Source organism: Platalea leucorodia, assembly GCF_965183815.1.
Source record: "Platalea leucorodia genome assembly, chromosome: Z".
Classification (NCBI taxonomy): domain Eukaryota; kingdom Metazoa; phylum Chordata; class Aves; order Pelecaniformes; family Threskiornithidae; genus Platalea; species Platalea leucorodia.
The window spans coordinates 85,678,976-85,751,064 of record NC_138858.1 but is presented as its reverse complement, the minus strand read 5'-3'; positions in this window follow the sequence as shown (position 1 = coordinate 85,751,064).

The window sequence follows — 72,089 nt, the reverse complement described above, 5'->3', positions numbered from 1 at the left end:
GAGCGTACAGAGCAACTTCTCCAAGGACTTTCCCATCCTTAATAGAGTACCACATCTTCAGAAAAAAAACAAACCCCAAACGAAAAGAAGAAAAATCCCTACTTCTTCCTGGCAAACAAAGACTGCTGTGGTGGCTAATGGGTGTCAATTAAACACTAGTGGAGTGCATCCATTTCCCATCTTCCTTTAAGATGCACTAAGCAGAGTCTCGAATAGTAATACTCCGTCTGGGAACCCACACATCTTGCAAATTATCAGCTGATTGGTACTTCTGCATATTTCGGAAAACTTTAACTCAGAGAATTTTCAGCCTCTGCATCATATCAGCAACACCTTGCCCAACAGATTTTAAAGAAATCTTCAAAAGGGTTTTCTATTTGAATTATTTATTCATTTAATTCCCGTTAAAAGGTAACCCAGATTTATTCCAGTTGCACTTAACAACCTCTCTACTTATGATAAATTCCATTTGTACAAACACACCTGTGTGAGAGAAACAGCATACAGAGGACTACAGATGTTAAATAAAGTGTAAAAGGAAATGTTTCAGGTGGGGTTTTATCTTGATGAACTTTACAGCAATATTGCTCTCTCAAGATAGATTCTCCATGCCAGCTGAATGTCTCATGGCTGAACATTTTTTCTGTAAGAGAGGCCTTTTTCTAGTCAATTTTTGTTATATATACATACTCCCACATTATTTATTTGACCTTTTGGTAAATTGTTGACACCGTGTAGTCTCAAGATATTTTTTTCGGAGACAAGGCTCTTCGTTTCTCCTGAAGAAGTGTCATGTATCTGATCCTGCTTCATATCTCAGCGAAGGGGGGAGAAGACGAAAGTCTCAAACTCCCAGTCTTCATGGCAAATAAGAACCAGAAATGTTGTAAAATACATAATCAGCATAGAATAATATTTGGTAAAGACTTCTGTTCACCATAACCTAATACAGTCCTGATTAGACCAAGGTGCATGGCTCTCAGATAGGCCAGGAACGCAAATACCTAAGATGTAGATGCTGTGGTGGGGCAGGTGGCTGTGAAGACCAATGGGTGAATCTCATATTCAGGGTATGACAGTTGGCAGGGTCTTAGTTTAATATAAGAGGTTTTCTGATGTTAGAGGATAATGTGAATTTTGTATCAAAACACTTTTCATTGTAACTCTATACTGGGCTTGCTTTGTTACCTTTTTTTCAGGACCATCTCTGGATAACCTCTGTTCAAGATTTTAGCCCAAAATTTGCAAGATAGAGGTTTTTCTTTCTAAGAAGTGCATGCTGCATCTTTCTATTAATTTCTATTAATTAATTTCTAGCATGGTAAACACAGTTAGCTTAAAAATTTCACAGGTATAGAAAGACTGCACTTCTCCCATGGCCATTGTAAGTCCTTGAGAACCTTAATTTGTATTATGAATCATGATAACTTCTCTTGAAACGATATACTGCTCCCGATGAAGCAAAAAATTGTTAAGAAGCTCTGCTCCTGCCTAAGCTTAAGCAGATGCTCATAGAAAATAGCAAACTTTTGAGAAGGACAGAATAAGAAGTATACAAAAGTCAGGAAACCAAGGAGTACATTTCCTGCTTCCTAATGTAATTCTTAGACATAGCTGTCTATTTTGGCATGATGTAGAAATATAAGAAAATAATCCCATGATGATTTTTAGTGTAAAATCTTTTTTTGTAGAAATAATTTTTCATATTTTGCATTTATGAACTATTTGGCATCTAAAAGTAAGATCCAGAACTGCATTTATTGTGGAAAATTTGTTTCTAGTGAACTCACATAATTTGAGGATTTGGGTTTTTGGAAATGTTTATTAAATTATTGGTTTCAGATGTTAAAAAAAGTTGAATGATTCTAGGAAAAAAAATCCCATTCACTTGTATTCAGCCTTTTTCTGAATAGTTTCATATCCAGAGATCCAAGATTCTCCAGTGAATATTGACAAAAATTAGCTTTAAGATCAAAATTTCAAATTGTCTATTAAACTGTGAAATTAGAAGTATTGTATTGGAATGGAAGTATTCAGGTCATTTTTGCAATTCACTGTGCAAATCTTTGCAACAAATTTTCGTGTAATGTGCTATGCACCAAAAAGAAAATCAAAAGTAATTCTGAGCAAGAACAGTCTAAGATATCAATGCACATCAGAGAGCTGATGTTTCTTCAATAAATTAAGAAACTGAAGTTCATTACTCATCTCCAGTTCCCATGCTCACCACCAATGTGCAACTTACATGAAAAAAGGCAGTATTATAAAGCTTAACCTTAATTATTTCTCTAATATGACCTTCTTATATATCTCTTTTTGCTATCTGTCTTATAAATATTGAAAGTCTACGGACGGACATAGATGTTAAATGGATGTTAACCATTAACAATCTTATTTTTGGTGATGACTCTAAATTCCTGTTACTACATAAAGAATCATCAAACCAGAAGACCAGGGCAGATTTCCTTCCCTACATTTTCATATGGGGAAAATACAGGAAAAAGGTGGGAAGAGAAATTTCCTGAAGGCCACATATGAGACCATGATTCCAATGCTTTTCTGATGATGAAAATGACTCTTCAACTTTAGTACAAACAGTTTTTTCAGAACTGTTGAATGCTCAGATTTTTTCACTAACCTCAGTAGAAGCTGAGAGAATCCAGGCCCTTTCAAACTCAATACCATAAGAGTACAATCATACCCTCTAGAGGAATGGAAAGCAACATGCATACCTACAGTATTACCGTGTATTTTATGTCTAGCATCAGCTTTGTTCTGAACCTGTACTTCTTTTTTCATTTCTGAATAAAAATAATAATGAATAACAATCCAAATACATTGTATTACACTAAATATCGCCCCCTCCCTTCTTGATTTGCTAAAAATGGCAGAGATTTTTGCACTGGAAATACCAGATGGTGATTTTCTAAACTACCCTGGACTCCTTCTTTATTCTCCCAGCATTTAATTCATTCTTTTTTGATGGGCTTAGCTCTCTCGTTACCACTCAAAGCCCCTATATGATCAGCTTGGACTTCTCAGATTGGTATCCTGCTCTCCTGTGAAAAAATAACCTACACTTTCAGAATTGTAGCTCTTTTACCTCCAAACTCCATTACCTTTCCCACTGATATTTTTCTTAACCTCAGGAGTGATTTCTCTTGAGATGTGTGAAACTGCACAATCACAGCCCACATAAAGCCAGAGGCACACTTTTTCTAAGAAAATACTATCTGATTTTTCAATCTTCTCCATCTTTCCATATCACCCATTCTTCCTGCCATGTAATTCTTGTGCTTTACATGTTCTGCAGAGCACTTAAATACATCATACACAGCTGGGTCTGAATTCTTGTCCAGCAAGAGTGAGAGATAAGATTTCCCCACAGACATGTGCTCCTGCACAGATGCTAACAAGAATTTCATTGAGGTTATAAGTCCTTGCTGGTTTTCTACATTACCATTAACTTGTGCTTGACACAGGTTGTGTCCATGGCAGCAGCAGAATTACCTGGCTAAGGATTACCTCCTCAAGGATGATTTTAAAGTTACAATACTATAAAACACCTGTGAAAATTCATCTGGAGTTCAAGCCCAGCACTCTGGAGACACAGCTCTTCTGCACCACTTTTATCTCTCCCTGCACAAGCTTATTATCTCCTCAGACATGACCTAGCATAGTCTTTGAATTCACATCTATTGTATAGTGTATGTAAATATAATATGTTCTGATGTTCCCTGGTATGTATTTTACTAGCTATATCTCTGCAGTATTGAACAATGTCCTTTACATTAAATGGAGAAAAGGCTGAACCCACATTTGATCAGACGAAGCCAGACTGTTTAAAAAGAAAAAAAAAATAAAAAATGAAAGCCCAAGGATCTGTTGAGGGAGAACACTAACATTAATAATCTTTTTATAGGGTTGGATATATCCCAGATGGAGAATGTTATGCTGAAGCTATGACAGTAGGTGTCCGCCTCTATTTTTTAAAAATAGAGCAAAGAGAGAAAGGAGGGAGTTCCGTGAAAGGCCAATGCACAGATGCAGAACTGATGAAAAACTGGTTTATTGTTCATAAGAAAACATAGCATATTTCTCTACCTTTATGAGATTTCTCAAATTCCTTTCAACTAAGTTGCTAAATGTTGAGGTGAATCAGGAAAGCATTTATTCAATCACTGACTATGAGTACCATTGAGACAGTAATATAGGTGTTTGCAACTTATTTATTACAATAAACAGCAGCAAAGGAAGCATCACATGCAATGTTTAGGAGAGAAAGGGACTGAAGTCAGGGTGACAGGGTGTGCACAAACCAAAAGCTGTTTGTTTGCTTGGAATGCTCTGTCCAATTTAAGATTATGTTGATGTTGTATATTTGATTATAGTATAACTCTTGAGCTATTCTCAAATTTTCTTGACAGTTCAAAATAATGGAGACACCAGCAATTTCTGCAGAAGTACAAACCTGTGCCTTCTGTGATATAAGAGTGCATGGAAATATATTTTTTTAACTAACTCCTACATTCTGAGTGCCCAACAATGATTCAGTTCATATAGTTTCTTAAACTTCAGTAGGATTGGATGTGTGTAAGAAAAACATAATTCGACTCTCTTTTGACTTGGGCTCAAATTAATGGATACTTTTCATAAACGTATCCTGAAATGTCAAGTCAGTAGCAAAAACCTGATGAATTTGGGGCAAGATTTTGTCGCTGAAGTCTGCCTAGCTTCAGCACGAATTAATGGCTGACAGTAATAAAGTACTGAAGATGTCTTCCCACACCAGTAGAGGTACAATTAATTAGTCCCATTTTCCTTCCTTCCCTTGTCAGCCAAAAGGAAAGAAGGGACAACAACCTGACTCCTCAGTTTGTCCTGCCTATAGCTGCTGCCATGGCATAACACTTGTGTTGGAGAAAGTTCACGTCATATTTAATAGTAGTTATGACTATGAAGTTTTCTATATAAACAAAACAGGTAGTATAGATTTCGTGCTTCATCCCAGTGATCCAGCTGGTACATCTATGGTGGAACAGGAACTTCACTGGCTGCCCACTTGTAGCCTGATATGTGGATTTTCTCATCTGTTTTTCAGTATCTAGGATTTCAGGATTATGAAGGACTAAACGGGTCTGAGTCAATGCCTTTATGGAAGATAGCTGACATTTAAACTCAGGCATATTGGTACCTACTGAAGGCTGTTCTAGACCTTCGTCACCTCTCCCATCCCAGCGTGACAGAGGGAAGCTCGTCAAGGCAGAGACTTCAGTCTGGAGCCCTTATGTGACAGGTTTGGAAAACCCAGACATTTCTGTGAGGATGACCTTCATCTTCCAACCCAGTAGGACCACAGTGACCGCTGGAAAACACATAGGAAGAAAATTTCTAGATAGTTCGAGCTGGCTCAGGGGTGCCTTCAGTAAAGTTAAACTTCAAAATGTAGTCTTGCTATGGTGCTTGTGTTTCATATGTCTGTATCTGCATCCATTTTAGTTTAAAATAGAGGTCACGGTTTCCTAACAAGCATTTGAATAAAATGAAACTAGAAGCTAAATATGGATTCATATTTTATCATATAATATTATCCGTATGATAGAGATTTACAGTTTTCAGCTCAAACCCATATAGGAGTTAAACTTGTGCCCTAAGTTTCAGCTCAGTGCAAAGAGCAAGTAAATGCTGGAAATCAGGATTTGTAATGGTTAACCCAAGCCATCCTTAACTACCTACACCTCTATAATGTCCTATACTGGCTATGCAACTGTAGAAATATACTTAAAGAAGTAATCTGTCCTTTTAGCTAATAACATCAAAATGAGACCTTTTTCTTCACTTTGCCTGGACCTCTAACCTTTAAAGGTGAGTTAGACAGCTGCAGAAAACCTGATCTCATTTTCTGCCCCTGGCAAGATTTTTTCAAGTTCATCTTCTTTTTTTCCCTTCTCTCAAAATCTGATGAAAAATGAAATGTCATGAAAACAGGCTCTGAGGCTAAAAAACCTCTGTCTGTCTCTGTGACAGATGTCAGTTTGAAAGGTTTCAGGTCACCTGTCAGAAGTATGTCAGTATGATCCATACAAACATCTACTCAACCTCTAACACTAACATTGAGTTCTGCTTTTTAAAATACCCCTTGAAAAAGAATCAAATGATTTCAAGTCACTGCCTTTTCCCCTTTCTTTTAACTCTGATTAATGAGCCAAACTCTTAGGCAAAAAAAAAAAAAAAAAAAAAAAAAAAAAGAAGAAAAAAAAAAGAAAGGGGAAAAAAAGAAAAAAAGAAAAAAGAGCCTTTAAAAAAGGACAGCTTGACCTTTTTGTGCCCCTGGCAGTGAACCAATCAGCATTCTCGTAATCCAAACACAGATGCCTGGAGCTAAACAAATCCTATACTTGTGAACAAGAATTCAGCTTGCTGTCAAAATACAATGACGAGCAGCAAAATGCTGCTCTTAAGCAAAATATCCTGAATTAAATTTAAATGTTTTTGATTAATAAAAGGAGTAACATGAGTAATGTCATACATCACTAACAGCATCATTTGGAAACAATTATGTTGAGATATTTATGCATATATATTACATATGTACATTTAAAACACAGTACCTCATCTCTACATGAGACATAATTCCATAATATTTTATACCACCAGAAACATTGCTCATCTAATGCTGCAATTCAGTATTTTGCAATGATTAATTAACAAGCTTGAATGTTATTTTGTTCCTGACTTAGTGTTATAATGTTTGCATTATTTCTCACAACCCAATTCTGCCCTTTTAAAGACTGAGCCTCTGTTTTGTTAAAAAAATTAATTGCAGTATTAAAGAGAAGATCCCAGCTGCATGACAGTTTTCATCAGTATGTTGCTTTAATAGTCTACCAAATAGATATGCTTAGAGCTTTCTGCCAATTTCTATTTTCAAATGTCCCACATAGATCCTATTCAGTAGGTTCTTGATGTCAATGGGCATATTTCTGGATGTTTCTTAAAAATCTGTAATGTCAATTTTAGGGTCCAATATAACAGTTGGGAAAAAAAGATCTGGACATCATACTGATAGACCACAGATGCACCAGATCCAAATTTCAATGTAATTGCAAAGTAATTCAGTGCTAATTTTTGTTTCAGGGCTAAATATGTCATTTAATTCATGCATCAAACTGATGAGAAAATATAGGTGGTGTTTTTACACTGTGTTTCTGTGGAACATTCTCCTCAGGTGTGGAGTTGTCCTTTTAACATTTTTCTAATGTATTATTTGCATGCTGCTGCTCACTAAGTGTCCATAATGTCTCGTTTTTCTCATAAGTGCATATACCAAGTGTGGAAACAAACTGCGTCAAATTTCAGTTCTTTTTTTTTTTTTTTTTTAATAATTGATGATGGCACTGAGCTGCTCTCTAGGAGTTAATTTCATTAACATTTAAACTGATTCACATGACAGGAAAACAGTCAGCTTGGTATCAAAGGGTTACAGCCTTTACAAAACAAGTATCAACTTCATTTTGGGCAGTCCTACAGAGACTTGGGAACAGTTGGAGGCAGAATCATCTGCAGAAAACTATCAGTATTGTTTAGACGAAGATAACCACAAACATCCTGAAATACTTAACCGTGTCTAATCTCTTAGTGACTCATGTTTACATTATTTTGTACTTTAATGTCGATTCCTTCCTTTTTTTTTTTAATCTCCCAGTTGAACATTATTTTTTAATACAATCACAGAGTGGAACTGAAGAAGTTTGCATGTCATATAAGGTTACAAAATGTCCAGTATGATTATTTCAAAGCTCTAATGGGAATGAACAGTTTTACTAAAAACCACCAGCTGCACAATTTCTATGGTCACAGTGGATATGACGCAGCCTGGACCACGACTGAACACTTTCTTGAATACTTACTGTTGCAATTCCACGTCCACCTTGCAAATGAGGGTAAACCACTTCAACACGCAATATTCCTTGTATCTGCAGAATTGTAAATACTAAGCAGTAATTACAGAGATTTCCTTTCTAGTGTTCTCATAACTTCAAGGTTTGCAAATAAATCTGCAAGATACCATTTTTTCTTATGCCCAAAACCTTATTAATCCTATGGGTTAAATGCTAAGAATGTTTAAACAGATGATAAACCATTTAATATAACTTTCTTGCCTCCAGTTATTTTCAGCACTTAGGCTGTGACACTCTGCTCCTCTGAATAAAACTGTGAACTAAAAGGTATACACATTCCTTATCACACAGTAAACTCTTTTAGAACCTAATAAATTAATTACATCTCCAAAGAAAGTCTTTCACTTAGCATTGCCAGCTACATCTGGCCAGCCAGCCAGATACTGAGAGGGCATTACTGCAGATTACAATCAGAAATGTTGAAGCAGTTATTGGTGTCACACTGGAATAGCATATTAACATTGCCACAAATAGTCTTTCCCTTGTAAGAATGGCACTTTGATGTTCCAACCCCTAGCAAGAATGTCAGGAAACAAAAAAAAAAAGAAGGGAGGGTAAAAACTGCAATGATTGTGAAGACAGATTTCCCTGCTGAAATTAATAATTCTGAGCAGCACTAAAATTAATTACTCTGTAGTTGTAAGCAGGCAGTGGATTTATGGTAAATGACAGAGTGTTTGCAAATTTTCCTGACTGCTCGATTAGAAAATGCACCAAGTACAGGCGTCAGCCGAGCATGCATTATTTAAGTGGTTGGTGTCTGGCGACAATCTGGAAGCTGCAATTGTTGTGGTTGATCGTAGGAAAATTCGAACTTTCTGGGAGAAATTCTTTCACCTTTGTGTGCCCACAGCACGGATCGCTCCTCATGGCAGCTGTAGGATACACTGGAACTTTGTGACCTGGAAAATGTGGGACAACTGACACAAGGTGACCCCCTGAATGCTGGGGTAGGCCCAATTAATTTAAAATTTTGCTTGGCCTTGTCTCTTCCAATTTTCTAAATCCTCTGGAAAAATGATTAATGCGTACACTGCCAATGCGAAAATATTTTTGACCCTATTAAAGTCGACCAAGGGTAAACCAAGTGTAGGCTGGCATTGTATCAAACTAGCTTTATTAAATTTGATTGGAGGTTTGTATGAGGAAGGGACAGACAAGGACATTATTTTGCACAGCAACTCCCTTTCAAATGAAAATGCTGGGAGACATACAAAGTACTGGTGTGCATTGGTACAGAGCTGTATTTAACCTAGCAAAATCTTACCAAAAAAGTGATTATTTTGGAGAAAGCTTAATATTTCCTCCCTATGAAAGTATGTTGTCAGTGAAGTTGATTCATTATATGACAAGCGTTGTTCCCCTTGAAGAGAAAAGAGAATGATTCAAACCTTGCCTTACTTCTTGCCTTTTCAGATTTTTATTCCCCAATTTATTCTTGTCCTGCCAGCTCCAGCAGCTGGAGACACATCCAGAGGAGGGTTTGAAGAGTGGGACTAGGGCAAGTGTAGACAGTCGCAGAAAGTGCTGTTTTCAACAGTTTTCCCAAATTCTTCAGCAGTTCATTTTTTTTTTTTTACTAGTGAAGTGCTCCGAAGATCTGCACAAACTGAAAATCACTGAATTTCTCAGCATTTATCCTGGTGCATTCATAATCCTTAAACACAATCCTGCTTCCTCTTGTCCTGTTTAGGTATCCTGTTGGCTAACTTGGCTAGTTTAAGGTAAGTTTACATAAAGAAGGCAATTGGTCATAAGTTTGTTTGCTCCTAGTCCACTCTTGCCTAAAATACCCCAACTCCAGCTTGGAAAATGCAACTCTATTAATTTAATTTGGTGTGATTGCTTTGCACGGTGGGTATGCTAGCTCCGATTCAGGATCTCCAAACTGACTTTTGCCTGCCCAGCTGCTGGACTGAGATGCAGCAGGAGCCACTGGACACCTTGGGATGCTGGCTATGGGGTGCAGATTTTTAAGGCTAAGATACTCATTAAACAGTCCATCAGAGGGTTTTTCTGCTTTGTATCAGTTGACAATAAATTGCAAATAAAACCCTTTAAATGGAATGGTCCAATTACTGTGGAGGAGAACATTCAAAGCTTTTAGCACTTTTGAGTGGTATAAGACTCATAATTACAAAATGTTCTGTACTGACAACAAGAAATAATCCTTCAACCACTCAAGACAAAGCAAAACCAAACTACTCAGCCTAGACAGCCTTACTTAGAGGTGTAACTGCAGTGAAAAAATAACCAGACTACCATCTTTGAGGAGATGGACCTCATCAGTATGGACCTCATCAGTATGATGCACATGAATGACAGCCTTATTTTGGTAAGATGTGAGCTCACTGGAGACCACCAACAAGCTGTCAGCAGACAAGCATTAAATGATTTTGATGAAATGACTGAAATTCTGATTGAATTAAGCTTGATAAACTAAAATGAAGAGGCCCCTAAACATCCTTATTGAACTTCCCCCGAATGCAAATTTAGCATCTTCAGAAAACATTACATCACATCTAGATGTAGTGTAAACGTAAATATACACATATACACATATATATGCATAAAGTTTTTAATTAGAGAGATATGGACAAATTGCTTTTGTCTGCACTAGTTTTAGCCTAGTTATCTAGACTCAGAGTGAAGTGTTATATTCCTCCAAACCTGTGATATATCAGTTAAAGCCAGCTGAAAATTAGGTGTGATATGCAAAGTTTGGATCTGACTATTGAACATGTTTTTTCCTAAAATTCAGAACTCATCTACAGGCCTCATCCATGTATATCTAAGCAACCATTAATATAGGAAGATCTCTGAATGTTTACTTACTGACATAAATTTACATTGGCTGAAATGAAGGACAGTGTAAACTTGACATGAAAGAACTTAGATTTAGACATGTGAAAGAGAAACATGATGGTAGCTCATCCCAATCTAATAAATGAAATATAGTTACAAAGATTGTTGAAATGAAAAATACATATATAGGAGTGCACTACTGTTGTATTTGAACTATTTCACAGTTTGCAAGTGAGTGGACTTGGTAACTTCTCTGGTAAATTAATCTGTCCAGCACATAGTGGACTGCCTACAGCACTTCTGAGAATAGCAGCAGATCCAAGAACAACAACAACAACAACAACAACAACAACAAAATTATTTGCATAATTCTTAGCTGCTTTTAATACTTAAACTTCAAAGATGAGTTCACCAAAGGGCGAGAGGACTCATAAAGTGTGCAAGTCTAATTTGCCAAAGAGATGCAGACTGTTTCTAAAATGACTAAATAAATGGCAATTAAATTTTTTCACTTCTATTTTATCTCTGTGCTTTACGTATTTATAGGTCATCTATCATTTTGTACTTAACTACGAAGCATTTTGAGTCAAATTCTCATTAAAATTCTCCCTTAGAAACTAAAAGAGAAACACAGAGAGACACCTGTAAGCTGGTTCAACCAAATATTTTACTCATTTGTAATACGAACCTGTGATTACAGGGCAACATCTGCAGTCAGTGTTTTGCAAATGCTGTCTTGGAGATACATCAAAAGCATGTTGTGCTAGGTCCTAGGCTTGGACTGCTTCTAGGACTCCCACTCCTGTGGCCTTTGCCACCACCTTGCTATTTTATTTCTCTTTTCTGCCTTTTTTGGATAAGTCAGACCTTTTGGTGACAATCACCCTTATGAACAAGAACTGTGCTTTCCTGCCAGGCTGTTTGGATGTTGCTACTGTTGTTGAACTATGTGCTCGATAGTTACTTGTCAACTCTTGGAGACTGGGGGATAAATAAAGTGAGAGGAAAGTGGAGGTCCCTAATATCTTGTAACGGGATTACGAACAGTATCTGTGTATTGAGCAGGACACTTTTCATTTCAGAACTATGCAGTAATGAATATCAGAGAAGAAGTCTTCGTGTTTGATTGACAAAACACTGTAGGAAGTGAAAACATAATAAGCTAACAGTTTTCTGGCATAAATGGGAAATGAAGAATCAGGTCTGAGTTTAGTTACAGTACTGAAACTAACTGCTTGTCTTCCAACCAGGCTCAATCCCAGTACAGCCACCACATCATTATCCTTAGGGAGAAAGTGCGAGATATGTTCTGTCACAGTCGCTTTGGTGTGCAGCTTGTGGTTGGGCTGCTCAGGATTTATGTGGATTCAAGGGTCACAAAATAAGTACATGTTTCCCTTAGCTTAGATGGCATCATGTTGAGTTCCTTCAACAAACAGGAGAGATAGTCAGGCATGAACAGAATGAATGCATCCAAAATATGCAGCACCATGAGATCTTTTGCTCTAGGTTGGTCCACAAATTCACTGGAGCTGGTACTCAAGAAATTTAGATTTCAAGTGGTCTTAAATCTCCAGGCTAGGTGTTCTCTACTTGTAGCCTCTTTTCATAGTTCTCCGTTTTCAGCACTGGACACCTCTGATTCATGAGAGCATAAAAGTTTTCTTGTTTAATCCAAAATCCAGGAGATTCCTGTTTCCCTCAGGATGAGAGAACCAGGAACATGTTGCTCATCAGGGTAAGTGTTACCTTTAGTTCTAGCCGTGTGATGACTGTGTCTATCAAAATATCCCTATCAGACCAGTTCTGTATCAGTAATGGTTCTGTCTCTTCCTGAATGGACCATAACCTCTGAGACAATTTGGGCTTGCTCCAGTTTTTGGTGTGCTAAGCGCAAGCACTAGACTGGCAATTTTTTGAAGACTGTGGAGAGTAACGGGAGGAGAGTGGTTGAATATCAGTTTGCAGAGAAAAGAGAGTAATTTTCTTGGAAAAATGTAGTAACAGCTCATTTGTGCACCTGGATGAATGCAGAGTTTCGATTTGTTGGATGAGACATTAGAGATGGGTCTGTTCATGGATAGGTGACCATATCCATTGCCTAAGTGGGAAGGCATTCACTGTTCACGCCGAAAGCTGATGCGGTGTGAGGTAAGACCTACAGAAGAGATGATAAGGAGTACATTGATAGTGCCTCTACGTCAAAAGGCTTGTCAAAGGCTAGTGCAATCTTGAGTTCAGTCCAGCTTTGCTCCTTTTCTCTTTTATTAATTTTTCAATGAGGAGCAGACGTGGAATTTTCCAGGAAAATGGTGTCTATAGGGTAGATGAGTGGAATAACTAGATAATTTTCTCTTTTATGACAAAGGATATGTGTACATTCCATATTAACTACCACAGCAATACTGTAGCTGGAATGGTAGATTTAATATTTTCTCCTGTTAAACATTGAAAAGTTTTCCAGCTGAGGATTCTACGGAGGCAAAGCCCTCACAAACTGGTGCCCAATTAGTGTCGTAATTCCCATATTTCCAAAATTAAGTATAAAGGTTGAAGTAATTAGTAGTTATTTCCTGTATTAGGCACAGTAGAAATTAAGTCTTTCATAACACCACAATTCCTAAGTGACTGAGGATTACCTTTTATGTAACATTTCCTCCCATGTTTTACTGTGCTACCAAAGCTGCATGGTTCAGTCAAGACAGGACTCAGATTCTCTGCATCCCAGAGATCCAGATACTGTTACAGCATCTTTATGAGCCTCTCGTTTAACTGCAGTTACATGCTAAGGTAGCTGAGCATTTGGTTCTTGCTTAATACAAGTTATTGAGGGAGACACTATCTGCGATATGAAGTTATTTAAGACAGGGACTTTTTCCATAGCTTAACTCTGATGGAAGCAACCTGGTTGGAGTCCTTTACCTTTGTATTTTTCTCTAAGTGTCATGACCTTTCCAATTTATTATTATGTATATCGTACAGATAAGCATGTATTCCTATAATTTTTAAAAGTGTATTTTTCTTGGTGTTTTCGGTTCGCAGCAGAATTGTGCCAACTTCAGAATCATCAGCTGGCTCCTTTTCACCCTCAGCTATTGGTCAAGACCTTTCCCAGTGAACTATTATCTACCCATTTTAATCATCCAAAGATAAGTCGAAAGATCAGTAGAATATAATATCCTAAAACTTTGTATTTATTTTTGAGGTACTGCACCATGCCAGCACACTTCTATCATGTCACATTGTGTTACACAGACTTACAGTGAGAAGAAATTTAACGGGAAGTGACATGATGTAAGTGATGCACTGACATGTATAATTTAAAGACTATACTCATGTTGGAAGCAGACACCTGCAATTAATTCAGATATTGGGAATTCAAAATGAAACTGATGATTAAAGCCAGAAGGGACTTAAGATGCATATTAAGCTCATGAACTGGTGAATTTCTCTGTTTATCTAGCAGAATAGCACAGTTACAGTTACTAAATTTCTTCTGGGAACTCATCTGCTGAGTACCATGCTTTGACAAGGTATTATTCATCTATAAAATACACAAAAATTCAGGTTTCGTCAGGTCCTATCCTATTAATGAAGACAGAGCTTGATTTGAAAGCACTTTAAAAAGGATATATCTTTGCTTTCTGTTCTTTTAATGTTTTTTATTAAATCAATATCCAAATTGATGACTAATTTAATCTAGGAAATTTCAGTTACTTTATATGTTTCTACGTTGATGGGTTTACTGAATATCAAGCAGAGATACTGCTTCATGGACGTGACCAGAAGTCATAATTCTGTATAAGCAATTTTGCAAACATACGATGTTACATCTTATAAATACCTCTTCAGAGACAATTTTAATGCAACAAAACATGCTGGCCTTGAAGGGTGCCTACCCATCCTTTGGATTTTTTCCTATAGTTCCATATCTGTAACCCGAAATTCAGTAGTTTGATCATCTGTGATAGTGGGAAAACGCTGCTTTGTTTAGCTGTGCCCTACTATGAAAACCCTAAATGACCCAACAGCTTGAGCCCTCCATACTAATAGTAACGAACATTGTGATCTTAAGATTGCAGAAACATGTACTTTCTGTCTATTGAAATAATTCAACACATGAAGACTATAGATATCTTTGCATCTATTTACTTTAAAAGACATTTAGGAAAGCTACTGGAACAGCTTTGAAATATACATAATGTGAAAAACATAAAAAAGCAGCAGCAGAATTCATCTTACTACAACACCAGTAATTTCCACTGTAAGTTTATACTTACTAACTTTATGGATAGCTTATCACTGATTAAATGCTAACCTGTATTTATTTACAGCTTGTCTGTTATTTCCCAGTGGACTACAGATAATTGATCAAAAAGACACTGTTGACAGACAGCTAACTTAGTAAACCAGAGATTAGGATCTTTGTTTAAAAATAATCATCATGTGAATGTTAATGCATAGGGCTCTGTAAAAAGTTTTGTTTTTTTCCTTTAAGTGTAAACCCTTCTTTTCCTGAGACCATGAGAGTTGACAGAAAAAAAGGTAAGAAAATTAAAACTTGAATTGTGCCCTGGAAATGAAAGATTACTCTGGCATCAAGTTCTTACACTTATTATGAAAGCCCAACAGTTAAATAATAGTGTAGGTATATGAAATGCATAGCAAACTCAGGGGAATATCCCAGGTGGACCAAACGGGTCAAGAACAAAAATCCGTGTAATCATTGCACTGCAAAGTGGAAGCATCATTGCCAAGATTCACCCTTCTGAGCCAAGGCAGCCCATGCTTGCAAAACTCCTGGAAGATGCACTTCCCTGGCATTGGAAACATATATATTTGTATTTCTAACAAAGTTTTTAAGCACAGACAGTCTGTCTGATGCCCCCTAGATTGCCGATTATTCATTTTCCACATCCTGTCATTTCTGGGACTATTTGATTAGGCAAGCACTCCTCTTTTATTTTTTAAAATTTTTTAGTCTTTTAATTTTTTTTTTTTTTTTTTTCTGGCTAGACTACTTCTATCAGCCAATAACGGGGGTTTGAATTGTGAGGCTGGCCAACCTAGTACAACATACTTGCTTCATTTTCCCTGAAGAGTTTGGCAGTCCTGAAAGACATGCTCAGTGTAAACGAACAACTGAGAATGTAATTAAGAGGCATGTTAAACTATAAAAAGGGGTAGTAACCACAGTATGCTTTCATTAATTAAAGCACTTTCTAATATCAGCCAATTACATCAACCTCCTCTGGCCCTTATATTTCTTAGGCTTTGTGTAATCGGTCCCTTTATCTCTAATGGGATCCTTATAATGCTGACCATGTGGCTTTAGAACAACACCAAAATGCTAATCTAATCCCCAGTGTTGCCCAAAGGCATTACATGGGCCCTGACATGGATCCAAGATTGGTGGCACCCTAATTCAAATAAAAGCAAGAATTAGGGCTGATCAGGTGTCTCAGTGACAACAGTACAAAGAGTGATTGGGGGAAGGTGGGGGCAGGTTGGGGAGGGGGAGATGGCAGCAGCAAACGATCAGGCACATTTCAAAAGTAATTGGTCTCCAGGGAGGGTGTGGGTTGCTTCCTAGACCACTTCTACAGAGCCCTTTGCACCTTGCCAGCTGGAGGGAAAGTGCAGCCACTTCCAGAGAATAGCAGCAGGGCTAATGCAAGTGCACATACGTGTGAAAACGGAAAGCAGGCAGCCTGAAACTGAAGGAGTCGATTAAAACAGGACTTCCTTCCAGACTTTCTTTTTTTTTTTTTTTTTTTAAGTTCAGTCTCGTCGTTACGCTGATTTCACAGATAGCTAGATTAAATAGAGAAAGTTAGGATCCCTAAAAGAACCAGTTTATAATCACAGGGCTACACTTCCGTCCCTGTCTTGCTGCATATGTGGCATGATTGAAATGACTTCAAAGGCACTGTAGGGCTTTTCAGTATTTTTTTGTGGTTTGTTTTTTTTTTTATTCTGTAACATTGACTTTCATGGAGCACCTTTATTCTGTAGATCTTGAAGCATTCTCCAGTTGCATGACTGTACCGTCATCCCGACTTTGCGCAAAGAGGAAAGATGCAGAGAGCTGGTGTCATGTGCTCAAAGACACTGAATGCAACCTCCAAAAAGGACATCTTCTTATGGGCTCACCCCACTAGATTCCAGGCATCTTCCTAAAAATAAAACAAACAAACAAACACACAAAAAACTTTCTGCTGCAGCTCTAAATAGCTCAACTGAACAGACAGCGGAATAAGAAACCAAATAACCCAGGAAATATTTCAGCTCATTTTAGCTGTTAGAAACTCCCCAGGAATTCTCTTTATCAGATTTGCCCTGGCTTTTTGCTCTGCCAAGTCAGGTACCAGCAAGTCTCTAACTTTAGCCTGTAACCACTATTCAGGCATGACTAAGCTTTTCCAATGTGACTAAAACACAGCATTTAGTCAGTGGAATTTAACACTCTCTTTCAAGATCCGTCTCTGTGTTGCTGTGTCCCGGGCAGCTTGTCCAATCCAATCTGTGCTTTTGGGCATTAGGGCAGAAAATTTGTCTTGTTGGGAAGGTGATTGTCAGATTTGCCTTCAGAAAGCTGTAAGGGGACCCCAACTTTTTATTACTTTCTTCTGTATCTTTTTTATGGCTCTGCAAGTGACAGAAACATATGCAACAGATGATTAAGCTCTGAATATTTTTTTCATCTGGTGGAAAGTTAGAGAGAGCATTAAAAGATAGGGCTTGCTGATAGACTAGATCAACTTCTGCAAAATCATATCTGAGTGGGTAGCAGAAATACATTTACGTACATATTTTTTGTCATTACCTTTTTTTTTCTTTGACAATAAAAATCTTCACTTATTTCGCTCCAACTTTACCACATAAGGAAACACAGCTTTGAATTGTTTTAGTTCACCTTAAAATCCATAGTTTAATGCAGAAAGTTTCTAGTAACAGACAGACTGTAGGTTTTGTGTGTTCTCTGTCATGACTCGTCCTCTACAAAAACAACCTACCTGCCATTAGAGCAACCTGTTTTGTCCCCTGTGAACACCATCTGACTCTAACCAAAATATTTCAGTCTCACAGTCCAATTTACTAAATACTCTTCTTTGTGTCCCAAGCTACTCTGATGAAGATTTAAATAAAAAAATGACTACTATACTTTTCTTAGCTCCTTGCTGAAAGAATGTTGTACTATGACTGCCACCAGGCTATACATTTTTTAACCCTGAAAATAAGGTGAGTTAAATCCAGACACATTGTCACCATCTTATGTTGGCAGGAACAATGGAGACAGAGAGACTTTGGATGAAAGGAACAAGTTTGTTGTAAGAGATCATCCCACAGCGGCTTCCTGCTCTTACAGAAGTCAATGAGGTGCTCCTTAGTGAAGTGCAAAACCTCAGGCTAACACGTTGTTGCTTTTTTTCCAGCCTTTCTCAGGAGGTGGCCACCTCCTCACCTTGCAAAGAACATCTCTCCCTTCTCATGGAGAGATTAAGTGGAGTATTAACACGCACATGCTGCAGTTTTGCTTTTGTCCTCTTCTGAACACATTTGCCTGTTGTTAGTGGAAATACATTCTCTTAATTCCGGGGAGTGTAACAACTCTGATTATATTTTTAACTGCTTTACAGATCACACAACAGACCTATAATGCATGTTCTCAAAAAGACAACTAATTTTCGTTTTCAATCAGCTTCTCTGCAAGATTTTTCACATAACCTCACTTCACACCACTAATTTCATTTTAGACCTGCCATCATATCACACATCCCTTTGCCTGCTGCGCTAACATGTTTTCACATGCTTATCCTTTATTACCGCAAGAGAGGCAAGACTCATAACAACGCTCACTGCTACACTTTGCAAAAGTTCTGGGGCAGGACCCTGGCTCGACCAGAACAAAAAAAGCAGAGATAGAAAGGATTTAAGGATAAATGAGGAGAGCAGGAGAAAACAGTTCAATTAACAGCAAATAGAAGATGTAGCCTAAGCATACTTGAGGTGACTCCAGCAGCACTTAGCTATCGTGGAGAGGAACGTGACATTGCTTTTCTTCAAAATACCCTGTGTAAAGCCATAAGCTTTGAGAGAGGGGAATATTTTAGTTCATATTCAAGCAATTTCAGTTAAGCGCAGGCGATTCCCTTGTTACAGTCCAGCAAGGTTTTCATTTGCGCTGCTCTGTGTGAACATATGGAGGCAGCTTTCCACATTCCAGATGCAGAGAATCGTGCTTGCCTCAGCTCGGTGACCACCTCGCCTGTGCAATGAAAGTGGCTGGTGGAGGGGAAGGGTTTTGCAGTCAGGCAGCTTCTACCCACAGATGTATGCTGCAATGGTCACCACTGATAAGGTGACTCAGTCCTTCCATTTTTCCAAAACAGCAAAGCTGAGACTTTTGTGTTTTATGGGAATTAGGTGTGCTGTGGTGATCTCCTAAGGCATCTCCTTTCTCTTAGCAAAGACACGAGAGTTGGCTTTTAAACATGCCCCTTGGCTTTTCACTTGCAAGGGTGGAAGCAGCAAAGGTCCATTGTGCAGAGAAAGTGGTTTGCACACCAGCATGGTGGGTCCCTGATCCCTGATCTCAGTGCTCCTGCTCCCACCCTGAGTGCATCATCACCAGCTCTGCACCCACCAACTCCAGGTCTGTCACTCTAACAAGCTATTATTTTGCAGAGGCCATCCACTCTAATTATCCCTGTGCCAGGAGCAGTGACACCTCTGCTGATGACCAGCGCTCCTGATATGTGCCTCGCCAAGATGCTTGGCTCGTTCCTTTGTGTGCAAGTAGCTCAGCGTAATTGAAAATAGAGCATAATATTGGGTCGCTGGGGTAAGATAAGGCTACAAAATATATTAGTATTTCACTTAACAAGGACAAAAAGGTGAAAAGAACTGATCGACTGTTTTTGCAGGTTCATTGAGGTGAAGGCTGTCTTCTGCTCTTTGCCTTGAACATGAATCAGAAAAATCTCTTGTGCATCACTACTTTTCTCAGCTGAAAGAAAATTAATCCAGAAGTGGGAATGAGCAGAATTCTTTTCTCCAAGTTTTGTTGTTAATTAAAAAAACAATTACCAAGGATTCCTAATTACTTTACAAGTACACTATAGCCTGTACCTGCTCCTCAGCAAATTAGAGAAATAATACTTGAAATGTCTTATTAAACAGAATTACTCTTCCTCTACATCCATTCACACTTCTGCTTAATAGTCTTTTTGAGCAACACCTCTGTGAAACATTTATGTCCATTAAGGTAGCTTACTGCTATTAATTTTGTTCAATAGTTTCCATGTTTTTCTGTTAAAAATGCAATAAAGTGGCAAGATTGGGCTAAGGGGCAGTGTTGGAAAGACCTTCAAATATGTCTGTTATAACAGATGGCCCAAGAAAAGTGGCTGCATAACATGTTGAGCACTGTGGTAAGAAGGTGATAATCACTTCAGAAATTCTATAGACAGCCTTGAGATACAAACACCAAACACCAGGGATACAGAGAGGGGAGGATGGGTGAAAACCTTACACAGCTTTTGAGAGGAAGTTAATAAAGTTAGAGTAAATCTGTGATCTGTGTTACAGTGAACAGAAAATCACCCAGGAATTAACCAGGTGAAAAAGCAGCAAAGGATTGGTGATTTGGGGCAGCAAATACATAAGCATCATGGTTTTGCCTCTGATGGTGCTGAGTTTTCTGCAGAGATACTGCATTTAATTCCAAGCAATGAGTAGCAGAAAAGCTGTGACCTTATTAGAGGAATTCAGCAACAAAATACTGAAACAATAGAGAGATTAATGGTGACGGCAGTGATTAAGGTGTAGTTCAGGGGAAAAAAAAAAGATTGATAACTGTTCTGAAATATTTAAAAGATGTGAACAGAGAATATGTGCGACAAAGGGAAATGTGATGTGACCTTAAGAAACCATATTGCTATTTAGACATGGTTAAAAAAAAAAAAAAAAAAGAAAAATGCTTCCTGACAAAGATGTTTTAGAGTTTGGAGTGGTTTTCAAAGAGAAGCAGTAGAGTCCCATTGATTTAGGTACTGGACTTTAGCTAAAGGGCAAAGCAATAGCTAGTAAAGCATATAGGCAACCCTGCTCAGGACTTCTAATGATCTTATATTCTTTCCCAAATGTCAATGGTGTAATTCTGTGTTTCATAGCCTGAAATCCTTGGACTTCTCTCAATTACAATGAAAGCAACTGAAGTGAAATAGAAAATAAGTAAGAAAATTTCACAATGGTATTTTGCAGGGGTGTGTGTGTGTGTTACTGTTTTCAACTCAGTGTAATGTGCATTATAAAGTGCACTTCCTTTTTTCCAGTGTAATTAATTGGTCACTTCCTGGCATATACGGATACTACAAACATTAATTGGTTGAGGTAATACTTTAAGTTCTTCTGCCCTGCAAGTGTGGAACTAAGAATTTGCTTGCATTTGGAACAACCAGCTCAGGGGCTTTAGATTTTGCTTTTAAAGAGAGCTTTCACATTTGCAATACAAGTTTTTGTGGTTTTTTTTTTTTAATGCAATTTTTTTAGCATTGGATCAGTTTGATGTCAAAACCCTTACTTCAAATATCTTACTTCAAATATTATTTAGGTTATTACTTACTGTCAGTATCTACATTTTATATTGTAGATAAGCATGACCATGCCAAAATGTAACATCTGTTTTACAGTTTATTAGCAAATACTGTTTAAAAATCAAAACACCAGGGGAAAAAAGCTCGCTTACCTTGGAACACCCTAGAATTAAAATTTTTCTCACCTTAATTCTTAGTTACTGTATTGTTCAAGACTGCAAAATATGTGCTATGAACGCTTTTTCCCGAGTGTTTAAAACCACTTTTTTTTCCCCTCCCCGCCCCCGATTGTCATATACTTTGGGAGGAGAAAGAGTCTTTGAAAATGGAAGGGTCAACTTGGGCTTGTAAAACATAGCATACAGTTTTGTTACTCCAATTTGCTGTTTGCTTATGAATCTCATTTAACCATTTATGTTGTGTATTGCTTTGTGTTTACATTCAGCACATGGTAACAGTAACACTACTTATGCAAAATACAATAGATGGAACTTTTCCTGAAATAACCAGTTAGTCTTAGAGTTTCTATATGACCTCCCTCTTGAGTAAGTAATAAGAACAAAATCACATCTTGAATGATATTCTTAGGAACGCATGTTTTAATTGGTTCCTGTGCACCATCATGTTTTCCAAGATGGCAGTACCGCGAAGCAACATTAATATCTATTCAAATCAAAGTAGATCACAGCTGGCAGGTAGATTTTATTAGAGACTTATGAGGAAGAAATAAATTAAGCCACGAGGGATAAAACTGAATAGGTTGAGGGCTGACTGAACCCAGAATGTTATCCACCCTCCTATGTCAAATTTGTCTGGCTTGCAACTTTAACTAGGTTGTCCTTGAAAACAATAAAATGAAGCACTGTGTTTGTTGTGGAGGACCGCTCTTCCAGAAGGCATAAATGGCACCAGAATTTGTCTGGGTTCCCTGTTTCTGCAAGGATCCTTCTTCACTGGTTCGCCTTTCTGTGTTGCAAAGAAAGGGGCGAGTTTTCATCCCATTAATGTTGCTGTAAATAGAAATTAACTCCATAAAATCAACAAGCCTACCCTGGCTGTATGTGTGCCTCAAAGCTTTTCTTTTTCCCACTCTGTCAGCTGGCTTAATAGAAACACAGCTTTTCCCTAAAAACCTTTCTTCAGTTTGCTGCATATGTAGGAACTGAAGTTGGGTCATTCAAATTTACTTTAAATCATTACTGACAAGAAAGTATTATCATCTGATAAACAGTGGTCTGTGGGTCTTGTTAAAAAAGGATGACTTATAGCCTATGAGATGTATCTGATGATACATATGATTTGAGAAGGACCGAGCATCCTTCTGCACCAGTACTGCAGTGTGATGCCCCTGGTAATGTTCTCTGCTGGTCAGAAGTCAGACAAAGGAGCTGGGTCAAAAGGCAGCTTCATCTCCTGCAGATTCTGATTAATTTGCTCATATTTATTAGACTTCTGCACACACCTCCCTTTCTGAGGCGACGGGCCCCAGCAGGTCACAGTAGAAACCATTGAAAATTTGGTGATGCAACAGCTTCTGATTTGATGAAAATGAATCATTTTTTGTGAAAGTGCATGCATTTAATTGAAGTCTTTCAAGAGGAAGTATTTCCTTCCAATAAGAGCAAGTATTTTGTTTAGTCTTGAATGATGTTAGAATTAAAAAAAAAAAAAGTTGATGTAACAGCTCAGCTAACAAATATGAAACACTGTGAGCTCTGCAAGTGATACTGCAATTATTTTTTTTTGCTAGATAATCTTGAGTAAATGTACCCAAGAGTAGCCTGAGACTTGAAAAGTTTAAAAGCTTGATTTAATTTCAATTTCTGTAGGTGAGTAATGAAAACTGCTCCAGTACTGGTGAAAGAAAAAGCACAATGCTGTTGAAATAAGAATTTTTAGACCCTTTTTTTGTTCTTTTCCACAGTTTTTGCAAATCCAACTTGAATACAAATGGGATTATGGGATGCAAGCCTTTCTTCTTGTTAGTTTTAATTTTGTTGTGGCATATTATCAGTCAATTATAAAACTTAGAGGAAGGCGGTGGGATACTTGCATCTAAAAAGAAGTATGTTAAAATATTTGATATTTTATTTTTGAATGAAATTCTTGAGAGTATTATAATGAAAAGGATTATTAAATTACATCTATTTACATTTTCATTTTCTTAAACCTGAAAACACTTTGTGTGCATTTCATCACTTCCCTGCAGATAGGAAGCTCATTTGTCAGATTTGTCTTCTAGTTGTGCAGGTCTTCCACAATGCAGAAGTGGAGAGAGAAACATTTATCAAAAAAAGAAATGTCTATAAAGCAGTGGAAATTTATGGGCAGCTTAAGGGACAGATCTGATTTCTTTTACAATATGTAAATTACTCTTTGCAATTGACTGTATTTCAGGTTGCCAGTGTCCCCTTAACTTTCAGGTCTTTGTGGGGACAGAAGTGCTTTATGCAGACGCTGACCTATTTTATTTCCTTTTTCATGTATATTTCAGCACAGGAAAGTTAGTAGCATCCTAATATATTACATACTGTAATTATGACGTGGTTGTATTTGTGTAGTTTCAATGCAGATGTGCTTTTTTTTCATGTTCTGCATGAACAAGTTGCCTTCAATAAGAACTGAAGTGACCTCTTTCTTTCAAAAACTATTTATTACAGTTGCAAGACCTACATTTTCTATTTCCATATGCACTGCTGCTAGTCCTTGGAATATGCTGGCAGCAGGCTGTTTTCCTTTAGCTGTGATAATAGTCAATACAAAAACAAACACCGCTATAAATTAATTAAACCAGCAAATAAGCATTAATAAAACTGGACAATAAAGGATTATATAGACTCTTAAAATTATGGGAGAAACCTTTGAACATTTAGTAGTGTTCTAGATGTAGTGGTATAAGGATACAAAGAAAACAAGGGAAAAGCCAAAGGAGAAGCGATATTTTTATTATTCAACTGATAACAGTTGGAACAAACATTTCAGAAAGGCTCACGAATTCAAAACTCGTCCATTTTTTCCAGCCATCTGCCTGACATGTCCAACTTTCCATGTCTGAAAGTTTCCTTATGTTTTCCAAATGTATGAGTTGTCCTTAGAAGAAATACTTTGTCTTCTCATAAACTTTTCATTTCTTGGAATCTTAAACAAGTTAAAAAGAGGAAATGTAAAATTACATAAATGAAGGCGATATCTCAGGTATAAGCCTGCAAAACAGACTGTGGATTTATTAGCTATCTCAGGTACTCAGCTTTTATCTCCCACACATCTAATACACCATTTCTGCCTAAACTACCTCCTGGTTGCGGATATCACTCTGGAAAGGTCAGGCCTTTCGCAGTCTGTGTGTCTCTAAAGCACTAAAACCTGAGAAATCTTTCAACTATTCTAAATTAAAAATGTTCCCTATTAAGCTAATCCTTTTCTCAATCCTCTGCTTTTCCTACTATACCATTTCCATGTAGCAGTAAGCAGACATTAACAGAGGTGTCAGGAAAGCAGCCAAGATAGAAAAAAATTGCCTGATTTGATTAAAAAAAAATTCTGTAAGAATTTTTTCCTTGTAATATAGGTTTGCCAATAGCAATTTTCTTTACTATTGCTTTTCTGCTGCAATCTCATGACACATTGGAAAAAGTTTGCTGAGGTTTGAAATTGGTTTGGTCAACCTAAGCTGTGTTTCATTGATGTTAAACTCAAAATGAATCATTAGGTTATCATAGCTGTCTCCTTCAAGAAATCCATGCTACTTTTCTGAGTACTTGAGTATTTTGAGGATTGAACAGAATTCAAGGTGTTTTTACTGTATTTTGTCTGCAATGCCTTACTCTAGCAATTATGTCTGTATCATGTCACTAGGAGAAATATGTCCATGGAACAGTGCTGGACTTGACAGAAGCTCTTACGTGTCCCACAAGCCTGCTACAGTGTCCCCAAAGTCTACAAAAGCTGGTAAGGTGCTGGTGCACTTGCCCCAAGACGAGAGGCTGAAGGAGCTGGGCTTCTTCAGCCCAGACTGGGGAGGCTGTTTCTCTAAATTTCATTTGCAAAACTGGGCTGGAAAAGTTAAAAAGCCAAGTTAATTTGTAACACATAGAGGTGCTAAAAATAAAAAAAAAACCTGTCTGTTTTTTTTTTTTTCTTGCAGTTTTGTCCCATTATTTGTCCCATTATTACTGAAACATTCCAGGTTCAAGGAAAGTTTTGGTTTGAGTTCAGAGAAAAGTTTAAGGGTTCTTCATTATGTCTCTCTTAGAAATTACTCTTAGAAATATTAGATTTGGTGAGAGTATAAAAAGTGCACTTTATAGTCTTTTCTCAGTGTAGCTTATATCTGAATAAAGATACAAAAATCCTATTTAAGATTGTTCATTTTACATGTGTATAATGTGGAAATAAACCACCTTTTAAACTCTTTTATATCTAAATATTTAATTAGCTTCCATTCACTGAGAGTCAGTTTTAATGTGTCTACTCAACACCCTTAATTTTCAAAATGTAAATACCAAGATTGTTGTTTTAGTAAATACAGGGATCTAACTCTGCTCCTCACAAGGGTGATAGCTCATCCCCAGGACAGAATCAAGCTGTATATGCTGCTTTCACAAATTGTTTAAGAATTAATGAGATTCAGGCACTGAAACAAATGGCTTTATGTTCTCTCTTCTTGATTCCTACCCCACTCTATCTAATGGTTCTTCCTACTTCCTTGGGCTGATCCTGGAGCTTGCTTAAAGCTGAGCAAAAGAAATTACGTGTTGGACTGTTACTGGCCAGGAAAACTGTAGGACATACAGTATGAAGGACATGTATGTAGGACATACAACTCCTGGTAGGTATTTTGCATTTTCTGAATCTGTAATTTCCAATACTCTCCAAGTTTGTATTTGAGCAGGGACCACCCATGGCTAATCCTTCAATATCTCTTGGTCGTAACTACCTCCTTGCAGTTCCCTGAGTTTTATATCTGTCTCTGCAGCTTCCTGGTCTGACTGAGGAAGCTGGTTAGATGAAGGAAAATGCCCTGTGTCAGGAGCAGAACTGGACCAGGTGTAAATGGAAGAGGAACCACACATAGAAGTAACTTTCATCTTGCAGAATGACAAACAAACAAACTGGGTGGTAGATTTACATGACTAGTAAGGATAGCTAACTAGACATTGTAAATTATTTTTCATGAAGTTAAAGCTATGAGTTCATTTGCTTCAGTTAGAAGAATGGGAAAATAATATCCTTATTCTCTAGTTAACAAATCCTGAGAGACTCTGTGGTCATGACTTAACACAGGTAACACTCGTATCTGCACAGTTTTTGAACAATTTGCAAACATCCTGTTCTTCTAGTCTTTGCAGATGCTTCTACTGTACGTTGAATGACCAACCATTTATTGTTTGTACAAATAACATTTATGCAGGAAAATTATTTAGTATATTTTCAGAACCTCAATAAAAAGGTAGCAAAATATTTCTATAACATTACTCACTAAAACACTGAATTCACCAGCCTTTCAAAAATTCCTATAATTTTTAAATTGTTAAAATGGAAATTTTGTTCTAAGCATAGAAGTGAGAAAGTGGAAAATTATACAAGACTGCTAATATTTTGCACCAGCTTAGTTCATATTTTTTTGCTCTGAAACCAAGGTTTATAGGAAAATCAACTGTACCAAGATATGGATTTTGTAGCTGGTTATATCCTTTTATGATCTGGAAGTTGGAGCACAATAATTCTGTTCCCAGTGGGACTCTCTCCTCAAAGTATGGCTCTTGCAACCTTCAGAATAAAGTACCTTTTAAAGTGGTTTTTGACATAAAATATGATACCTGTATACAATGATCTGTGTGATTTGATTTTTACAAAACACAAGGTGTGCTTTTGATTGTGTGTATGAACTTTGAAATTATATGCATCTCATCTATCTCAGCTATTGCTCTTGGTAGTTGTAGTCCTCTGGTAGGAGGGAAAGCTGCCCCAAAAATCTCTCCTCTCCCATCTTAGTTTGTTCAAATAGGAGACTCAGCAGGGCAGACGGAATTGTGAAGGACAATGAATACTGGAAAAGTGGCACTTATTTCATGCACGTGTAATATAGTTTGCTGCCATTTGTGAGGATTTTTAGTGCTTCTAATTAAACTGAATGCTATAAAAGTAGAAAAAAAAACCAATTAGATGAACAGAGGGATTGAAAAATATTACTAACTCCAAAAACCATGAAACCAATGCTGAAAGTATATGAGGGTCAGCTCAAGTAAAAACATTTAATCTCTATACTGTATTATTACTTTTTTCCTAGCCCTTTCTGGAGCGTGTGTACCTATACAAAAAGCAATAGCCACAGATAATAATCATACTGCCAGTTGAGGTATCGTACCTAGGATTAGCTGGGGCTTAGGAGGAAGACAAGGTCATTGCCAGGGCTCTCCAATTACTACTAGTATCACTACCTTTTCTAACATGTCAAACGACAACAAGCTTTTGAAGGCTAAATCCAACAGCAGCAGCTTCTAGATGGGTTAGTGGTAAATGAGTGACACCAACTCTGAGAGTCTGACATTGTTTGTCAAGATAAGTTCACAATGAAGATGACTTTCATTTCCAATATAAGCTATCATAAAAAGAATTGCACCTATAAACTGTGCTGCTAAATGCCTGACCCTGATGAGAGAGAGGTGTTAAATAAAGTTGACGACAAATTCCCAGGGCTGTTTGGGATAATTATTAATTGTTATTAAGTTATAGTTTCAGCAGGTTTTGTTTCACTTTTTAGAGTCATAGCTAAATTTACAGTGTTCCTTTAGTTAATGGGGTTCTGGGGATGCTAACCTGTCAAAGGGCTGCACTGTTTGTTTCGTAGCAATGTTTTTCAACATTTATGCAATAAGATTCAGTGGGTAGAGAGAAACCCTGTAACCAGAGGGCTCACAAGCTGAATGTTATTTGTTTACTCTTTAGCATAATTTGATTCCTGCTTCCCTGATAAACAAAAAATGAGTTGATAATTCTCTCTCTTGGGGGCAGGGAGGGTAGAAGGGGAAGAAAAGGAGAGTTTGCACACAATATGGCAGTTTCACAAGTGAAATTCACAGGATACCCTAGATTTTGGCTTAAAACACTTAAGGAAGCTCTAGGGTATTCTACCAGTAAGTCACAGAGCAATTAGTTGCTTCTGGAAATTGTATTTATTCCCCATTGTTCATTAAGCAGATGGGTTACTTGTTCTTACCTACCCTTAATTGTCAGGATCTGGAAAGAAGTTGATGAAATTCAGCCCTTTCTTAGGGTCATTGCTTTAACCTGGCTGCAAATCCCGTGGCAGGGAGTGAATCTGGCTGCAGGGCATGAGCACCCCATGTTCCTGGTGGCTGTGCGACATGGCTGGGTACCTTCCCAGGGAGCACACCGTTGCATGGGTGGCATGTCCCAGTGTGGGATGCTACCGGGCTGTAGTGATCGCTGTAAAGTGCAGGCTTGGAAACTAAGGTCACTTTTTGAAAGGTATGGTCTGAAACTTCTGGGTTTTTCTGAAGGAAATGCAGGAGCACAACCCTGTGGATTCAGCAGCAAATTTGGCAAGCCCTGACTTGTAACATGTAAATGTCTGGAAAAAGTATACAACAAAAATAGTATTTGTAAGCTGTTCTTTTTAAAGCAAACTGAAGCTTAAAAAACTAGTGTAAAGATTTTATGTCTCCCTAAAATTGTAAAGTAGGATCATTTACTCACAGTTCTTCAGAAAACCCATCTCAGTGCTGACCCTAATCCTTATTCTTCTTTGCTGAACCTGCTGCCTTTCTGCAGTGAATATAGTGAAGTGCCTTAAAAAAACTGCCATTAACCAAATGCCAGGCTACATTTCTTGCAAAGGCTTAAACTGAAGGATAAAATAGCGTTTTCATCCTCTGTTTATTCCTTTGGTATAAATAACTTTTGATAATCTGTTACTTTGTTTTTCTTATTTCTCATGCAAATAGTTTTCTTATAAAAAGGCGCCGATGTGAATACAACATTGTAGAAGATGTACAGAGGATACTAAAGTCCTTTGAAAGAAGACTGCCTTCAAATGTACATCTGATTTATTTAATAGGATTTCTTGGTTGTGATTTAGATTTTAAAATATCCACCCACCCAACCAAAAAGCTGATTTGTTTCCATTCTATTTCAGAATTTGCTTTTACAAGTGAGGTTTTTTTGTGTCCTACAAGAAGGGCTTTTGAAAATAAATCTTGACCCTGAAACTGGTAGGAGTCTTACCTTGGTATTCCTAATGGTGAACAACAGAAAGACCCACTTTCCAGCAAGGAAGGATAACACGCCAGTTCTATTAATTATGGCTTTTACCTAGACACAATGATCTAGAAGAAGCAGTTGACTGTAGTTTTATCTACTAGGGCTCTAGCCCATCATCAGAAAATTAGTCTCTCAGGCAGGGTGGGTTTGTATCCTCCCATATAATACTCAAGTGGCACAACTGTAACTGTATATTGGAGAAGTCCGATGTAAAAAATTTAAATTGTGTTTTGTTATGGTGTCCAATATCCTTCTGATCAAAAATCTAACAATCCTTTAAGGCTGGGTTTTCACAGAGCTCACCACTTGAACACTTTTGCTGTGTGACTCAGCACTTAAGTCTAGACACAAACATACAGAAAAACTCCCCCCAAAACCCCTAAAACATACTTTCAGTCTGAGTTTCTGCTCTCTTGACAGTGATGTTGTGTGACTCAGGTTCCTTCTTTTTTTTGGGAACTCATGGTTGTTCTCCTTCCTGGGGAATTTGTATACCCATGAAGCTGTGCTGAGATTTAGCTGAGAGCAGCAATATTTTCCAAACACAGACACAGGGAGAGAGAGAGAAAAATGTGGGTTTTTTACTTGCATTTTTTGCCTCTCTACTTTCAGATAGTTTACTAATTATATGTACTGTGAATTTACTGTGCTGTTAGCAGATTCCTTGTGGGATTGTGTTTTGTTTCTCATCATCTAAGTTATTCATTCTCTACAACACAAAGTTGAGTCCTTCTTCAAGGGAAGAGAATGTGCTTTGCATTTATTCATTTTTTTTCCTTTTTTTTTTTTTTTTTTTTTCCATAAAAGCTCCCATGAGCTCTAAAATTAAGCCAGTCCTGACTGAAGTGGTACTAGGACTGTGCTGGTCTCAAACCAAACAAGAGGGTGTTTGTAGGAGACCAGTGACCTGGAGGCACTCAGCTTGAAGATGTCCATTTTCTGCCTTTCTTGGGGATATTCTGAGCCAGGTGACTTCTTTTCCAGGAGGTACAGTATTCTGCCATTATGGATATAATTCAAGCTTGGCATGAAAACAGATGTCTGGTCCAGAAGCTTTTAGAAGATGCATCTGCCCTCAGTTCTCCCTAGCTCTTGCATTTTTTTTCTCTTTTCTTTGAAAACACACACCCCTATCCCCCCCCCCCCCCCCGACGTCGCATGTGCTTCATTTTACAGTTCAGTCAATCTGCATGTATCTGCTACCATCAGCTGCTCTCTCCCAGAAACTTCCATGTCAGTGTATGTGGGTGAAGTTTGCATAACAAATGAGTAATTACCAAATCAGAGGAGAGCATTATGTATCACAAAGATATCGAGAGGTTCTGAATACTTGTCCTGAATATCAGTAGCCTTTAACCTCACCTAACAATGGCACTGGTGTTTACTCAATGGTCCTTCAAGAAGCCGAACTAATAACGTGCTAGGTAAAAGTCACCATAGGTTGACATCTAAACGAAACACAACAATGCATATAAACGATTAAAATATTTATATTAACTGAACTGTGCTTAAGTACCTTTTAAAGTGTCTTTATAGGATTTAGGAGCAGCTGTTCTGTTGGGTAGTTTGAAAAAAGTATCCGCTTCCCACTACAGCACAATCGTTAGTTTAACAGCTCGTTCACCACCACTATTTCCGTAAAACCTGAACTGCTGTCCTCCAACTTACATTAAACAGTAAACACGTTTCCCTGCTCAATCGTCATCATGGTGACAATGTACCACGAAGCTACAAAACTTGAACTACATCCTCTTTCTTAACAGTGTTGCAAGAGTTTTGACCAGGAATGAGCAAGTTCTTGATTGTTTGGCTTTGGGTCAAGGCTTAGACTTTAAAGGTCAAATTTAATCCAAAGCCACCTTAAATGAGTTTCTTATGAGTTTCTGTATTATTTTTCTTTTTTTTTAATGACTTGGACATCTCATTGCTACAATTATTGAATGACGGGAAAGAATCAAATAGCACCAGAGACAGGGAAATTAGAATCCCCTAATTCAAACCTTGCACTTAAACCAAAAGCAAATTAAAAAATGGTTTGAATTAACGACATAGATCCTAAAATGCAGAGGAGAGGTACTTTTCTGCCCAAAGTGCGTAACCACCACAGTAGGAAGAGGCAAGCTGAGGTGTATACCAGCGCACAGCTATACCAGTGTAACAAGTAACCTTTTTTTTTTGAGTCTGTCTGTGTTTTGTTATACTTTTCTTTTTAATGATTTTAGAGCAGTTATATTCTGTCCTTGTGGAAAGGGCACAATTTTCTCATCTTTTCTCATTTGGGTTTATGTAAGCTGACATTTGCAGTGCCATTTCTCTCACTCTTAGCTATTTAAAGGAGCTTGCCCAAAGAATCCTTTTGGGAACTGCCTTTCTAGACTTGAGGTTGATGTTGCTTTCTGGGTGAAACCTTCTAACCTCTTCAAAGAAAAGACAGGTTTGACCCCAAAGCCCTTATTTATAACAACCAGTCACAAGGTGACCATCCTGCATGACCTGTGGAATATACTACACACTATTTTTAGACACCACAGAATGCACTCAAGGGCAAATGACACAGTCCATGATTAACAAAGGATTCCTGCAGTAGTATTATTCAATATTAAGCCACACAAACGGATCCAAAGAAAAGAAAATTAAGAAAAGGTAGATAGAGGTTCAAATAACATCTGAGCTCTTCTTGGGCATCTTGAAGTAGTGACTTTTTTCACTCTGAATAAAAAAAAAAAAAAGTAATTCTAATTTAAAGGTTAAATTAAATGCCTTCGTTTTATGCTTGTACATGTATGTGTATGTGTGCATATACATATAAACTTAAATATCTTATTTTGTACATACTGTAATTTCACAAATATCTAAATATGCTTCTTTTTTAATCTTTAATTTTCCACAGAAAATTGTTATTCATATCCATCAACTGACTGCTAACACGATTTAAGCAAACAAATACACACCAAAAATCAGTGGTCTAAAAGTAAATTGGGCACAAACATATAAATAAATGCTCATTGAAGTTAAATAATGACATAAAAAGCTTTTTACTTTGCTGCACATGGGTTGAAAAGTTTGTCTGTAAATAGTTCATAAGAACACATGTTCAACAGAAAGCAGGACTTAGGGGTCTGTGAACTGGACAGGGAATCAGAAACAATTTCAGTATTTAAACATGGTGTTCTCCTGAGTTTAGCAAATCACTTAATCAGTCAAATTCAAATACCTTAATAATTGGATGACTGTTAGACAAGACTACTAGAAGAATTTAAGTATTTAAAGTGGTCTAGAATACTTTTTTTTCCCCTGAGATTGTTTAAATTCCAAGTGACGTATTACATATTTAACTATTAAAAGTATTAAGAAATATTTTGATGATCAAATGCAATGCTGCATGGCTATTTCATCCAGCAAAGAGAAAATTAGTCATTACTTTAACTTTTTCGATAGTGAATTATGATAGTAGGACTTGAAAAATTCACACTGCTTTGCTGACAGTGGTTAATACCTTATCATACAGCTTCCAGTTGAGCTTTGCTACAGTTACTAAACCCATAATGCCTCTTTATAGTCCTGTGAAACTGGACAATTTTGGGTTTTTTACTCAACTTTTTAACTTTTGTTTAGATCTGGAGAAAATCTGAAATGCTGGGCAGTCAAGTAAATACTTTTGTGATGACAAATAATAACACTTTGTGTTCCTTCAGAAGTTTTAATATTTCCATTTTAAACATCAACTTTCAAGAATTTAAACCCAGTAATAGAATTCCTTTAACTGAAATTTGGCATCAGCATCCCAAACCAAGAAACTTGTTATGTTTTCTTTCTGTATATGGATATATATACACACACACTATGTGCAGATTACGTATAATATAGACATAATTTCATAGGTAAAAACTGTTATTTTTAAATAGAAGAAATGTCGTGTCCACCCCCCGAAGTTAAAAGCACACTTCAGAGATCTACCTAAAAGGTTTAAAAGTCATTATTTCCAAACCTCTCTGCACACATATGTCCAGTTTTGTGACTATTATCAGTTATTCTTGCCTCAGCTGTAAAAGTTTTTTCTGGAAATTTTCAGTTGTGCTGGCCTATGCTTTCAGCAGATCTCACCAGTTAAATAGGGTCAGCTCTGTTCTTTCTATGGCCAAGGGAAAAATAATGGTGCTGATTCACCCTTTCCTCTAAATCAATATTAAGCTCAGTGGTGTGCTAGAAGTGAAGCTATTCTATTTAAGGAGGTCAAAACAAGATCCTGACTGCTTCTGACTTAAGGAATCCTTGATACATTTTGAATGTGGAAGGTTGTGTCTTAAAGCCAGATTAAAATTCAAAGATAGCTTTCTGCTGCTTTAAATTAACCTTATGGTATCAATTAGCCCTGATGCTCTGTCCTAAAGCTCTGATAATGTAGTCATGTGTTTGTATGCATGCTATGGTTCACCATTAGGAAAGTTTTGAAAACTGTTTTTGGTACCTGTAACATTAGGTTTTTTTTTTTCCAAATTGTGATACACTGAAAGAAAGCCAAGCATTGTCCTGGAAATGTGAAGGAAGTGGTGAAATAATAACATTTTTCAGAAGGCATGTTTTTTTCAGCAGTTTTCACTCTTCCAAATTTAGTCACTTTATATGGGTAACCCTCCAGAAAACAGGTATCTTGGAAAAGCTGGCAACATTTAGAGATACTGAAATGCAAAAAGTAGTGTTGGTCTGTATTCCACATATTTTTCATAGTTTCAAGACAATTAATTAATTATTTCCACTGCAAGCCACTGCATACATCAGTGATGCAGTACGATTAGGAGTGTCATATGTAGCCTCAAAAATAAGATAACAATGTGAAAGTGTTCATGGTGGGGATAAGAAAGCATGCAAGTGTTCAGAAAAACTTAGTGAGAATAACACAAATAGATTTTAATTCTTTGATTAAAGGGAAAGTAACTTGGGAATTTTTGTTTCTGTCTGTCTGCAAGAGAGCACAGCAGCATTCAGTGAAATCAACAGGATTTGAAGCAAACCACTTAATGGAGTAAATATCTAGGTGATCATCAAGATTATCCAAAATAATGATTAAAAAAATGAAGATATATTTGAAAATCTGGTGTTTTTCACTCTTAAGCCAGGGACCAGTATGAAAGGTGAACATTTCTCTGTAGTTGAGTTCTCGCATCTTCTTCACTTAAATCAATGATTGTTCAATGATTGATGTCACTTGGAGGGACGGAAAACAGGGCTAAATAAGCCTCTCGTGTAATCTACATTCTCTTCTTGGACACACTCTGTCATGGTAAACAAAGTTTTCCAACATTGTGTTTTATTCTAATGGTTTCCCTGGAGTAGTAGGAGTGGGACAAACATGCTATTTGAAGACAGAACTTTGCTTTACATGATGAATACATATAAACTGAATAAAAGGCTGTTCTCCATTACTATTTCAGTTACAATTACATATTAGTATTTTTTTTCCAAAATAAAGCTGAAATAATGAACATCGCTGCTTAAAAAGTACTAATGAGCCAGAAAATTCCCTTCCAGAGTTAGTGAAAATACACCCCAGAAGTAGTTAAATAATTCTGTTTACATTCAGGAGCAGTAGTGGCAGATATTTCATAGAAAAGATTAATTTCTGCAAGGTATTTAGCTCATTCTTGTCAGCAGAATTGAGGGGTAAGCAATGAGAATTTCTGGATAGATCATTCATTTTGCACACAGTTAAAACAAAAATACCCCTATTTCATGTTAAAGATGCTCTGAATTTCTTAGAAAATACTTGATCCATACAAAAATATGCCCTCTGGAAGACAGCCAATGTTTTGGTGCGATGTGCTGTTCAGTAGCAGGTAACATGAATCTAAGCCACAAAAATGAAAGTTTTAACATCTCCTTTCCCCTCTCGAGTTTAGGGTTGCTAAAGGGGCAAGAAATGTTTGTTATGTGTAGAGGTATGGCTACTGCAATGAAATTTCTCTCCTGTCATAAGCAGTCCTAGATGAATTCAAAGAGTAATTAGTTCTCAAAGAGAAATTGTACCATAAAACAAACCGAGTGCCTATTTGTGCACAGTGCTGGGCTGCTCCCTTTGCAATGATTTCATTGAGTTAACACTACTCAACACCTTGCAAGACTCAACTTCTTGCAAGATCAGGCTCCAAGTGCTGAAAACTAATCCTTGCAAGCACTTCTTACAACATATCTTTGGGTGACAATGCAGTAAAAAAAAAAAAAAAAAAAATCACAGCCAGCAGTTATATTTTGCATATGATCCAAGGAACTGCTAATGAGCTACACAATTTATCTTCAGAAGGAAAAAAAGAAAGATGAAAAAGGGCTTATGAAACATTTTTGGCAGCTTCTTCAAACTATTTTAGAAAAATGCAGGGAAAGGTTAAATGCCTTAAAATGAGTATTTTTGACATTTGCCCTTTTATCTCACTGAAATTCTACCAACAGTTTTTTTATGTTTTTAACCTCATGTGTCAAACGTGCAATGGAAGAAAAGCCCTGCAACAAACTCAAGATATGGCAAAGCCTTAGCAGCTGAAGTACCCGATATTTTTGAAAGGGTATGTAGCTTTGGAGACCTTCAGAGAGGGGGGAAAAAAATGGTATTTCTCATGTTGTTTTCAGCTACAAGCTGGCCGTGATACTCCCGTGTTTTCTTTAAGTGCGATTTCAGCGAGGTCTGTGTTCTGTCTGCTGTGATGTATCTCAGTGCAAACAGCTCACTGTTAGCCATTATGTACCTATTAGCACTGATTACTTTCTGATAGCTCTTCACCAGTTGGTTTCACTCACTTTGACAGATTTGGTGCTTTGTTTAACCTTTAAACTAGTGGGACAATAACATTGCTGACAGAATTGGAGAAATAATTAAGGAAAACTTAGCCAAGGCATAAGAAAACAACTGTAACTAGGCAGGTCTTTCTGGTGGGTTTGAGAAGTTGTCAGATGACATGCAGGAAAAGGATGGAGCATCCACTGCAATGGCGATAGCACAATACAGCATAATTATAGCTATTTCTAGTTTAATCTTCAGGAATCCAGTTTAAAGAGATTATTACTTCTTTACTAATCTTATTTTTTCTCTCTGTAGGTACATAATGTCTAGGCCAGGAAATAATTTATTTCTGCATTTGTTACAGAATGTATAACAGCAGTAAGAATACTAGTAGTTTAGAGAGCATTTCTGTTTTGATTTATAAGGGAAAAAAGAAACCTCAGTATTTTTAAATACTATCTGTAAAGCTGTTACAAGAAATGACAACTTAAAATCAAACATTTCATCCACTAATGCTATAAAGCAAATTGAAGATTACCATATATGAAAGAGATCAGATAATAATAAGAAAAGTCATTTTCCACGAAACTCTCCACCCACCCAATTTATGTTTGACAGTGCTTTGGAGGAAATGCCTTTGGGTGAAATTCACTTAACTCCCACTGAGCCTTTACAGGCAACTAAGGTATGAAGTTCCAAGCATGAATAACTAAAGTTGGATCAATTCAGTTATTAATACTTAGATAACATGTAAGAAGCATCTTCTAAACTGCTGCAGTCAGTATGTTGCTGTATTATCATAAACAGGCTCCAACCTCCCTTTGCATCATTGCACCAAGCTGCCAACTGCATCAGCTGCAAAGCTGCATCCTGAAGAGCTGCAAGAGCAGGAGATCTTGAGAGAAAAATGAGCTGGAAGGAAGCCGATATTCTAGCTAGCTAGAAACTGCCTAGACACCTAGCTTCAATTTATTGCTGCTTGGAGGAACAACACCTTCCCAGTATTGGGACAGGTTGTCTTTCCATGAGAGAAATGTGTTGCTGGAGCAGAATAACCCTGTGGTCCTCTGGCTCTTGAGGTATGACATGCCAAACCCTCAAAAGGTCTTCTTTCCTTAGCTGGTCCTTGCCTGTCTTTAAGCCTTGCTCGCTCTCTGCAGCCCTGCATGGACTAGCAGGACTCCCAACATGGCTCAGAGCTTGTGTGGCGTGGGCAGTTATCACATTGACCATCTCAGACTTCTTTTACTCTTCACAAATTTGGTGGTTTCCTCTCTTTATTGAAGTTAAGAGCTTTCTTTTTTGTTTGAAGGAGTATTCTGCATCACCACAGGAGGCAAACAAATTTTGAAGAGGAAAATGTAGCTGTTAACCCACAGAAACAAAGAGGGCATTCATAGCAACTGTTGTACACCTTCAGCTACTTCAAAGATCACCATCTACTTTAAATATAGTCAATTTTCACAAATGAGTTTTCACATTGCCAATCTTTTCTTTTACTGAGAGTGAGTCAACCTGTTTTGGAAGAAATACAGTGCTCCCTTTTATGATCAGCATATGTTCAGGTTTATGATCAGCACAATTTTCACAAAAGCTTAGTGAAGAGGCAGACTTCTGAAAGGCAGCCTGGTATTCTGCAACTATTACAGCTCATGAAATCCAGGTCTTTGTAGCTGGTACAAGATAGGCAACCTCCAGCAGAAGCCTTTCTGGATGTTTTCTTGTGATCATCTTTTTTTTTTTTTTTTCCTTTCTTCTATTTAAATAACTCAGTTAAAAATGGAATCGGTCATAATCTTTTTGTCTTTCTACCAGCCAAAACTGGCATGCAAATTACGGAGCTTGGAAAACATGCTTCAATTCTGCATGCAGATAATTAAAATCTAAATAATATTCCAATACAGTAGCCAAAATAGTCTGCATGATCATTAATAATTAAAGAGTTTGTAAGTCATTAAAATATAATGCATTCATTATTTTCCTCAGGTTGACTAGTACATTACATGATGTGATATATTTACGATTTGTATCCCTCCTTGCTTTAGTTGTACTTTCTTTGGCTGTAATAATAACTAAAATACGCTACTTACCCTTTTTGTCAGATGTAAGATACCGACATCAAGCAAGTAGCACAGTTGTCTTTTAATTAAGTGTGGTAACCAGTCTGATTTAGTGTCCTTTCATCAGTCATTTATCATCACTTTTACTGCTCATAGTATTATTTCTTATGCTAATTGCCAACTGTAATGCTCCTAAACTACATAACTGCATAAATATTTCCTAGCAAAAAAGTTCAGCATTTCTCACAGCTCATTTTAAAAATGCTCCATTGAGTGCATGGGTAGCAAAAATATAAATTAATGTGAATTTCTCTCTGGCCAGGCAAACACAATGCATTTTGTGGGTTCTGTAGTTTTAGTAGCTTCAGCAATCAGACAAGTCAAGAGAAGGTAGATACTAATGATAAGATACCCCCAGCACCAATGAAGAGTGAAATCCTGAGCTCTCCCCTCATTCTTTTAAAAAGTATCTATCTGGAAACTGGAAAGGGTTTTGGCATCACATTTTTCACTCCTGTGCATTAAGGTCTCTTGGCAAATACAACATCATGTAAAGGAAACAAGAATGATGTTTCCCCTACTACAGTATGCGAATCTGAAATCATCTTTATCTCATTGTAAAGTGTACAACATGCTTGACACCTCAAGAGGGTGTGCTTATAATGAGGGTAGGGATAAAGATATCAAGAATTGTGTTAATTAGAGGATTATAGAGCAGTTCTTGTAACAAAAAGCAGGAATATACAGAAACTATATATGACACTGGTTTAAAGAAAGCCTTACTATTAAAGACACAGATGCCATTGCTCGTGGTGAAAAATAAAAGTATTTATTCTGATAGAGCAGATCAGCAGTACTGCAGGAATAAATGGAATTGGGTCATAATATGTAAACTGAAATCCCCTTCTCTAACTGCAAAGGTAGAGCACTTATACATGAATTCATAAACCCCAGACCAAATGGATTGGTAAAGAGATCAACAGCCACATGAATTTCTCAGTAAATGTCTCTCACCCCATTGCCACTTTTTTCAGTACTCCATATGCTATATTGCAAACTACAGATTTAGCCCTTTTGCCCAAAGGCATCCGAACCTGTGAAAAGCCTAGCTGAAGCAGTGTCTATTGTTCATTGACAACTTGTCAATTTACTTCCAGGCAAAATAACTCATAAACATGATAAGTAAGGCAGATAAAACAAGAATTCTTTCACACTTTGCAACTTTACTGTAAAAATGCCTTATTTTTCATAAATGTGTGAAATCTCCCCTCAGAATTGTGACTGTGCATTGAACTTTAAAACTGTGTGGAAACCGTGCATGCATCTCACGGTTTCTGTCTATAATAAGATGAATGTTAAATATTAAAGATGCATTAAAAGTGATAAAATGAAAGATATTCAAAGGTTTAACAACATTCTTATATTGCTAGCTGTTTTTCCTGAGTTAATAAAAGTTCATTTTTGGGAAAAAACTCCAAAAGACAAGTGTTTGAATACCAGTCTCTAAACTGACATTCGTATATTCCTTTAATGGTTATTATATAAATCTTTCCACTTCTGGAACCATATAAAACTCCTTTACTCCATAGAGAGTGGCAAAGAGCATTAAATAGAAACCAATGGCTTGCCAATTTAAAATATGTTAATACAAATAGCTTTCTAGTGTTCAACAACGATGATGATATTTTTCACAAAAGATACTTAAATGATTAATTTTTTATGCATTGCCATACAGACAATTTTGCAATCATACACTCAGCATTTAGCTGACTGCACATTCGTGCACACAAATTAGTTATTTGCAAGGAAAACTTCAGAACAAGTTGCCAAAAAACAGCTACAGAAATGATGTCACTGCACATGCCATTAGGCTGAGACCATGTTTATAATGCTAAAAATATTACTTTTTTTCCTGAAGACAACTAGCAGTCTCCTCTTCTCCCTTTGTTCATTTCCTTGCTGTCTCCCAATACGTGCTAAGGTTGTAATCCTATGGGAGCAGAGATGGTCTTTCCCACATGCAGGTGTACATCCTCCAGAACAAGGTACTTCTGAAGTCCAATGTGGTGTTGCCACAACAGATGCAATAAGTGCTGTGAAATAGTACGATTAAAAATTGAAAAGTAACATACTAATTTTGTAGTGGACAGCTGTTGGGCCACTAGTGCAATCAGCCAGGTGCATCAGAGCATGTCGCTTCACTGGGGTGGCCCAGAGCTCCCGAAAACCTCCAACGAGCCTTGCTGGGGCTTGCTGCAGTAGAAAGGTTGTTCTCCTCCAGCGGCTGATGGTATGGCCCATTTAGGTAATCCAAAGCTTATGGTGGCCCCCATTAATTAGCTGAGCTGTGAAATGGAGCCGTTGGGAAGCAGTTATTTTTCAGATTTGATTGCTTTTACACAGAGGCAGTGGTCTTTGGACAAGAGGAAGAAAGTGGGGAACAGTTTTCTACTGAATTACTGCTTTCTGAGTAGGGCCCATAAATGAAAATGTGGTGTTTTTTTCTTGTTTTCGAGTTATACTTTTTCACCTGTGACTGTGAAGTATCTCAAGCATTAAACTTTTATTTTGAATAAGGAATTAGAGTTACCAAACATTAAAAATGCAAACAAATATTTGTGAAACATTTTCTCTTAATCCAGTCATAAAAAAGATTCTAACTTTAAAAACAGTATTTGCATTATGCATATCTTATTAATATTAGATGATTCTTTGCCACTTATAATTAGAAGAAAAAAGGAAAACAGAATTATGAATACATCATCATCTATTGATTCATTACTGAAATTCACTTTCTGTTTACACATCCTTTCAGGTTTTTATTACACATTCATTTTAACCAATTACAACTACAATTATAATTTACACAGCATAGTTAATCCTTTGTTTTTCAGTTTTATCTTTAGGTAGTATAAATAATTTTTCATTGTTTTTCAAAGAAGAACTTCATTTCACTACTGTAGAAATAGTGGAAAAGAGATTTTTGGGAGCTATGCTTCTCATAACTCTAATACATAGTATGTATAAAATCATGGAGTGATTTAAAGTTTAATGCTCTCTAATGTACAAACACCCACACATATCACATTTCTGCATATATGCATTCACAAACACACCTGAATTATATAGTCATAATACTCATCACTTCCATATAATAATACACAGAAGGTCCTCTTTTTTTTTGTGTTAAGAAGTCAGTATTACTGCACATCACATACCAGACACAGATCCACAGCACTGTGAAAAATTGAAAGCCCTCTAAGGACATGTATCCCTGTTTGTCCATTACAGGCACAGATTTTACCACTGACAAAAGTACTGAACTCCTCAGAGTACGCTGGACCACCTTACTTAGCATCCTCTTTCCAAACCATTTTACTAAACTATTTTCTCCCCATTTCTGGTAATAACTACTTAAAGGATGTGAACAGAGTGGTTGGGGCTGGAGAATACTTTAGCAAAGTGGTGTATGTGCAAAGATGGCAAAAAAATATGAAAGCAAGACAGTTTTAATTAGTTTGGGACCGAGTTAAGGCAACATTGAACTTTATATTGGTGATACTTACTGATCACCAGTCACACCCCCTAATATTGATTTATATACAGTAAGTTAAAGACTGTTATTTCATAGATTTCACCAGCAGCCCTTAGGATACCATTTGGCATGGTGCCGAGTGTGCTTTCCTCTAAGACTACCATGCCGCTCGCATTGACAACAATGTCACCAGCAGAGACATCTTTATTAAACTATCTATCTACATGTGATCATGAGTGAAGATCCTTTTATTAATAAAACTTGTTATGCAAAATATTTCTTACCATCCCTCTCTTTTCACCAGTGATTAAAATACCAAACGTTGCCGCAGGCAAGTTGTGAATGAGAGTACAATATATCTGTGAAAAATGGGAAGCAGAGAGATGTATTCTTATTTCACAAGCCAGGAAAAACTCAGTAACTAACTGCTAAAAGAATCATTGGTTCCCTTAAAAAAAAAACCCAGAAGTGAATTTGAAAAACTTTTCGGTCATTTGCCATTAAAAGGATTTTGATGTTGAGATATTTTTTGAATATTTTATTACAATCCTAAAGCACAGCATATTCTTTAAATAACTGGAAACTGCAAAATAAATGGGGAAGTTAACACTGGTCTTTTGTATAAGATAAAGAGTAATATGACTTTTAATTAAAAGTGGTTGATTTGACATTTATACTCCACCAGCTCAGAAAACAAATGCATTAACTGTGAATTAAAAGATGTAATATTGATGACATTATTTCTTTTTCCTTTTTGTTCTGCTTCTCATTGCCATTCCATAATGTTACGCTACTTCAAAATGGTTTCACTTTCACCTGAAATACACTTCTTAATGTGAGGGAACACGTTTTGTTTAATTTGTAATTTTTGATCAGTTCAGCTATAGGAAATTAGACAATGTATCAATATATTCCAATGATAATGGCAGTTGCTGGATAAATTCTATTAAAAGGGGAAGAGAAGGATGGCAACAAGGTCCTTTTATCTTCTTTCTGGTCTGAATGCACTGGGAACACGGAGCTGTAAGACCCTTCAATGCATCCATCTCCAGCAGCAGGATGGAGCACCAATGATGTCTTACAGCAAAGATGTTTTAAAAGTTGGTCAAAATTCAGAAGTGGAAGCTGCCTTGTAAATAACAAAGAGGGATGGCAGCTCTGGAATGCTTAGAGTTGAACTTCAGTGCTGGTGTGAGTGCTGGAAATCTTTTGAAGTTGGGGTAGGTGTGGGTGTCAGTGCCACCAGTGGGTTCCTCCTGGACTTTGGACACTACTCTGCAGCTTCCCACCACCTCTGGCATAGTAGTCAAGGCAGATGAGAACATTTGAATTAATTACCTTCAATTATGGTTTAGTACATTGACTTTGGGAATTTTCTTTTCCTTAGTAAATCAAATTATTAAACTACCTTATTATGACTCCCAGTGTTAATTATCTGACACTTGACAGCTTAAGCTGTATGAGTTTGATGTTCTGTAACAGAAGCCAATCCAATGGGACTTCTGTTTCAGAATAAACATGTTTTTGTAGAGTTCCAGGTAGTTTTAAGAGGTACCTACCAACTTCCATTTTGTTCAGGATGTGGATAACATTGTCTGGAACCTGAATCTCAGAACAAGTAATTTCAACACGCTCATTCTTTTTTATTTAAGTATCACGTTGCTTCTTTTTCTAACATTTCCTTTGTGTCCAGGTGCATCACAAACTGTAGTTAACTATCACGAACTGCAGTTAACTATTTTCACAACCATTTAACTGATAAATAATGGAGGAACACAAAGATCAGAGATTGCAGTTAATTTTTAAAATATATTATTTTTAAAAACTCATGTCTAGATGATTCACACCTTGAGTTCTGGAAACAGCAAGTCTAAAATCAATAGTTAAAATGAGAATTATTTACAGGATTATTACTGCAAAATTTCCTAAAATTCTTACTTGAACTTGGTCTGGGCAACACTGAACTTTACAGAAATGTTCTTCACGCTTAACTCAATATTGTCAAGGGCAAAAGCCAAGATACATCCCTGTGATAAAAGTACTAGAGTAAACAGTGAAGAGGAAGGGGAGACACAGAGCAGAGCAGAACAGTTTTGTCATCTGTGTTTGATTCCACAAACATAGATCAGATTTTGGTTCAGTTTCTACGCCCATCTAGAAATTGCCCAATAATTCTTAAGAAGGTACCTTAGAGAGAAGTTAATGATCTTCTGCTAACCAAACAAACGTGTAGATTAGCTGCTGGTTAAAGTTTAGTTCACAGCAGGCATTCTCAGAAATTCAATTCTATTAACACGGTCAACACTGCCTGCTAACAAGATACCTGTTTTTTTAAGTCACACAAGTACCTTCCACATAAACTCAGAACATAGGTAAACATTACATTTGGGCCATTAATTTCTTTCTTATAATGTGTTGTACAAAGAGAAAATTACAACCCAAGTTTATTTGGGTTTAGTTTGTCTATGGCATACAGCTTAACCACACTCTCAAAACAGTACTGCCATAGAAAGACCACAGGAATGAAACAGCTGGTTTTTTTCTCCATCTTTCCCAAGTACATTTCTATGCAAATTATTCCAATTGAACTAGTGCATTTTAAGATGCTCACTCTTTAGAGTTGCATGTTAGTGCTTAATATGTAATGTAATGTAAGACCATTTACTGAGCTTCTCAGTTAAATAGTTTAAGTAGACGTAGCAATACCTTTACTTATTTATTTTGCAGTTTTGCTGTGCCCCCTACTCTATTAACCTTCCTTTCGGTCAAGTCCATTTACAGAGGCTCTGGTGCTACATCCTCTGTATTCAAACTAAAGGCAACCTTCACGGGTGCAAAGAAGTGAACCCCCTGAATGTATACCCGGAGCAGAGTTTATTTGTAGAGGTATGAGCTACTTTGAAATGGCGGTTAACGAGAAATGGGAGCTGGCACTTGCAATAAATCCTTAATGCAATGGGCAGTTCACAGATGTGATGCTCTAAACACTGTGCAGGTAGGAAAGGGACCTGTGATCCTCCCTCTGAGCCAGGCTGTTCACCAACTGGTGTTACCCACAGCTGGCTCAAGTCAGACTATTTCTCATCTTGCAGAGAGGCAGTAACAAACAAGGGGACTGCTTTGCAGGCTCTCCCACATACCAAAAGCCCCTCTTGTTTTATCTTCAGCTAGTGTAAATCCTCTGGACCCTTTGAAGCCAGTGCAATTATGAGACTTTACTGCAGCTCAGAATACACCCCTCTGTTTCTGATGCTTTGGAGGTCATGCAGCAAAGGAAGTAGAGATAGTGGCAAAATGACTCCAACTCCAGATATTTGGTGTTTGTTTTGGGCTTCTCTCCCATGCATCCCTGCAAGAATTAATGTAAATAACAAAAGAATTCTGATATAATTTAATGAGTTCTACACATTACAGGTGGATGTCTCCCCATTCCCCCAAAATACCCTCTCACAGGTGTGACAGATCTGAATAAAATCCTTAGCAACGGAAGAACGGGGAAACTAGCTCTAGCTTCTCTCCAGTGTAGGAAAAAAAGCAAAAATATTGCTTTCTTCAATAAACATGCAGTTTATCATTGCTCCAGATAAAACTTGCAGGAATTAAGATAACTCTGCCTCTGACTAACACCTCAAGGTTGTATTGCAGCTTGGTATTTGAATCAGGGACCATGTCTAACTCACAGTATCTTCTATGTCCTTATTGCCTACTAAGATATGGTTTTATGTTAAAGTTGAAAGTAAAAATTGCATCCTCATGGCTCCTTTTTTTTGTATACAGCAAATGACAGGTTAAAAGGGCTTAACTGTGTTGATTAACTATCCAAATGTTTAATCAATACGGCAATAGCTAGATGCATTCTGGCTGTGAAAGACCTTGGAGAAGTCCCACTTGCCTTATTCCCCACCCCCAAGTGGGACATCAATGAACTATTACATGGTCCTTGCGTATCAATGCAGAGGGGCTTAGACAAATACAACACTAATGGATAATTGTGGGTCACCTTGTCAAAATATGTTAAATGCCCCTTAAGTATTTTTTTTTTCCTGTTTAAAAAAAAATGACAGTAAACTGACCTTGCTGATATCATACAGCCTTTCAGGAAGCAAATACTACTCAGTCTGCAAGCCGCTCATTGATTCATGAGTGAAAAATCCATTCCAACTAAATTATAAAAGACACATCCTCGTGTGTTGATACAACTCACAGTAACTGCCTGACAAAGTGTTAAACAATTGTACTCTTTAGTGTGGGCAGAACACGTTTGCTGACACTTATTCAGAAAATACACGTAGGGGCCTCTGAGTGATTCATAACCAACGGCTGCGGATCCCTGGGTGCGCTGGATGTTAATGCATCGCAAAGTCAGGGAAAGTTCATCTTGTGACCACGGCTCCTGGACTCACTCCAAGAATATGCCATTTGCAGAGATGGCATTAACTGCAAGAGGGCCGTTGTGGGATTTGGATTCCTGCCCCTGTATTTATCTACTCACAATGTCATTAACACCCACATTGATCCCGAACTGCTGCTGGTGCCGAGGCTGCACACAGGATTGGTTGTTTGCTGGTGTCACAAATCACAAACCAGAGAAAATCGTTCTAATAAAGATAACAGGTCTGTGGCTTTGCATTGTTATAAATGAGCCATAGGAGCCCTCCATACCTGCTAGTAATGCTCTGTAATGGTTTTGCTTAGCTATTATTTAGAAGCATCACCTTTGCTTTAGCTGGCAAAATTAGTACTAGTAGGACTGTAACATGACTTGCACTGGGAATGTCACAATGCATCTGTCATTATCTTTCTGGTCTTAGTGTACCGCCTAAGACAATGCTGTAGGTTAAAACTGGCAACAAGGACAAAACATAATTAATTAGCAAAGTGGTGCCTTCAACTTGAGGCTTGTTTTGAAAGGGTAAGAGAACTACACAGAGTAGCATGATATTTGCTTTATTTCTTATGTATCACACAAAGGTTACTTGAATCTCCAATATAATGGCACTAATTACATGTACATATATAGCTACATAAATAAACACAGAGGTAGAAATCTGTATATATACATAAATGTGCATGTATAAAATATACATGCTGCATATGTGTCTTTATATTCATGCACAAGCATGGATACGATATTCACAAACAACCTATTATTCTATAGTCATAATTACATCAAATACACCAAGAAATCTTGCAAGACTTACTTGTTTTGTGGTTGCACCACCCCAAGTTGGAGCATCTAAAGCAGCACCCAGCAAAATAGTTGCTGCAGCTCCTATAGTAACTTTCTGGTCTAGACTGGTGTAGCACAAAGAAGATCAAAGTAAAATGGCTTGAAGAGGACCACACAGCAGATCAGTAATAGAGAAACAAAATCCTGTTTAGCATCGTCCCAATCCAATGTGCAGTGGTGCTTATGAGTGGAAGTGGGTGTTCGCCATCACTCTCCTGCATCAGCTTCAAACACTGGGAAACACTTATCTGTGAAAGCTTTATGAGTAATAATTAAACAGTCAACTGAGGCTTCAAAGAACCTGAGCCACAGGTAATAGTAGGCACTAAAAAGCCTAACTATTCATGTGTGGAACATTATCCCTTTAAAACACTTTATTTGTAAGAATAGAGGGAGCCCAAGAGAAAATTGTTTACACTCTTGATGGAAGTTCTTAAAAACACTTAAAATCCTGCCTCCATGCTAACTGTGACCACAAATCCCCTTTATTGACAGGTCGTCAGAGCCAAGCACTGCCAGTTGTCACCAGCATGGCAGATCTCAGGCAGGAGGCAGGAGGAGGGTGAAGTACTTGCTTTGGATGGGTCTGAAGTACAGTGGTTCCAAAAACACCTAACTTCTAAGTGCCAAAGAAAATATTCATGCAGACCAGTTCAGTTTCCCTCTGAGTCTGATATTTTTCTACTTCCTTTAGTCTTCTTGAAATATTCTTGCTAGTCCAAAGGATAGTTTTGACCTGGATAGTAATTCCAGTTTATTTTTCCCAAGCGAGACTGTGTTTTGATGCCATTCTGTGTTTTAGACTTATTGGTGAGGCTTACTGCCTGTGAACACTTCTAACTTCTCAAAATACAGACAAAGGGGTTTTTACACTGTTTCTCAGAGCAGCATTTAATCTCAAATTGCCAGCTACAAGCACTGATCTCTCTGGAGTCTTCATGAGCTCAGCTAAATGCATTTCATTTAACCTCCTCTAAGAATCTGCTCACGGGAAGATTTTAAGAGTTCAGGCCATTCAAAGTCATCAGACACTGACTCTGCTGAATGTTTGCAAAGTACAAGTAGGCTATTGACAGTGACAAAAATCTGTAAACAGAAATGTGAAGAGGACAAGCTTTAATGTTGTCCTCTCAGTGATATCTAAAAGTTGCTGTTTTAAGTATATCGAAATCTACACTCATCTTCTGCTTACATGAATGAAGTGTGCTCAGCACTTAGAGGTTAAATGCTTCCTTGCAGATGAAATGGAAGATTCTCCTGTGCTTCAGTTATCGTGGAGTCTATGCCAGCAGTAGCAATGTTCACAGTGATAGGTGCTCCTGTGTTGGAGACAAAATGAAACAAATTTTTGCTTGGAAACAAAGCCGTTCATGGATATTTGACCGGTGAAAACAAGAAGAGGACTCGAGTCTCTTCTGTATAGATTGTAAGTGCTTCCAAGGAAAAGAAAAAGTCTTTTCCTTTCAAACATCATGATTACATCGAGTCTTTCACCCAGCCCTGGATCTCACTGCTTTGCCAGTGCCATGCTCATCTTCCATTTACAGTTTTGCTAACTTGCTTGCAGGCTCTCATGCCAGTCCATTCTCTCCTGTCTGGCACATAGCAGGAAAGTGTAAAATCCATCACCGATTTGTAAAATACTCATACAAAGATGTTTTGGTTTTGTTGCTTTTATTTGTTTCCCAGTGACCAAGGTCCTCCAGGGTACAGAACCTTAGGAAAGTATCACACAGAGAGGTGCAAAAATACTATTTAAAATATTGTGTGAACTGTAACCGTATCCTGCATTGCACTGTTACTCATATGACTGCTATACAAAAAAAAAAAATGTTTGTAATTGCTGCGACAGAGATCTATTCACTTTTTTACTGAAAGAAGACAAGGTGATTGTCTGTCTTACTCAATATGCATCAGTAAAGAAATGTTGCATCCTTTATGCCTTTACTGAATGCGAGAAAAACACATCAACTGAGTAGGCTTCAAATAAATGTCTTTGATGGGTTATTCACAAATGTTCAGGCCCTAGTTAGTCTCGTATTCTGGCTGTTTCTTGCCTACAGCACTGAATGCACAGCTAGAGGGCTCACAAACAATTTAAAGACATACTAACCTATTCATACACAGAAGGACATGAAAAAGCCCTTTTGTATTCAGGACGACTGGTTTCCCACCATTGAAACAGGGCTTTGTTCAGTGTGTGACAAATGATAGACTCTGGATAGCTGATTATGTGGAAGTTTCGCTCCACTCAAGTAGACATGGTACTGGAAAAACTGCAAAATTCAGCTGTTTGCTGTGTCATGCTTCCATAGCATCATGCTGCAAACACCTTGTGTGATCGCCACTGTAAGCCACTGCTGCTTTGATGAGCAGAAGTCCCCATCTCTGGGTTCTGCCTTTCTGAGAGGCTTTGAACAAGTCAGGGATGGCAAAAAGATCATGAGGTGAGATCTCACCTCTAGTCTTGAAGGTCTACATGGCAGTGGAATGGAGTGCAATTGAAAATACAACTCAAACAGGGATCACATGTATTAATTGGGACACCACGTTATATTGAAAATGTTAGCTGCCTGCCTTCCACAAGCATTGGCCTTCTGGTCCAAAGGGAATGATGTATCAAACTTTTCAAGGGTTGCACAAATACACAATGCCTGTGCTTACCTTCCCATGGGGTTTACTCAAAAAGGGGAATATATAGCCTGTAGTAGACCAGGAAAATTATCTTTAAAAATCGAAGTACATCAACAGTTCTGAAGAACTTTTTTTCTATTTGTGTCTTTCAAATCTGCAGTTATAACCTTTGTTTAGTGTCCTTGGTAAAGCATTCTTTCACAAGAATGTCTCAAGTTCTCCTCAAACAGAACTGACTCCAGAAGATTTCAGTGTTTGTATTGAACTTCATATGGATTTTGATGTGATAAATAGTTTTCGTGGTTTATCATCACACATTGCCCTCACTGTGAGGGGAATGTCCATCATACTTGGCAGTCACTCTTCTTCAAAGTCTGGTCTTCCTTGCTTTCAGCCTGAGTATCCTTGGTTTGCCTTTCAGATGTGAGCTGCCATTTCAGTGCTCTGCCTGCTGCAGGAAGCAGCTCTGTTCCCTGGTGGTAGGATTTATCTGGCTTTCCTATTGATATTTCAGGAATAATGTCCATGAGAACTGGCTTTTATTCTAACATTTACTCCTTCCTTGTACACCTCTGACATGAATGCATAGCAAATATAGGAGTTCCTGAAAGATTTTCTTGATGATTTCAAACTTTCCTGGTCTTATGTTAATATCAAAATGACTTTGGAAGACTTTGCAGGCCTTGTATAGTCTGTTCAAATTTCTTAATTCTCAACAATGTGCCAAGAAATGATAACATCTTTGCATGGTATATTTTGGTGCTTTTCCAGGCTTGATTAAGTCACAACCATGACGGCTCCTTGTTTTCTGATATTTTGACACTTCTGCCTGGCTGTTCTAGCACAGACCATAATGTTAAAATGTAGAGAAAGTTTAGAAAAAAGTGCATGCAACTTTTTAGAAACTCAAAAGATTCCTGCTAAAGCTTTTCATTAGAAACTGTTTGTGATAATCTTGCATGTGAATTCTTAGTAAAAAATTGCAGAACCCTTTAACTAAATTAAGCAACTGACATTGCATGGAATCAACAAATATCAACAGGTCATTTTGTGACAGGGAAATAGCTACTATTCTTACCGACAAGAAGGGATATAAATAGAAATACTCACAGATCTAAATTTTTTCCCCTTAGAATCCAGACAAACCAGTAATGGAGGACATGCATCAGCAGCGTTAGGGAGAAAAAGACAAATTATGGGAACTAATGGTATCTCCAACATACAGCGTATGAGTATTGAATCACGAATCAACCACAATAGATCTTGGAAGAACGTCACATATCAGAGGAAAATAAATGTAACTTCTGCAAACAAAACAGATTAAGGGCAGAGTATACTTCACCAGAGTGCACAGGAACATGGACACAAAGCTCGCTTTAGCATTTGTTTTCTGAGCATGCTGTGAAGAAAAAATCTGATTTTATTCAACAGAATGAAAAGGAGTATCAGCAGAAGGGATGACAGCACTAAGCAAAAAAAACATAAGTCAGGTGAGATACATGCAAAAAGGTTGAGAGTCCACAGCCATAGTGAGGTTACTAAAAAGGTTAATATTTAGCAACAGTTGCCCCATGGTGTGTGATGACACTTATTTCCTATTCTAAAAAGCTATAATGTTCAAAAAAGTACCATTAATTTTAATGTGGGCTATTCACATGCACCAAGGCAGGCTCTTAATTTTTAAGCAGGAACTGAAAACATGCTTGTTTGGCAATGTTTTCAATTATTAATGTATTTAACTAGGTACTGTGATAGTTTTGGTGTTAATATTTTATCAATGATGTTATAATCGTATATTGGCCCAGGCTATGCAAACCGTTACGAGGTACATTTTTAGTTCATATTTAGGCCAGTGTCTGCTACATTCGGCTGAAATAGTGCCTTGCCATGGAAATAGCTCCACATACTTCAGTGAAATGAGTCTTGAGGTTTAGAGAGTAGAATCAAATTCTAAATATCTCTACATGGAGAGAGCTCTCCAGCCAGAGGGTTTCAATTTTAAATTTAATTTCTGTTTTCATGTTCAAGCGTACACTAAGAATTTTGTTTGACAGGTATCTTTTCATTTATGGTATCTGATCTTTTCTGCAAAATATCCCATTCATTAGATACTCCACAAAATGCATATTTTATTTTAACGCTTTTAAAGTAAAAAAAAAAAAAAAAAAAAAAAAAGGAACAAACAAACATAAGCAAACAGCCCAAAAGAAATCAAGTCTTGATTTTCTGTGGCACAATCCCATAGCCCAATTGCATGTGATCACTATTTTCTGAGACACTGTTCTCATCTGTGAGTGATAATGTCTGGTAACTCACTGAGGTGAAACATTGCCTTATTCAGAAAAATAATTTGGGCCACTGCTGTAGAAAATGAATGTTACATTCTTTACACGGAAAAAGAGCATGGGATATGATTTCCTATATAAGGAATGCTCTTCTGCAATACATCAAATCTCTTTTCTCCTGTGTGTGCAAGTGCACTCTCCTTTGTTACATTATAAGAGGGTGCATAACTCCAAAAGAAATGGAGTTAGATGAAAAAGAGCCATTCCAAACTCTACTGATTAAAATAAATATGCTCATAAAAGAGACAAGAGAGTAAATTACTGCATCCCCAGAACAGCAGTAACTTATACACCAACAAGTTATTTTCAAGTTTGCCAGAGGAAATAATCTGCTATCAACAAGGGGTAATTGCCTGAGCAAACTAGTCTTTACATCTCACACATGTTGTCACCTTGTGTAAGAAAGAAATACAGCACATATCAATTCAGGAAAAAAAAATTTGAAACATTCCTTTAAAGGCTGCTTCTCTCAGCCGTTTGAAAGAGAGAACATATACACAGCTTGGAACATATCTAATCTCTGCTCTTTTCTTATCACTGAAGAGTATCCTAACACACCACAAAATTCATAACCTAAGCACCCTCAGGCAATATTAGAGAGGATTCATTTTAGATTGGAATAGAAATTTTAATCTGAGATTTACCTGTGGCTGTCACAGGTGAAAGCAGGTTAATGACAAAACCCTTCAGGAATAAATGAAGGAACTATTAAGTAAAAGAGTCAAAATTTTCTGATTTTTATACCAATATCGGCTGCTTAGAGAGGTAGATGAATACTTATTTCAGTGAATATGCACAGACACACACCCTCTTTTGTATTCCCATTACACAAATATTCATTTGACTAAAATGCTCTTGACCGAGGGGCTCACATAAAAGGAGTTTTCAACACTCACAGGGATGATTTTTTTATCAATGTAAGGTGCAAGATTTGCCTGTGTGTAAGTATTTAATGTGCATTTTGCCACATAAGACAGACTACAACATGTATTCCACAAATATAGGCACAATGGACAGAACAAAAGAAGTTTCTCATACATGAGAAGATCAATCCTTTCTTTAAAGTCTTGTACTAAAAAGGTAGCAACTGTTAATTAAAAAAAAAAAAACAAGTGGTGGCAATCTCTTTATTAATATTCTATGAAGTAACAGAGGGGCTTGCTGTTGCAGGTAAATAGTTCTTTTTTGAGAAGTAGAAAAGAATTTGCTTCTTACTTGGTAGCATTGTCCACTCTTTCTATTAGCATTATTTTACCCTAAGTTAAATATTGAACAATATTTTATTAACCAAAAAACCACATTTCCCTCTCTTCCTCCTCAGCAAAGGAAACTATAATTGTCTTAATTGCCTCGACTATCTCTCTTTGACTTTTATTTAATTAAACTAGCTCCCTTATGCTACCTGTAGCACTGTCAATATGAGGTCATGTACCTAAAAAGGAATAAGAATAAAAAAAAAAAAAACAAATAAAAAACCAAACTTGAGTCATCCTGATGGCTGGTTCTGGGACGATCACATTTTGGAGCCTGGTAGGATTGCTTGATCAAGACAGTAAGCAATGCAAAAATAGAGTCAGAAGTTGAATTTTCCTAAATTAAAGATTATGGGGCATATGGAAGGATTTCTGTCTTCCATCCAACCCTTATGATGCTCTTCCAACAAAGAAAAATGGAAAGGTCTTAAAAGATTTTTGGCAGCATTCTGGCAAAAGATATAAACTACTGTCAAGCATAGTATGGAAGAAAAGCCATCTCAGTTGACAGAAACAATATGCTTCAGTTTTTCTGTTGGTCATGATTTTGCATTCCAATGGTACTTTGAATTCCAAATTAATTGCTGTAGTTATTAAAAAAAAAGAAACCTCCCTTAACTACACCAAAAGTAATGAATGAGATCTGTCAGTGTAGTTGACAATCAATTCGTCGGTCTCCCTGTCTCCCTGTTTGGTCTCAAGTTTGAAGAGCTCATACTGTACCTTAGCATGGTTCTATTTCTAAAACATTGATTTCAGTGGGACAGCATCTGACCATGCAGTTACAATTCCTCCTTAAGCAGAAAGTAAACAAAAATCAGAAGATTTAAATAAAAACAAAAATATCCCAAAGCAGAGTATATAGGCTGACATTTTGCACTCAAAAAGTTAAGCTTGCTTTGTCTTCAGTGAAAATTCATGTGAGTTTTGTGTATTTTATCAATGATAATTCCTAACACAGGAAATACAACACCTATAATGGATTGCTGCATGCAAGAAAGAAATACATCACCGACATCTGCCCCTAGTACAGTAATAAAATGTTACAGATTTCAGAGATAAAAACATCATAATAAAATACGCTTTGTATGCAAATAATAAGACTACTTTTTGAATTGAATCAAAGATGGAAGCTGTTTTTTGAAGTGAAAAACTGGACGATTAAAATTGAATCATTGTTTCTATCCCTCGAATGAAAGAAAATAAAGGATTACAAATATCACTCAACTTTTGTTAGTGCATGACAGTCATCAGAAATGGGACTATTCACCCTGGGAGCAAAGCCAGTGATATTTCTTAGGAGTGAACAGTCTCTTTTTGTTGTACAACAATATTGAGACCGAAACTAGAACTGAGCTACTGGGTCACCCTTAGCTTGGTTTGAAGACTGTGTAGACTTCCTTGATGAAGACAAATGGCAGTGGTGAGGCCTTCCTATCTCCTCCTGCCTTTAGTGACTTCATTCCTGACCATTACAGCTTACTTCATGTTACTTTTTGTCAAACACACCTCATGTTTCCCAAGCAGAATATTTTTCTATGCCCAACTGTTTGCCATAGATGATTAAATAACACAAAAGTCATATGCTCCCGTGACATCATAGAATCATAGAATCGTTAAGGTTGGAAAAGACCCTTAAGATCATCAAATCCAACTGTTAACCTATCACTGCCAAGTCCACCACTAAACCATGTCCTCAAGCACCACATCTACCCTTCTTTTAAATACCTCCAGGGATGGAGACTCAACCACTTCCCTGGGCAGCCTGTGCCAATGCCTGACTACCCTTTTGGTGAAGAAGTTTTCCTAATATCCAACCTAAACTTCCCCTGGCGCAGCTTCAGGCTGTTTCCTCTCGTCCTATCGCTTGTTACTTGGGAGAAGAGACCGACCCCCACCTCGCTACAGCCTCCTTTCAGGTAGTTGTAGAGAGCAATAAGGTCTCCCCTCAGCCTCCTCTTCTCCAGACTAAACAACCCCAGCTCCCTCAGCCGCTCCTCATAAGACTTGTGCTCTAAACCCTTCACCAGCTTCGTTGCCCTTCTCTGGACACGCTCCAGCACCTCGATGTCCTTCTTGTAGTGAGGGGCCCAAAACTGAACACAGTACTTGAGGTGCAGCCTCACCAGTGCCCAGTACAGGGGCACTATCACCTCCTTGGTCCTGCTGGCCACACTATTCCTGATACAAGCCAGGACGCCATTGGCCTTCTTGGCCACCTGAGCACACTGCTGGCTCATGTTCAGGCAGCTGTCAACCAACACCCCCAGGTCCTTTTCTGCCAGGCAGCTCTCCAGCCACTCCTCCCCAAGCCTGTAGCGTTGCATGGGGTTGTTGTGACCCAAGTGCAGGACCCAGCACTGAGCCTTGTTGAATCTCATACAGTTGGCCCCAGCCCATTGATCCAGCCTGTCCAGGTCCATCTGTAGGGCCTTCCTACCCTCCAGCAGATCGACACTTCCACCCAACTTGGTGTCATCTGCAAACTTACTGAGGGTGCACTCAATGCCCTCATCCAGATCATCAATGAAGATATTGAACAGGACTGGCCCCAGTACTGAGCCCTGGGGAACACCACTGGTGACCGGCCGCCAACTGGATTTGACTCCGTTCACCACCACTCTCTGGGCTTGGCCATCCAGCCAGTTTTTAACCCAGCGCAGAGTGCACTTATCCAAGCTGTGAGTAGCCAGCTTCTCCAGGAGAATGCTGTGGGAGACAGTGTCAAAGGCCTTACTAAAGTCCAGGTAGACTACATCCACCGTCTTCCCCTCATCCACTAAGCAGGTCACCTTGTCATAGAAGGAGACCAGGTTAGTGAAGCAGGACCTCCCTTTTATAAACCCATGCTGGCTGAGCCTGATCTCCTGGTTGTCCCGCATGTGCCGCATAATGGTACTCAAGATGATCTGTTCCATGACCTTTCCCAGCACCGAGGTCAGGCTGACAGGCCTGTAGAAGCAGTCCTATTTATTGCAGAAGGATGTGTAAGTTACAGTTGCCACATCTAGCAATAGTTCATGCTCAGAAACCTATGCCCAATAATGGATCAGTTTCCAGTCTTGTCAGCAGTTTTCAGAACACAAAGGGAGTTTTCCTAACTGCAGCGGGTGTGGGAAACTTCTTACAGAAACGTGAGAGCACAGACATATTTGCTGTGCCACATCCTTGGAGATGGAGAAAGACTTGCAAAAACTGAGGGGATACAAGAAATTACAGTACCTTACACTTTAAGGAGTTTTTCCCACATTTGATTACACTTTCTATAATAGTTTCTAGAAAAGTGCATGAGATGTACCTAAATAATATTCTAACAATTACGACTCCTTATGAAAGAGTTTGTATTTCAAAACATAGGAGTATGTGTTAAATATACCATGGAAGTTAGGATAGGAGCCTTTTTCACAAGTGAGGAAGCCAGAACAAGGGATACAGATCAACCCAAACTGATGCCAGTGTGATCCACAAACCATTTTTGTGTTTTCTGCTTGTCTCCCACCTATGGTTCAAAATATGACAGCAAGTGTTTATAAATATATACATATATATGTATGTATACAGATATTTTTACTGGGACTCTATCTTGCCTTTCTCAGCATCAGTCTTTCCTCTTGATTCACAGTTGAACCTCTCCATTCAGGCTCTCAGCTTTTTCACTTCTGGATTACTCTTTCCTTTATTTGCAGTTTCATTGAACTTCCTTTGTCAATAACTCAGATCCCTGAAGACAGGAGCTCAGGTGATGCTGTTGAGGGCAGAGTCCAGGCTGGCATCATGTGTGCATGAAGAGGTATGCACCGTTGGGACTGGCATGAGTTGAGGCAAATAAGAGCTATTGTATTCCTCCTCATTCTTGTAGGGCACCTGCAATGGGAACCTCTCTTCCTCCATCTTTGCCGTCTACAAGGCTTGGGTTATTTGTTCATCCCCTACTTACCAGTGCCGAGACCCGCTGCTGTGTTGGCCTTCTCATGCTGCTCCATAGAGGACTTGAAGAGGCACAATTATGTGATTCTATACTTCTGCCCCTCTCATGTCTTTTAGCAGTAGGAAAGCAGGGAACATAACACAAAAAAATAAATGAAGATGGTGCTTGATGACGTCAGTTAATCAGTCAGCTATTTTCGAGTACTGTCTGACTAGTCACTAAATTGCAGACTAAAAAGTCCTCTCACGCAGACACACACCAATCTGACTGACGTACTCCAGCTGCTGAATGCCATAGCATTTGAAAGCACTTGAGCACTATATACCTAATTTAACAATTTCAGTCTTTATCAAGATTTTACTTAAAAAATTACAGGAAACATCATGAAGGAACTCAAGAGAGACTGAAGTAAACATCTGGTTATAATTCTGAAAATGTGCTCCAAAGGAGCATTTTAAAATATGAGGCCAGTGCACAATACTCTAATTTTGCATCTGTTTTAAGCAAAATTAGACAGATGTAAATTTAAAAAATGCATAACTGTACAACTGTTCTAATTATTTATCTAGGTTCTAACCCACCTGAAAAGATTTTATCCCTAAGCTTGCCTTAGGTCAAAACAATGTAAAGGAACTGCATGATCCCTACAAACCCCTATTTATAAACCGTATATCATAAATATCTATTACAAAAATATTACAAGTGGGAGAGGAAAAAATAAATACAAAATACAAGTGTGCATTATAAAAAAGACTGTCATGAGTTGAAACACCTTCAGTTAAATGTATATATAGCATACATCACATATAAAACTATTAATCCAATTTAACAACATTCAATGCATTTATGCTAAGGAACTGATAAAAAGCAGTAAATGGAATTTACTGAGGTGAATAAAAAGCACAATTACCAACTAGACTTGGGAGATTCCAGTTAGTAAATGAGGCTGTGAAATTGCTTTGTGTTAAAAGAGTATTAATGGCTATGCTAGCACTTGACTAATATTTTATGGTGCGGACTGTTACTAAATTAGACGCTTTGAATGTCTTCCTGCAAAGTCATTTAGCTATACTCAGAATACATTTTTATTTACAACATTTTTAACAGTTTGCTGTGCTTTGGAAGGTCCTAATCCTGAAGAGGTTTCTGAAAGCTGAAGCTACCCTTGCTACCTATTCCTTGCAGAGAGGTTGGTAGTAAAATAGTGCTGGAGGTGAACCATTGTTTCACAGGTGATGGTTGTCTCTTTTGGCAAGTGGTGCAAGCATCAGCTAACTCAAAGAAAATCATTCCAGGCTACAGGACATTCAATACCATAATTGTGTGTTTTGGTGTGTCAGTGATGAGAAGAACTGGTGTGAACTGTGAATCAAATCCTAACTTGAGGAACTGTGGACCGTAATTTTTCCACCCCAATTCTGGCCTCCTTCCAAGGCTGAGACTGCAAAGATGTCTTTAGACAGGTCTTCTGTGACTAGTTCTGTGAAGGCAAGGGACTGGTTCTCAGCTCCAAGCTAGAGGAGCTGGTCTGAATAACACTACTGCTCCTCGCTTCAAATTTGCAAGTCATTCATTTGGTCTCTTGCAAATTTCAAATTTTGTTGGAAAAAACATTATGGAAACAGCTTTTATTAGCCATCTATAATATTGTCCACTAATGACAATATGCTGGTACTTTTATTTGGAAAATATTTAAACATTACATGGATCTTATGGTGGAAGCAAGAAAAACTTACATTTTTTTTAATAGAGGAATGCAGAAGGCCTTGCATCAGCACTTTCCTTTCATTTATTGTAATCTTTTAAAATACCGGATATATAAGTCTAAGCAAATCTCTTGGCGAAAAAAAAAAATTAATGCACCTAAAGGCTTACTATGCTCAAAACCGCTCAAGTATTTAAGTGAGAGAATGTGAAATTGTATATGCGCAGGCTTTTCATGTGTGAATTAAAATAATATATAAAGTTCATATAAGAGTGAATAGCAATAATAAGCATTATAACCTTAATAACAATGACCAATAAGCAAAAATAAATACCCTCTGAATGAAGATTATAAAGTTCTGTGAAGTTATACCATATTCAGTGAAATTTGAAGGCTGTATCACCCTAGCCTTTCCCATCATGCTGTTGAGCAAAACCCACTGTTGTGTGTGGGAAAGTGCTTGGGATGCAGCAGGCCCATCATGTAACGGAGTGAGGTCCCAATACCAAAGTTTTATACACCTACATGCAGTCAAATTTGCCATGTTAAAAACTGATTAAGATACAAATTCTCTTCTCAATTAACCGTGACCTGATGCAATAAAATTCTATGCAATCTTCCCTGATACGGACAATATGCAAACTGCGGTGAAGACAGCAGCAAACCGGTCAGAAAACCCATCTGAGGGTAGGATTAGCCACACAAGAGTCTCTGAACAGAACTTGGAGAAAAAGCAAAATCCACCATAATGTACTAAGTCGTTATTGCTAACAGAAGCATAGCTCTTCTGTAAGAGCAGTAACATTGGTCTCAACTGGGGAAACACGGCAGGAGGTTCAGGGAGTGCTCTTCCAGCATGCTGGGGAAATGATCCCTGGTGAACGCCCAAATGCGGCTTGAAACATCAGAAGTGCTGGTACTCAGATCATCTGAAGCACCAGTTACAAATATATTGCAAGTATGTATACTCTCAAAGCTGCTGTTATATGAAGCATGTCATTTGTATAGCCCAGAGGAGAAGAACTAAATTGTGCAATCCTAGTTAGGAGCTGAATGGATGCACTAATACTTGGAGCTGAAACGGGTAAAATGCAATAGCAAGCAGTCAGAAAGGAAACAAGCTTTGGCCTTTCCTGGGACATTTCTACACCCCAGAATAAACCCAGCTTGCCACCAATGATGAAATTAGCTACAGCACAGGAGCACTGAATCCCAAAAGTAGAGGGTGGACAGCTGAATTGATTGAATCTAGTGTTATGAATGGTGATAAATAAACTCAGTGCTACAGGGGAAGCTGGAGCTCCAGCTTCCCACTATAAAAGATTCTCGGAGCTCTAAAACCTCCACGGCTTGAGCCGGCAGAGTGCTCTTTTATTTGTCCCCTGAAATCCCATTCAGCTTCTGCTGCCATATGAATAGCTGATAATTGCCATTTCCTTTCACTCGCTCGTGTTCCCCAGGAAATCGCAGCTGGCTGCCAACCCCACTGAAGGCGAGCAGGGTGGAGAGCGGTGCGGTGGCAGCTGCAGGCAGCACAGCTGCCCTGGAAGGGTCTGGGAGCTGCCAGGTCACCTGTACGGGGTTCGAGCCCCCACAGGGGTGGGGCTGAGGAAGGATGAGATGAGGTACTTCAATGCCACTGACCAGCTCAGTGGCCAGTTACATTTTCCCTTCCTTTTCTTGCAACTGCAGCCTTTGCCAGCTGCTGACCAAAGATAAACTCCAGGACTAACAAAGCCCAAGAGTACTTGTTGACATATAAAAGAAAAGAACGTTTTTGAAATTGTGAAGTGAAGTTCTGGGACTGAGAATAGGGATGAGTTTTTTTGTTATATTTTGGGGTTTTTTTACAGCTATAAATAATACAGTTTATTCTTGATTTTTCTCCTGAAGAATGTACTTATATGACAATGCTATTTAAAAAAAAAATTAGAAGCATCTTTTAGGTGAAAGTCAAGCACTTAGATGTTAAGAAACATGGCTCCTTACCACCATCCATAAAACTTCGTAGTCTTTTTGTGCCTATCAGGTGAAAAAAAAAATGGAATTATTTGAGTACAGTTTACAGAGAGTTCACCCTTCATCAGTAAGTGGATACACTGGACACCCTAGAAGTGCAAATTAAGTTGCATGGGCACCAAGACGTCTGACATTTCATGCACTGCAGCTTTCATGTGCTTAACTGAACATGGATTCTTTTGCGAGGCTAGCATAGGGGGATTTGTAATTAATATGTATATTTCCATGCATGCACACTCAGGCACATATAGATGTAAATGTTTGGGTGAGCTTAGACTACAAATGATGTCTACCATGCAAAGCAGTGGAAACGGATTATTCATTTCACTAGGGCACTTTATAGGGTAGCTTAACATAGATGAACAGCAATGATATAATGTTATTATTACAGTATGAGCATTGCATGATAGAACAGGTGTACAGAAAGCATCTGACACAAAGGCCTAATGGCACCGTTTCTGCTCAGGCAAATTTTCCACTAATGCTTTCAAAACCAGAGGGAGGCATTGACCCATTACTACTTACCACTAGCATAGCTTCAAGGAACAATTGCAGGACTGGGCCATTATACAGCACTTTTCATCCCACAAAATCCCCTGCTGCTTTCCAAATTATACCTATTTACAGGTAGATAGACAATACTTTATCCATGACAAACCTAGTGACCTACAGGGTAAAACACAGCAGAAACCCTGCACACCAATTCGGAAGGGCAGCAGTGATCCTGGACCAGCATGTGACTGTGTCAGCTGACGACCGCAGAGCTTAATAACTCACTTCAAAAAAAAAGCCATGAAAGCAGACCTTTAAGGAACATAAGCATTGTCTGCTTTTATCCTAGCCCAGATGTGGCATCACCACGTGGGGACGTTCACCTGCCTCTGCTCAGGAGCACCAGTGGGAGCCTGGGTTTCCCTCCAGCTTGTGTCACCCAGCTGCTGGGTAGGACAGACACGGTGTTTATGAGATCTGACAAGGTATCAACCCAAGTGACTCTGCAGTGAAAACACTTGTGAACTGGAGTTCCTACACAGGCAGCCTGTATGCACTCAGGGTGACATCGCAATATACTTCTTGGAATTAACATTTTACGTTGCAAATAGTCTCAATGAAATCAACAAGACAACCTGTGGAATTAAAGAGCTTTTTAATATGGGCAAGAATATCACCACTGGGCTTTGGTATGCTTTGTGTTTGATACACTGAATCCTGCAAATGACAAACAACAACCAAATCCAGGGATCACATTCACCTACAGCTGAAAATATTAAATGAAATCCTTACAAGCAGCAGAGTCTTTCCTGGCTAAGCTTGCTCACGGCACAAGTGTGCTGTATGCACTGATGCGCTCTCATGAATAAAAGTCCAGTTCTGAGCTGAGGCCACGTATACTTCTGGGTTACAGAAAAACCTCAAACCTTGGCCCATTATGAAAATGCTGGGAGGCATTTCACCATGGCAGCCTTGGCTGTTCAAACTGAAATGCAAGAAATCGCTAAGCATTATGTGGTAATGCTCCTACTGACAGATACAAGTCTACAGTCTTTGGATTTAGAAATGAATCATTTGAGTTTTGTCATTATCTCTGGAAAGGTTTCTAGTGTGACAATGGTGATTATAGAAGGAATAAAAAATAAATAGCATTCAGAACTATGAAAAGTAAGACTTGATGGCCATTAACTACTAATGGAGAAAGTTCAGCAGGGCCGTGATGTAGCCAACAATTTATATTTTAACATATTGGTAATGAATCCCAGCATAACCATTCAAATCAAAGTCAGTATGCTTTCTTTTGTCCCTATGGAAATTTAGATCAATAATACTGGCATTATCCATATATATGTATATCTATGCATATATATTTCTGAATTACAAAATACTATTGCATCATTTTACTCTCATTTCAGATTTTTAACACAGCGATGCACATCTCCATTCTTCCAATCAATTTATTCTGTTAGTGTTTTTCAGCATTTTAAATCCCTAAGCTAAGTCAATAATGTTGATTACTTACCATAAGCACTGTACATGCCATTCTAATACAGGTTATTTGCAATTTGACATCCTCATCTGTATGCATTATTCCACTTGGAAAATTAAATGAAACCCTTGATTCAGAATCTGAAACACTTAGAAGTAATGATCCTGTTTACTGATTGACTGAAGTTGTGGTTTTTAAGCACTATTTAATAGAGGAAACAAAAAGCACTATCAAATAAAAAGGAAGCATCTAAGTTACTTTAGGAAGCATTCATACTGTATGAATAATAGACATTCATTGTGTTTTTCATTGTTTCATACCTCCGAGATTGTTACCTAACACTGTTAGCTTGATACTGCTTCAGATTTCTTACAATTCAGAACCGGAACCTAATAAACTCAATGTACAAGAAAACATAGCACTCAACAACATTATTTTGTCATAATCCCTTTTCAGTATTGTTTGCTTATTAAATTGTAGCTGATAACAGCTGTATTTTAATAACAAAGATTAAAATAAATTGAAAATGGAACTGGAGGTGCTTAGGTCCAGTGTGAACCATAAACCCAGAGAAATGCAAAAAGTTACTCCTAGACTCCCACTGGTGCCAGTACCTCTAATAACAGCAACAACAATGCACTGATGGGCAAAGCTTGAGAGTATGGTGAGCATCTAACACTGAGGATGACATGATGTTTGTGCCCAGCTAGGGCTCTGCTGAGGACCACTTTAAAGAAAGGGACCATCTCACAGTGACTGTACAGGTATGAAGATGGAACCACCTGGAGGCACAAAATTTAGCCTGTGAATCACAGGTTTAGTTCTAATTTCAGATGTGACACAAATTAGGCTTTGAGCAGTTGTGTGAAGGGAAGACAAGCTGTCACCAACATCAAAGATATTTTGTTGTTACTCAGTAAAGGGTAGTTAATAACACCAAAACAAGAGAAAAGTGGATTTTGGAGGGCAGACAATTTGCTTTTTTTTTTCCCCCCCTTCTACTAGAATCCAGTTTGGAGTCTTGGTGAATGCGGTGCTTTTAAGTGGTTCATCTCCATTCAGATGTTATTATTTCAAAATTAGATTTATGAGTTATGCTTATTGGGGAAATTAATTCTCACATATCCACAACCTTTCAAAGATTTTCTCAGCCATTACTACATCGCAGATAGTCAGTTTACTTCCTGATCTAAACCTTTCACTTGAGATTTTAAATGCATTATTTACCACAGAAGTATCAGGAATTTAGTACTCATTAGCATAGAATTAGAATAAATCTGAGGAAAACAATTGAGAGAATTAGAAATACATTGCACACTAACTTTAGACAGTGTAATAAGCAGATGCTGAAAGCTTGTTTGACGGCATATTTTTATTCAGAATTATTTTAGGGATTATCTAAGAGCTGTACTGTGGATTATAAAAAAAAAAGAGTAATTTCAGTTTAATTTAGCCCTATGAACATGTGAAAGTGTTTCAGACAGGTGAAGTATACTGAGGGATGTCTTAAGCTACTACTCCAGGGACTATGAATAAAAAAAAAAAGTGAGTTGCCAAGTGGAGTTGGCATTTTACTAAGTCTGGATATAATTGTACTAGAAATCTTGAGGGTACTTTGAAGCAGTCTTAAGAGAGGATATTGCCTACTGGAATTCCTCCTTAGTGCAAGTTTCGCTGCAATTTATTTTAGATCAAATATACTTGTGACATAAGATTATAGTCTTGCTCTGGATATGTATATTCCTTTCACCAAGTGAAATTGTTGGGAGCTATGCACACTCGCTTCTGTGCCAGCTGACCTACTTTATGGGTTCATCTCTTGCGATTGGCTAATAGTCACGAAAGCCAAACCAAGCTTTTCATGGTGGACGCGTACTGAGCTGCTGGTCCATTTGAACGGACTTGCCCATCAGCTCATGTGTTTTTACTGTTTCTGTTGGACTTCAGAACTGTCTTTCTGTGGTTTCTCTGTCTCATTTGCTGCACTCAGATCCTAACCCATACAAAGCAGAAATCAACCCCAGGACCAGCATTAACCCTTCACAGTACCCCAGCAATACCCCATTTATAGGCACTGGGGCTTACAGTAAGGTGCAGCCAGAACACATAGATATTCTCCTCTGTCTCAGTTCCCTTCCACAAAATAATGATAGAAGCTCTGGAAATTTTATTACTTTTCAGAAAAAATCCTATGCCTGCTGTCACCCTTCTCTTTTTTTCCCAGCCTTTCTGTTTCTGAACTCTTTCTTTAGTGGTCAATAGGAGTGCAACTTTTATGAAGTTGCAGTCCCCTTCGTCAGGTATCCCTTACTAATCAGCCTGTTGAAAGCTCTGTCACTTAGTTATCAGCATTCTTGAGCAGACTGATTTTCCTCCTTTGACCAACTATTTTATCCCAAGAGACTCTATCTAAATCAGTTCTAATGATCCTCTCTTATTGACTGTTGATTCTCCACTGCTCATTGTCTGACAAGTGCAGTAATTTCTCCTGTCGCCCCCTAAGCTTATACCACACAACATAATCAAATTGACTCAAAAAACAGGAGTTGAAAGCTGGGAAAGAGCATATGCAAACATACATCTGGAACAAACCAATCCTGCCATTTAATTATTCCATGACCTGAGCCAGAAGTAGCTCTATATGACTGGAGAACAGCAAACATGAGAAAAAAGTGACTAGAATATGATTCTTTGTCAGCCCTCAATGTCATGAAAGCATGAAGAATAAGCTTTGAAAGCAAAAATAATGTTGTTGAGATACTGGCAAAACCAGCACAGAATACAACACTGATTTACTGGTGGTTTTAGAAAAGTATAGCTATGGGCTGGAAGGGAGAAGTTCTGCAAAAACTCATCTTGCTTAATATTTCATTAATACATCTACTGCCTTGAGAAGGATGCAAATCATACCATTCAGTGTACTGGGAGAGCTTTGGATCTTGCTCCTAAAGGATGCTGAAAAAAGATGCTGCAAGGTGGCCAAATCAACCATAAGATTACTGAAAGAAAATGTGTCAGGCTAAAATAACAGACTGTCTTTTTTTTTGTAGTATCACCAAAGAAAAAGCATTCAGATGGATATAAGTGAAAGGATTTCTAATCTCTCTGTCGTCCTACTTCTATCAAGAAGATCTCCTACCTCACAAGTGAATGCTCTGACCACTAGGTTAAAACACATAAGAAAGCAGGTTGTTCTGAAGCTATTCTACTTTTATGAAAACTATTTACAACAACATGAACTCTTTCCAACCTGAACTGGAGCAGGTACCAGAATTTTTGACTTCTGCATGAATATCCCATCCACAAAGCTGAATAGTTTTACTCCCTGCGTATGCTGACGTTTTTAGTGTAACCGGTAATTACTAGAGACTGTGCAGTATTAATGTAAAAGAGATTCAGCAACAGCAAGAAAATAAAAATCGTTTAATACAAAATTTCAATACTGAAGACTTCAGAAAAACCCAAAAATAAACTTTTAAGACCTTATCATCATAAGTCTTAGAGCCTTTGTGTTCTGAAAATGTAAGTGTTTGTAGCTAAGCAGTCTCCAGCTAACAATAATGTTAAGAAACAGCTCATGAAACCTTTCAAAGCGATTGCATCTGCAGAGGTTCCTCCCCGTGTTAAATACTCACAGTGATAGACACCCTAGAAGCAGTAAGGAGATAAAGAGCTAATTAAATTCTGACTCAAGCGTGAGCCTTGCCAGGACAGCGGCACAGACAAGTGCTCTCTTAGGCTTATTCCTGCCTGCCTGTCAGTGGCATAAAGCCAGATGCCATCAGTGGCACTGTTCTGTCAGATACTTAGCAGAGACTGTCTAGGCTTTACTGTTTATAAATTAAGTATTTGTTAAAGTACAGTATGTGTACTCCACTTATCTTTGCTTTAGAGAGATTGACACAGTGAATTATGAAGTCAAACCCTAGGCTAGAAGATGCCTATAAAGATTAAGTCATTTCATTCTTTTCCAAACAATTAGCAACACTACACTGCTAAGCGGAGATCAATCGTAATTGGGGAACAGAGAGGGCAATAAACAAATTACTAGTGTTTTCTCTGAAGCCTGTTGGTTTACAGACTCACTGTTATTTAATCCAGAAGCTCAGTAGATTGTAAATTATCCATTAGAGTTGTCACTTGCCCCTTGAAAAGGATTTACTTTACGGTAAAGGTGCAAGAAAAGAAATCTGCTTGGTGGTTTCAGGTAAGACAGGATAATCGCAGCTGATTCATCATCATCACCACATTTGTGCTGCCTACTTCTAGATGACAGTCAAGAGGTTCAGAGGTTTTACCTGACAAACATCAACATTGGGACTTCACCAGCTTAGCTGGGAGGCACCTGGTGCTCTCTCCATCTTTCAGTACCCATTGTGTTAGTCATTGCACAAAAGAATGAAAAGTGACCAGTGGACTTACCCATTAAACAGAAAAGTGAGATAAGCAGCTAATTACAGCACTAGAAAAATGATTTATTTTCCACAACTAAACCTGAAGCTTTAAGGTTCTCCTTCCTGGAGACTATACTATACCTTGGAAGCAGTCAGGGCTGCCCTACTCTGTAGCCCCAGACCATGCACAGGGCACATTACATGGTATTAACAGGGTTGGAAAGACCTAGAATCCAACCTGCAGAGTTCACTGCAGCTTTTGGAAGGATTTACAAGGGTTTTTTTTTTTGTTGTGTCATGTGTCGCCTGCCCCAGCTTGGGTAGCAAGGAGCAGGAATACTGTTTTTGCAGCAGAACAACTGCTCATGTGCTAGTATATTAGGATATCTGCATACTGCAATGAAGTCTGAAGTATAGACATACACAAAGATAGTTATTTAAATGAAAGAGACCTTATTCTTTGCCTATCCACTATCCCAGTGCAATAGCTACAAAGAAGAGGAATTAATGTTTTTCTTCTCTTCTAAATCCCCTCACTCAAAGGATGAAAGATGTTAAAGAGACTCTTTGTTTTGTTTTCAGCTCTTTTTATTTCAGTTGTATATGTTGGCAGCTGATAGAGCCCCAAATCTTGTCAATCCCAGTGTGTTAGGCACAGAAATATAAAGAACATTACAATTCCTGCTCAGAAGAGCTTAAGGACAAAAATCTAAAGGACAAGACATGGACAAGACAGCAATATCGCTAGTCACAAAGCTTTTGCACTCAGTCCCGGAAAATAATGAGAAACAGTATAAACCCCATAATATTTAAAAAAATTGTATGTATATTGCAGTTTTTGAGTTCAAGTTTCCCTAAGTTTTTCCCGTAATCATAATGACAAAAAACCCCTACCAAAACCCAACTTTCTCTTAATTAAGAGAAGAAATCTTGTATTGATCATGCGACTTGTGTGTATGTGTAATCTTAAAGAAAGCACTAAATATAAAATAGAATTTAAATTATAAAAAAACAAAAAGAAAATTAAAAATGTTTAGTCACCACACAGCAACTCATCTGTTTCCACAAACACTGCCACAATGACCAGAAAGGAGTAAAATACGAGGAAAAAGAAATTTGGCACATCAGAGTATATAAAGGAAGAAAATGCAAATGCATTTACATTGTTGGTTTCTTCCTGGAAGCTGCCAAAATTTCCTCATTGCCAGAATTTATAGTGATCCAAAATGACGTAGCTACAAAAAGGGCAGATATATTAGAGAACTAGAATGTGTAACCAGCATTTACTTTTCTGGTTTGTCTAAAATGCATATAACCTGTCTTGTCTTCAGAAGTCCTATGGTTTGGATCATCATTAACTGACCCTAAAAATCGTATTTTTCTGTAACAGTTAGAGTACAGCCTATGAAAACCCAGAAGCCAATGACAGCAAGATATCATGCATCACTACAACCAAAAATGGGAAAAAATATTCAATCCATAGAGGAAAAAATAGGTCTTTTGTGGATTTGAATTGTACGTGTCTTCTCTAGCTTAACTCCTGGGCTGGTGGGCCTCATACCGTAATAGACAAGCAGGAGTAGGAACAAAAAATGCATTCCCAAATGTTGGCTTTGTCCAGTTTGCTCACTCTGTGCTTAGTGACAGCTACAGAGTCACTAAAAGTAAGGTAGCCAGCTTATAAAGATTTAGTGATAATGAACAAGTTAATGCTCCCTCTATCCAACTGCCTCCACCCCCCCCAAAATACAATGATATCTTTCTATTAAATCTGACTACTTAGAATAATAACAAAAACCTAATGGCAGTGCAATCGTTGTTCACTACAATATGAGAAGCTTGCAGAGAAAGGAAAAAATCCCAAGGCAATATTCCCACATACATTAAAAATATATATGTGGGGTGTGATATCACATTAACAGACATCAGGTGCCTCCTCTAGAGATGTTAATTCCTAATCTCTTCAAGGAAATGTGTGTGTGTGTACCATGTGTATGTTCATCAGTAACGTTTCATATAGTGTCTAGATGAGGAGTTATATGCATCTGAAAAGTTACATTGCTCTTGGTATTAAAATTAACTAAAAAATCAGTTGTGGTTGTTCCCATATTTAGCATATTTGCCATAACACAATGTAGCAGCAATTGATGAACAATGAGAAGGAGCACTACTTTTAAAGAAAATAAGGAAATGTTGGGCTTAGTCTTTACTTCTACTCCAATGAATCTCAAACTAAAAATAATGAAAGGAGATTCTTACAAGTAAAGAATCTACGACTGGGTCTGCTTACAGTCTTGGTGTACACCTTCTGATTGAAAAAAGGTAGCATTTGAGCATAAATTTTTTATTCATAAATGCTGGAGTTTCACTACTATGTTTGGTAACAGGCAATCCCTCTTCAAATTAATGCAAACTAGAAAGCACACTTTTACCTTCACAAGGTGATTATTGCAGAATTTTTCCTCAATGAACATTTTAATAGGTTTCTTCTGTGAGCTTTACCTTTACAGTTATGCATTTCTAAATTATGCAGACAAATATATGCAGTTTCTCGTGATGTCTGTATATTTCATTGGGTAAGGAAATCAAAACTAATGGAAATTTAAAATGAATCAGATGATGTTAAAAATCAAAAATCTTTCATGTCATAGAGGATTTATAACCCTTTTATGTGAATGTCTTACAATGAAATGACTTGATCTTTGTTTCCTTACAGTTTTTTTTTAAGTTTTGTCCATGAAAACTAGCATTTTGGTTTGATTCTGAATTTTGTAGTAAATTGCTATAGTTCTTGACATTAAATTTTTCACTATATGCACTTATGTCACTCTGCACTGCTGTTTTACTGGAATCTGAATCACTCAAAAACAGTGAAAATGTTGGAGCTTTAGGATCTTTCATAGCAAAACTAGCTAGGTAAAGGTGTCTAACGGTATGGTATCTAAGGTATGATGAAAAGGACTTTTTGGTGATCTTACAAAAGGTTAAGTGTCAGGGTGGAGATGGCTCGTTTTTTATGTTCAGGCTGTGAATCCTGAGGCGAGGGAGTAGATGTGACAAAAAAGTGAAAACTCTTGATGATTTTATAAAATTCTGATGGACTACTGAATACATTTTTATACCCACACAAGTTCTCCTGCAAGGTTTATAAAATAAAATGGCAGGAACTCTTATGGAGGCTATAAAACCTCCCAGACTCCTGAGGGTTTGTCAAATCCATGTGAGATCTTGTGGAACTTGTAAACAGTCAGTGAGGTCCTGCAGAGTTTATAAACTCTGGCTGGACCTTAAACAAAGTCTGGGATTCCTGCAGAAGTTACAAAGGCCACGAGGACTTTTGAATTGTTCATGGTATTAATACTTCACTGATACAAATACAACTAACCTTCACAAAACCATAATGTACTCTCCAACATCGTGCAGATATTTGTAGGAGCAGTCGAGGACATGAGGAATCACCAAATTACAGAGTTGCCATCTGTGTATCATCTTGCTGAAGATGAAGAAAAGTCTTAAAAGATTAATGATGTTATTTATTATAACGCTCCAGACAAACTTAGCTGTACCCATTTGGCAAACAAACCCTGTAAAATTTTAAATCAATGGCTCTACTGGAAATAAAATTTTTTCCCCTCAAGAAGGAGAATTGAAGACAATGTTTTCTCAGGAGTGACTTGGTTGAAAATTAATCCAGCCGTGGTTGGTCAGTGATATAAACAATCTGAAAAAAAACAGTGGTATATTTCAGCTTCATCGGTTAAGAAAAAGTTTTTGCATCTTTTGTTATAGGAGGTCCTTCAGAAATTGCTCAAAAAAGCTTTCACATCTTCAACTGTGTGAAGTTCTTTAGAAACTACTCCATTTTTTTGTTGTTTCTTTGAACCCAAGAGAGTTCAAGATTTTCCTCATGCTTTGCCCTTGCTGCTAGAAAACCTATGTGTTTCAGTCATCCGACAAAATGTGCAAAGACAAAGAGAACGTGAGTGATCATTAAGTGTGGGTACATTGCAGACTGGCCTAAGGGTAAGGAGTCCTCACACAATATGTCCCTTCTCCTGGGACTGCTTCTGATGTAACTGATTACATCACCTTCAGAAGATCTCTGGTAACTATTAGATTCAATTTTCCTCTGACTCCAGAAAAAAAAATCAGTCAACAATTAATTACAGTGTAATGTCCTCCACTGGGGGTATCAGCACGTCATAAATAGAAACCTACATTTATGTTACTGAGCTTTTAAATATTATTTTTATTTCACTGATAGGAAACTGAAACATGGGTGTATGGGAATTTTTTGTTACAAATGGAAATTCAGTTTAAACAAACTGCAATCTCTTCAGATGTTAGGTCATGATTAACATTGACTCTACTTAAAAATACATCTTCTTAAAGATACAGTTTTTGCTTTCATCCTTTTGTATCTCTCAGCTGCTGCACCTTAGAACATCATTTTAGGGCAAGAAGGGTTGTTGAATGTTGTGTATGGAGCAGTTCTCTGTAAACATCTGCTGTTGCTTCTTATGTGGATGAATACATAATGCTTCCAAGTACACAAATCACATTTTAGATTTAGATCTCATTTACAT